The 60,948-nt window shown below is 40.0% G+C and overlaps 2 long non-coding RNA genes across 3 annotated transcripts; one reads left to right on the top strand and one right to left on the bottom strand.

The window, feature by feature from the left end:
• The first annotated feature begins 811 nt into the window (after positions 1-811).
• On the top strand, positions 812-12,302 carry LOC134297482 (uncharacterized). The gene is made up of 3 exons (XR_010004240.1): positions 812-949; positions 6,286-6,388; positions 11,967-12,302. It is a non-coding gene; the product is annotated as an uncharacterized LOC134297482 (long non-coding RNA).
• On the bottom strand, positions 8,661-26,889 carry LOC103278355 (uncharacterized). Of its 2 annotated transcripts, XR_010004238.1 has the most exons (4): positions 16,766-26,889; positions 15,014-15,186; positions 14,244-14,301; positions 8,661-8,941 (listed from the first exon to the last, which is right to left on the bottom strand). It is a non-coding gene; the product is annotated as an uncharacterized LOC103278355 (long non-coding RNA). The 2 variants fall into 2 exon arrangements; XR_010004237.1 differs by lacking the exon at positions 16,766-26,889 and having other exon boundaries at positions 15,014-15,316.
• Between the last annotated feature and the right edge of the window lie 34,059 nt (positions 26,890-60,948).

Below are 60,948 nucleotides of genomic sequence, written 5' to 3'. Positions count from 1 at the left end.
CAAACTTGGCACACAGAACTCCTATGACCAACAGAAAATACTAGAAGGGTTTGGTGGGCATTGACCTTGAGTTTTGGAATTATAGTTCACCTACATTCAGAGATCACTGTGGACTCAAACAATGATGTATCTGGACCAAACTTGGCACAAATACTCAATATGCTTATATGTGAACACTGATAAAGTTTGGGGAAAATAGACATTGACATTTTGGAGTTGGAGTTGCTGGGATGTATAGTTCACCTACAATCAGAGCCCCTTGAACCCCACCAATGAAAAAATTGGGCCAGATTTCCCACAAAGAACCCCCATGACCAAAAGGAAATACTGGAGGGATTTTGGAGAAACTGACATGGATTTAGGGGATATGTAGTTCACCTACATCCAGAGAGCACTGTGAACCCAAAAAAAACAATGGATCTGGACCAAATTTGGCACAAATAATCGATATGCTGAAATTTGAATATTGGTAATTGGGGGGTTGATTTTGTTGGTTTTGCCATTTGAGAGTTGTAGTTGCTGGGGTTTATAATTAACCTACAATCAAAGAGCAATATGTGTTTTCTGATGGTCTTTGACAACTCCTCTTGAGACCCCTCCCCCAGGTTGAGAAATGCTGCCCTAAAATGACAGATGTTCCATGAAGGACACATAAATGTGAGAGCCACCATCAAATATGACAGTCCAGAAGAGCCCCAGCCTGATGCAGAAACCTCTATGGTCCTTCTAGAGCAAGGGGAGACAATGCAATGCCATCATAGAGGTGTCATTCTAGGACCTAAGAATAGCTCACTGCCCAGGGAATGTCACATCACTGTTGGGCTGCCAACTGACAGGTCTTAAGGCTCCCAGTATAATAGCAGTCTTAAGAAGAGACAAGAAACCCGAAGTCAAAGATAACCCAAAGTGCCTCTCATTCTTGCCTTGATATATTCTTCCTTGAAACTAGGTGAATACTTGATTTTAATAGAGCTGTGTAAAGAAAGCTTAGAGATTTAGGACAAACAAAATGAAAAACTCTTTTTAAAAAAAGATTTCACGTTTGTGGAAAAACTGCCAGCAGGAAACACACATCCCCCTGGTTGCCACATCAGTGGGCAGAAATGTTCTTATTGTCATTTTTCACAAAGGCAAAGGAGGACAAGTGCCCGGAACTCTGCCTTTGTGTGGTTAGAATCAGAGGCAGAAGCTATTTTAAGAGAACAGAAGTGACTAGGGATATTTTTGTGGAACTATACTAAGACCACAGTTTCTCTTCCCCTGGCTTTTCATTTCTTAAGGACTAGACACACACACACACCAAATATGCAAACTTTGTTGTTACATATTTTGAACATTAATATTTATTTCATTTAATTCACAAGCATTTTTATTATTTAAGACATTTTATACTGCTTATAATTTTTAAAAAGCTCCAATCCATCTACAATACGACCACATTGCTGCAGTTGTTATGTGCCATCAAGTTGGCCTTACTTACGGTGACTTTTTCATATGGTTTCCTTAGTAAGATTTATTCAGGGGAGTTTTTCCATTGGCTTCCTTTAAGGGTGAGAGAGAAGGTGACCCTGGTTTAGGTCAGCCAGAGGGTTTCAATGGCAGGAGGGGCCTTGAAATCTGGTTTCCCAAAAGATCAAATCCAATAATCAGACCACTTCACCATGCTGACTCGCATGACCATGTTGAAAACAAGATTATAGTGAAATCAACTTTGTCCACATTACAGTGTTAATGCTGTGTGACGCAATTTTAACTGCTATGGCTCAATGTCCATGGAATCATGGGAGTTGAAGTTTTAAAAGGCCTTTAGCCTTTTCTGAGAAATAAAGTTGCTACCCACCAAACTACAAATCCCAAGATTGCATAGCATTGAGTCATGGCAGTTACAGGGTAGAATTAATGCAGTTTGACACTACTTTAACAGCTTAATGCAATGGAATGCTGGAATTTGTAGTTTAGTGAAACACCCGCATGCTTCGAGAAAGAAGGCCAGGGCAAATTAAAGTGATAACAAACTGCATTAAGTCTATAGTGTAGATGCACACTTTGCCAACTGAATTTTCTCTAGTATGTATGGAGGTCAAGAAAGGGCAAATTCTTTGTGGTTGACATTATTTTGGCATTTTATTTCAAGTATTCAGGGTTTCTCCTAACAGAAGACATGGGTTCTTTGTACTGGACAGTAAAAGAGATGATTCAGGGAGATCAAAATGCTTTGAGACTTTTGATTTGAGAAGAAAAGAGAATGCCTTAGAAACTTTTTCATTCAAGTGTGTGTGTGTGTGTGTGTGTGTGTGTGCGTGCACGCACGCACGCACACACACACGCATATATGCACATGGCACTAAAAGGATTATAGATATATAATTGGATTGCAGACTGTGTTTTTTGTTTTAATTCACCATTCAAAAATGAAACTCTTATACAAGTTTCCAATTGTATTTGCAATATTAGTTTTTAAAAACATAGAAGCCAATAAAGTGGTACAACCAATGCAAAAGGGCAGTTTACAGTGGGGAGTGGCATATTAGTACAATTATAACCATTAGCTGGGAAGTTGGAAGTCATTTGTTTTTTCTCTCCCCCTCCCCCTATCATTTCTTTATGCTATGAATGTCTTCTGTTATTCTGTAGTTTTGTAAGGTTGTTGTTTGAGTTAGAGTTGTTGTGTGTTGTTTTTGAAAAGGTATGACCTTTTAGAGATCATAACCAGGAATCTCCATGACCCTTTTGGAGATTAATTAGCATTGACACTATTTGGAACAATCATAACTTTTTTTTATAAAGTATGATCTTCCTGAGAATACTTGTTAAATACTTGTTTGAGTGAATCTTCTCCTTAGTGGTAAATATCCACTAGGATTCATGCAAGGCAAATTAGGTCTCTTGATTGTTAGATTGATGTACCTGGTTATCTCCCTGAACTGTTAGGAACAAATATATGCCAGTGCACAAAATGTATAGCAAATCTTCGGAAATGTTATTTCAGTTGTCCAAAAAACATGCACCCTTCCATAAAATATATTGGTTTTTAAATCATGCTCTCAAGAGACCAAAAATAAGTAGTCTTTGTTAAAAGTAACACAGCTGATTTACTTACAAAGTTCATGTATTCAGCATACAGGTACATTTCTTGGTTGATAGTTTATACATTAAGTTCTCCAAAGCATTCTGTTTTGGTCTCTTCTCTGTTGCGTACAGACGAACACTCTCTTCACTCTAATACATTACTGAACATTGACTCAATACAGACTCACTATACACTGCAGCATACTGACACTGACTTTATGCTAACACTGACAATTGCATACTGTATTGACTAACTTCTAAAACTGTACTGCTTCTGATGCAAACTGGCTTCTAAAATAGAGTCTCAGTCTGAAAAGTCCCACATCTGGTCAAATGATCTGCAGTCCCTCTCACAACCTCAAACAACATAGAGTAGGGAAAACTGCATATAAAAATCATATACATACAATATAGTAAGCAATCACAACTAGTGTGATGTCTCATGGGCCTCAGAGTTCTAACCCTAGCGCCATCATGGACAATGATGACGACAACATGGGGTTTTTGCCGCCTGAGCAGGAGACGGAGTCATTCCAGATGCCTCCTGTTGTTGACACTTCTTGCCCAGAGCCCATTAAAATGGACCTTGAACAAGTTTTTCCCAGCGCCTCTCCTCCCTTCCCAAGAAAAGAGTCCTATGCTGCTAGTCGGGGTCAAAAAGAACAAACAAGAAAAAGTGCTAGATTAGCAGCCAGGCAGAATGTTAATTAGCTAAGTTCTCCTGGGAATCTGCAGGGAGGATCGCAGCTGCAGGAAGATGTGTTTCGCTTCTCTTTCCCTTGGGAAAGGAAGCTCTGGACACCTGCTCTGCAAGAAGATGGGACTTCCTTAAAAGTTCCCCGCACTGAGAAATCCGTGCAGAGTCAACAGATCAGCTTCAGGATTAACTTCGGTTCTAGCCTAGTGTGGACTGCGTTTTAAGTCTGCAACTCCAGTTTCCTTGCCTTGCCTTGCCTTGCCTTGCCTTGTCAAGTTTTCATGAAATATCTCGTCGTGTTTCCAGCCTTGGATTTTGTCTCAAGTATCTAGCCTTGTCTCCAGTTCTTGCTTTGGACTTACTTTGAACCTTAGAAACACTCTGGACGTTTCCCCACTCTACGGCTTGGAAGTAGAGTGTGTTTCGGTTTTGGGATTACAACTTTGAACTCTAATATTATATATTGGACAATATATTTCTGGACTATATTGGACCTTCTCTGAAAGGTCTATTGCTGGACTACATTTTCTACTTGTTTTTATTCTACTATAATATTTCTTTAATAAAGATATTAGATTGTATTTGGCCTCCGTGTTTGGTTCTTAGTGCTCCGCTATAACTAGTATAGAAGGCTTGTAGAAGGTTGCTATAGTATTTCCAACAATTATTGTATTAGGTAAAGTATTGTATTTTGTATTTTCCCCATATGTTGTTTTATAGTACTGTGAGCCCTTGATATCTGCTGGGGTTCAGTTTCAGGACCTCTCCCCCCAACCCAAATAACAAAATCTATGGATGTTTGTGTCCCATTATATACAATGGAATAATAAAATGATGTCCCTTATATAAAATGACAAAAGTTATGACTTAGTTTTTTGTGAGCTATTAAATATTTTCAAGCTATGAATAGATGATTTTGGGGATGCAGAATCTGTGGATACAAAAGACCAAATGTATATACGAGGGCTATCCAGAAAGTAGATTACATTTTGAAATTAAAAATGAACGAAGTATAGGAGAAAACATTTACCATATGCAGTTGAAAGCCACACCCAAATACCACTTCTCATCATAGTTGTCATTCAAATCTAGTGATTAATGAGCTTGGAAACTTCTCCCCCACAAAACTTTCCTGCTTGGTCCTCAACCCCTTCCCGCAGCTGTGCAGTGTCTCAAAACGCTGAGTTGTCGCTTGGTTGAGGACGCTACCATTAGCCCAGAAAAGCCACGCCACTTCCCAAAAAGAGCTTGATTATTGGGGGGCAGGGCTGAGATGAGAAGAGGGGCGAAATCCAAAAGAGGCCCTGCACCCTCAGAGGCCGATCCCCACGTAGGACCCCTCCCTCCAGGGTCTGCCACTCGCCTTTCCAGTCCTGACGTGGTCCAAGGGAGACGAAGGTCCATTTGGTTGCAGCAATCCCTCCATCCCCTCCATCCTGCCTGCTTCCTCCATGCCGCCTGTTCTTTGTCACAGGAGCCATGCGTGGTGGCGGGAGGAAGGGGGCTGGGCAGCCTGGTCCATCCGAGGCAAAGAACAGGTGGCATGGAGGAGGCAGGCAGGACAGAGGGGAGGGAGGGATCGCCCCAATCGCCCCAATGGCCCCAACATTTGTGTGTGTGTGTGTGTGTGTGTTAATGAAGATTTTAAAGACTGCTTAAAATGCACCCTCTGCTTTTTGCAGACCTCTGGTGCAACTGAACACCAAGGCACCAACAATTAATGCTACACTGATACATAAGTGGCGTTTAGAATGACACTGAAGATAGCATTTGGACCTCTCTCTTCAAAACCCATAATGTCTATGGGGAATTGGTATCATTTTCTAATGAATTTTATTTTGGAGCCATTAAAAGGGTCAAACAGGGTTTGATTCAAGCAGACAGACTGGTTCTGGAATAGCTTTGCTATTTCTCCAGCTTGCAAGTTTAACAATATTTATTGTCCAACTGCTCTTCAACCTGCTTTCAGGAACAAAGCAATTCAAAGGGAGGGCTTATGGACCCCAGCATTTCTGCAAATATAGTCAGATTAAGGGTTGAGAGGTGGTATCTTCCTTGAATTTAAAGTCTTGGGAATCACTGTTGTCTCTTTGTTATTTCCAAAAGGAGATTTGATGCTTAGTTTTATATTTTGTTACTATGTTATTGTTTTATTCTGCTATGTTTATTATTTATGCATTCTTGGTGTTTTATAATTTTACTATGTTGTTTGGGCTTGTCCCTGTGTAAGCCACCCTGAATCCCTTTGGGGAGATAGAGGCAGGGTACAAAAATAAGGTTGTTATTATTATTATTATTTCAGAAAAGTTACTTTCTCTAGTGAACAAGGCTTGGTTGATGGAAATTGGCAAAACCTTGCTCCTGTTAGATTCTGCATAGCAAAACCTGCAACATCCACAGTACTCAAGATAAACATATTTACATTTTAACTAATATTTAGTCAAGTAATTATCTGTCCTAATTATCAATTATAAATATATTTGCATGATACCAAGCATTAATATTGTTATTTTTCTCAGATACTGAAGGAAACATGAGAATTTACAATTCATGGAACAAAAACTACCATGCTTCAGTATGAAAGGCCATCTTTGATATGCTCAGAAGAATGAACATAGCCAGGTATAATTTTTAAAATGTTCCTTATACCAATTAAAATATCTCTATTCAGATTAAAATGCCTTTCCAATTATGGTCAATTTCAAATTAATGACTAACCTTGAAAATTAAACAAATAAATCTTGCAAAATTGTTAGAATGGCTTTCTAATATATTGTTAAATATTGTTAAATATTTACTTGATTGATCAAGAAGACCCTTCTCTTCCATATACTGAAGTTATAAAAACATTTGTGATCTAACTGCCCTTTCCCCCCTAATGCTTCAAGAGAATTCCTTTGCCCCAACCATCAGATAGATTTTGGGATCTGAGACCAAACAGAATCTTTATATCCTCTGCCAATACTTGCCAATACCATTTATGGCCAAAGTGTTTAGAAAATGGGTTTTATTTATTCTGTACCTGTCTTTCTCAACCACAGTTCAAGGATTAACACTATTTATATCCCACCTGTAACACCTTGACTGTATGATATGATTGAGTCATGGCATGACCTAATATTATGAACTATTTTTATAATGTTCCTGAATAATTCTAGTTTTGTTTCACCTTCTCTGTCCATCATGGAAGTTATTCAGCTATGCTGTCTTGTATAACAATACTTATTTTATTTTTTCAAATAAGGATAATCCCTTCATTTTTATTATTTGTCTCTGAGTTACCAGACTAAAAGCACGAGTCCTTACATTTGAATTTTGATATGTTCTAAAGAAATATTACTATGCTATAATATGTATTGGCAAAAAAGAGGAAATACTTTATTTCTTCTTCAAAGGACAAGGGAAAATCTATCTGAATAGCCAAGACAATCCAATGTATCATCTGAAGATAAGGATGAAGAAAGGGGAGGAGCCTCTACTTATGAACGGATAATTACATTAGTTACATAGCTATGTAGTATTTTCCTATTTTTACTTTCTGGGCAGCAACCTCTGCAAACGACTGAGGTCTATCTCCCCACTGATTGAGAAGCAGTTCACAATTCCATCTTCTCCCATGTGTAATCTCTCTTGCAACAGGTAGAAGGGTGTGTATGTGTCTCTGCCGCAATTCCCTGTCACACAGCTTTACCACTATCACTTCCAGTCTGAGGCTTCTTGGACTAAATTAGTATCAGTGTAGAAAATTCCCAGTAGCTCAGATAAATTGTGGAGAGTGTGGCGATGACACACAACTGCATCCTGATTGACAGGGAAACAGATCCCTGTTGCTTGCAGTGGCTGCATCCCAGTAATTGGGGGTTGGGTCACTTCCACAGTCCCTATGTATACCTAAACTAGTGAAACATAGGTATTGTGAATATGAACCACTCACAAATGTGTAACACTGGGTTACACATCTGTAGCTGTCACCATGAATTCCAGCCATTTCCAGCATCTTTAAATTGAAATGGATTTCAACCTATAACACAGCTGAGAACAGGAGGATAACTCCAGTTAGGGAGTGAGCGGTGAATGTGTAGCACACTTAAAGCTCTGTTCCCCAACACTTTTTTGCCATTTGGTGTTCTACCTCTCAGGGCGTTTCTAAACAGCATGAAAATCCAGGTTTTAAATGGGGTTTTTAAAAAAATCACAGGATCTAACTGCATGTCTCCACACAGACCTATGTTTGCCCCAAAATTGGGTCCATCACTGTCCTCACAGGCTTCCTCTGTATTGGATCAAGATGGAGGGTAGACAGAGGACATCTGGTGGAAGTTTGTTTTTTTTAAATAAAAAATCACTGTTATGTGCTGGACTGTATATACATACCTGCAAATATTTTAATATAAATATAAGCAGATTTGCATGTACACATATGAGGTTCAGTGCATAATGTAGATAAATATTTGTAAAAACTTCTGCTGGATTTCTCTCTCCCCCCAGTTCTTTATTCAAGCTCCATTTAATATTATAAAGCTTAAAATAAAAAGTTTCAGAAAGTTCTAATTGCTCTCTGTTTGTGCTTACTCCAAAGCAGCTGTGTGTCCATTTCACAGCCCAAGAAGCTGATCAGCTGTTTTGAGCTTTTAAAAAACGGTGGTGTGCTGGAGCAGTCTCCACAGGGGGAAGGAAGGAAATCACATGTTTTCCTTGAGTGCAGGGATATACCGTGGTGTGAATATGCACATTTTCCGGCCAGAATTGGGATAAAAGGAATCAGCACATATTTGCCATTTGTGTCAAATAGCCACCTCTCTTTTAACCCAGTACCTTCTGTGTTTAAGTGCTGTGTAGATGGGCCCTCAGTCTCAATAGCCTAAAAGTACAAAATCCCACCTGACCACAGTGCTGTAGGTCATATTTAATAGGAAGTAGCCTTTGCACATACAAATATACGCAAACTATCAGCATCCACTGCTTGAGGGAGTTGCCCCATTGTGCCAAATGGTAGGTCTGAAGTTCATATGTTCATAATTCACCTTCTCATCCAGGGGCATTAAGTAGAAGTGGGCAATTGCAGCCCTTCAGATTACCTGCAGCATCCATCAGCCTCAGTCAGAATGGTCTATGGTTAGGGGTTCCAAGAGGTGTAGTCTCCAACAAGATCTTGCATGCTAAAGTTGACTGCACCTGGTAATGGGTAAAATTTAAAGTAATAAATCCAGTGTGTATTTTTTTGAAGTGAATAATCACCTGGTTTTAATCCAGGTTTTAAAACATTCCCAAGAAAATGTCTATATCATGCTGGCCAAATGCAGAAATGCAGTACTCCAGGGCAGTATAGCAGGAAAGGTGTGCGGATGATTTTTAAAAATTTCTTAGGATCCATTTTGCCTATACCCATTTGCCTGAGGGTAAACCTCACTAGATTCAAATGAAATGAAATGAACTCTTAATAGAGAATTTTGTCTTTTTTACTTCTCAGGAGTGGAAAAGTAACAGGAATGGAAATGATGAAAGACAGCTGAAACAGGGGTGCCATTCCTTTCCCATCACCTTTGACTGACTTTTTTTATCTTGAGAGAAAAGAGAGCATTATTTTTCTACTGAGTTAAAATCTAAAGACTGATAAAGATTTTTTTAATGCTGTCAACAACCAGTAAAATTGGTGTTTTGGTGGGGTGAGGGATCAACTATGGATTAGCAGGCAGTAAGCAAAAGAAGAGGCTGTTGCCTAGTAATGGTGCAAAGAGATACACACCCACATCACATCCTGCAAGCTGGTGCAGCTCAGGAGACATTATCTGTTTGTTTCTTGAGCTTTCCCTGTATTTTCTACAGTGTCATTCTAAAAAGAGGTACCAAATGTTTTATTATAATCACTCATCCCCATATGCTCTCCATGATTGCTGCTGAAACACCAAGAATTATGAGGTTCCAACTCCAAATCCAGGGTGCAGTCTGATAGCAAAGCCAGTGGATGCACTGATATTCATCCTTGCTATTTGAAAAGAGATGTAGGATAGGGTCAGCATCAAACTCTGCATATATTTATGTGAACAAATCATTTGTTAACTAATGGCACTCCCATGAATTCCATAGGTTTCTTAGACAAAGGTAATTTTGCCAGCTCCTTCCTCTGAAATAGAACGTACAATACTTGGTATTCATTGGCAGTCTCCATTCAAGTTCAAAACAGAGTTGACCTTGCTTAAATTCCAAATATCAGATAGGTTCTGGTGACCTTATGACACTTACTTACTTAGGCGATCCCTCGTAGTTTGAGGATGATGGTCCTCCAGGTGTAGTGTCTTGGCGGTGGATGTGTAGGTGGCTGTGGAGATCTATTCTTGACCCGCATGTTCTTCTCCAGTGAAGACATCGGTTTTCAGACAGAAGGTGGTCCCGGTCAGGGTTGGTTTGATGCACCTTCCTCTTGGCACATGTCTCCCTTAAGCCCTCCATTAATGCCTCTTTGAATTCTGCAGCACTGCTGGTCACAGCTGACCTCCAATTGGAGCGCTCGAGGGCCAGGGCTTCCCAGTTCTCAGTGTCTATGCCACAGTTTTTGAGGTTGGCTTTAAGCCCATCTTTAAATCTCTTTTCCTGTCTATCAACATTCCGTTTCCCATTCTTGAGTTGGGAGTAGAGTAACTGCTTTGGGAGACGGTGATCAGGCATTTGGACAACGTGGCCAGTCCAGCGGAGTTGATGGCGTAGGAACATTGCTTCAATGCTGGTGGTCTTTGCTTCTTCCAGCATGCTGACATTTGTCTGTATGTCTTCCCAAGAGATTTGCAGGATTTTTTGGTTGCTTGAATGGCAGATTTAGTGATGCAGCTGCCTGCCATCATTATTGATACCCATGTCTTGGAAAAGTTATTTTTAGGAGAACTCCCCATGCTGACTAGGGGGTCCTTGGAGTTCTGGAATCCAAAAGTAATTTCCTCCCAAGAATAGCTTTTCCAGGCTCTGCTTATATTCTTTCCCAGCAGAATGGTCAGGTAGGGCAGGCTGAAAGCTGTTTCTGCATCTTTACCCCAGGATTCACTTTAGGTTTGAAGTAAAAGAAGTGGCAGGGTTATTTTAGAAATGCTGTTACTGGCTCATGACTGCTGAGCTGATAAACTGTAATTTGATGTCTACAATGTACATAAATGAATGGCAAAGCAGTGCACTGAGGCTCCTTCATGAAGTGTGTGTGTAGGAGCAGAAAGAGTTAGATTTAAAGGATTAAACTGTTCTAGTTGATAGAAAATGATCCTCAAACTGTTGTGTAAATACATCAAGCTGGGCATTGTTATGGAGGAGAGATGGGGAACCATGTAGCTTTCTACATGTTGTCAGACTGTAACTGGCATCATTTCTCACCATTGCCTAGGGCTACTGGGAGCTGGAGCCCAGCAACATACAGAGACCAATCTATAACCCTGCGCTGTCTCAGAAGCTGAGACATTTCATTTGTGGCAAAAGTCTAAGCAACAGATTGCTAGAGATTGCTTTTACCAAAGTTAACTCACAAGCAACACAGGAAGAAATATTATTTGCATTCTTTTCTACAGTATTGCACTGCTGGCTTATGTTCAACTCAAATAAAGCCCAAGGTTCTTCTCACATGTAGCCATGTATCCTACATCTTATAAGTGTGAATTTGGTTTCTGTGGCCTAAATGTAGAATTGTACATTTCTCTCTTAAATGACATGCTACTAGTTTCAGCCTAATTTTCAAGTTTATCAAGGTCCCTTTGAGTTCTGTCCCTGTCTTCCAGTGTTTTAGTCACCCATCCTACTTTTGCATCATCCTGCAATCCACCCCTCAAGTCTCCCCTCCAGTCTGAAGCACAGCCATTGATGGCAATTCTTTGAACATGACTTTCCAACCAATTTTGAATCCATCAGTGTTCTCACCTATTCCACATTTAATCCATTTTCTATTCAAAATATTATAGGAATCTTTATCACCTGCTTTGTTGAAATCTAAATAAATGATATCTTCAGTATCTGTTAAATTAAGGACCTGGTGAAAAAAATGGAAGTTACTTTGGCAGGATTTGTTCTTGACAGATCATGCCAGGTCCTCAATTCTAGAGACCTGCAAACAGACTCATTTAAATCTGTTCTAATGTTTTTCCTGGTATTGAGGTCAGGCGGAATAGTCAACAGTTCCTTGGATGATCTTTGCTTTTTTCTTTTTCTTTTTCTTTTTTTTTTTAAGGACATTGTTTGACTTCCTCCAGTCCTCTGACACCTTGCTTGTTCTTGAAGAATTCTCAAAAATGATGAGAAGTGGTTCAGAGATTACATAAGCAGGTTTCTTTAGCACTTTGGGACACAGTTCTTCTGGAACCAAATCTTGGATGACATTGATTGGCCTCTGGAAGGACCCCATTTCCCTCCCCAACAAAGCACAAAGCAGCACAAAAGGGTAAATAATTTTAGTGTGATTGTGTAATGAGCAACATATGAATGAGCTCCAATGACTTCTTTATTTGTATGACTGCTAAGAAAACTTCCAATACTACTGAGCAGAGGGAGAACACCACCCCAGAACATTGGCAGTAGGCAGAGTATTAGGCAAAATGAGGCAATTGCCTCAGGTGTGTCACAAAAGGGCAGCAAATACTATTTTTTTTAAAAAAACAACAACATATAGACATGTTATTTTTCAAGGTGTTTGCCACATTTGAAACTTTAGGTGCCAAAACCACCTGAATGGTTTTGCTTCCAATGCACCATGATTTGGATGGGTAGATGAAACTATTTTCTGCTCTGCAGCAAAATATCTCAGACCAGCCCCAAATGCATGCCCTCGATTTGTAGATAAATCAGACCTCACATCTGCCCCTTTCTACTTGTCGGCGCAAATCACACAGGTTTCACACAGGCAAATCACTACCATTTCCAGTCTGAGGCTTCTTGGACTAAATTAGGATCAGTGTGGGAAATCAGATGTAAAATTCTATTGGTATAAGATAAAATCCAACTGAATCATTTTTTACATGGGCATTATGTTGTACATCATGGGGCTGTTGTTAAAGAGAGGAGGGATTTTGCTGAAGACTTAAAAAAGTAGATGTGTTTGGCAACACATTCAGGAAAGCATCTTTGTCTGAGAAAATGCACACTTTACAGAAGACTAAAATGCATAAACTTGTCCCTATTCTGAACAGTGCCAAGAGAATCATATAGGATACACCAAAAATCATAATTGCTATGAAACTGTCATTTGTCTTTCTGGTATTCAAACTTTCAATGAAGTACATAATTTTAATATATCTGTCAATTTAATAAACCTGTTCTTGTAATATCCTATACATGCCACTTCAACATAAACCTGGGGCCATTTTCATTTCCAATATATGCCCTTCCCTGCAGCTTTTTCACATTGCTGCTCCTCATATCAACTGTTGCTAAGTGAAAGTAGCACTTTTAACACTCTGTTGTAAGTATAAATATAGATTCAAAGCAAGTGGAATGTCAGTTATGCATCTTGCTGAAATCTGTGTGACACAATCTGGGGCTTAAATATGGTCAATTTTTTTTTATACTATGGCCAATAACTGTCGCATATGCAGCCACACCAGTGAACACACTGAGGTTACAGTAATTTATATTTAGGGTCAAGTACATTTCACCCTCCTATCCTAATGGAGAATCTCCATTATGTGATGCCGCCACTTATCTATTCTGCAGTAAACTTTATTGGTTTTCATAGGAATGACTCTCAGGTTTGTATATGCAATACTGCACTCTTACAGACGAAACCTAAGTAGGTTTAGGGGTGGAGTAAAGCGAAGGATAATCCCATCAGGCTGCATTTCTCCCGTACTATCCACAGGAGTTTCTCTCAATGCCTTCTATTCATCTCCCTTCAATTGGTTCTAATGACTTGTATGAAAGTAGAACCTGGTCCAAGAATCATTGCAGGTGGAGAAATCTTCAGATGTAACAGGGAGCCTACTTGGCATGCTCACTTCTTCACCAGCAGAAGAGAACATCCACATCAAGCTAACCATAGGACAGCTCTGGTAATCACCAGGCATACAGTCATATTCTTTGTTAACTTGTTGATACTGCCTCAAATAAGTAACATGGCATAACATCCAACAACCACAATAGAGAGCTCTTTTAAAAAAAGCTTTTAAAAAGAAAACATGTCCACATTATCTATGGCTACTTAAACTTGTATGAGCACTCCGCTGAGCTGCTGAACTTGTTGACAGAAAGGTTGGTGATTCGAATCCAGGGAGCGGGGTGAGCTCCTGCTGTTAGCCCCAGCTTCTGCCAACCTAGCAGTTTGAAAACATGCAAATGTGAGTAGATCAATAGGTACCACTCCGGTGGGAAGGTAACGGTGCTCCATGCAGTAATGCCAGCCACATGACCTTGGAGGAGTCTACGGACAACGCCGGCTCTTCAGCTTAGAAATGGAGATGAGCACCAACTCCAGAGTCAGACACAACTAGACTTAATGCCTAGGGGAAATCCTTACCTTTTTTATTTAAACTTGTACAGTAGCTCCTGGTCAATCTATTCCACCTTCTCCCATTCTAAAGAAAAAGAACAATTATAAGATGATATTAAAAGTCTCGAATGGACTATTAATGGGTTTCCATAGCCTTTCAGAATAGTACATCATCAAGCCATTTCCATGCAATGAAGTTAATTGTAAAAACCACAACCTACAACATACAAACTACAAAATCTGTCCCTATGACCAAATAGGGGTTTTGTCCATGTAGCCCCTCCATTTAGTATTTATGTATTTATTTATTTATGTATAAGATATTTAGCACATTTGAATAACAGCTTGCAAAGATGTAGCAAAATAGTTATGAAATGATCTAACATGTACATATAACAAACACATCAGCAGCAAATAAAAATCAAAAGGAAATGAGGATAAAAACAATACAGACACAAAAATAGCATTGTAAAACAATAGATTAATAATAGGAATTAAATGCCTGATAAAAGCAGACAATTCCCTGCTAATGCACACACATTAAATAATATAGCACATTTTCTGAAATCTAGACCCCTGCGCAGAACAAGAAAGCTATAGCAACAGAGAGCGATGCCTGCTGAGCAAAGACATACTGATGGCTCATAGAAGGTAGCAGTTTTTACCTGTGAAGAGCCTGCGTGTGTGTGGATCTTACTGCTACAATTACAGTAATCTTGCCAGTAAATAATATACTATGTAGGAAATCATAGAAGGCACCTGAGCTGGTCCTACCATTAAGCAGAGTGAGAAATTACCAGAGGTGGCAGGGACAGAGGGCTGCAGCAACAGACGTGCCTGTTCCTCCTGAGGCTTTTGGCCATCCTTTCCTTTTGGAGGATCCACTCTCACTTACACCTCCCCAAAGGTTTTGCTGGCTGCAGTGTAGTGGAAGGATATATTCACAGCAGCGTACTGCCTTGGTCCAGGCCTGGAAGACAGACACACTCAATCCAAAGTGCAACATACCCAAATGGTTAGGACATTGATACTTCCACAGGCTTACAATTAATTACATTTTTTCAATATTTTAGGGTGTTTGAAAAAGAACTCCCTATTCACCATTTAATTGAAATGGTGAATAGGGAGTTCTTTTTCAAACTGCCTGTATATTAGAGGTGCTGACTTTGAAAAACACAATAAAGATGTTTTACCACACAGAGACCTTTCACAAATTCAATATTTTTATCAACTCAGTTGGTTACTCAGTATTGATTAAGTATGGATGCTGCTGATCCAGTGCAATTTGTTTTCGTACTTTTCAGAGGATTTTTTATGTTTCTTGTCAGTGAATTAAAATCTGTTAGATAACTTTAATCATTTCCTCACTGTTTACTTGTCTCTCTCCAAATAAATCTCACTCAATCTGTATTCAAACTGCAAAATTATATCAGTTTGAATCTACATAACTGCCATGGCTCAATGCTATGGAAGTCTGGGGTTTCTAGTTTTGTGAGATATTTCTTCTTTGTCAGAAAACTCTGATGCCACAACAAATTGCCAATCCCAGAATTCTATAAAATGGAACTCTGGCAGTCAAAGTGGTATCAAACTACCATCATTTTGCAGTGTGAGTGGAAGGTCAGTTTTATATTACAAGATAAAAACATAAAAGCAAGTTTGGGGGTTGTACATGATGGAGCAAATCTGAGATCATTTCTGGATGTGGAACGCCAATTCCTGTATAAAGATCAATTTAAAAAAGTTTTATGACCTTCAGTTAGCTGGTCTGGAAGCTGTACACAACCAACAAGAATGAATATCAAATCATATAAAAACTTAGAATTTGGAATTGATTTGAAAGAAGAGAAACTCTGCCCATTCATCCTTCTCTTTCTACTTCTGTCTTCCAATATGGAAGAGATATGGGTTTCTTATTGACTTGAACATTTATCTTAGTTTTAAACAACCTTATATGTTCAGATTCTTTGTTTAAATGCAACCAGAAAATGTTTCAGCTACATAACTTAAACTTGTGTTTACTAAGGTTAGTCTCAGAAGGATGTGCAAAAAACTGAGGACATTTCTTTGCAAGCTCTGGGAAAGGAGACTGAAGGCCAATCCAGACAGGGCCCATAACACAGGAGCTCCAAACCCTGCTTTGCCCCGAATTAATTTGATACTCCATTAGACCCGGGTCTCCCTGAAAGACCCAGGTGTAATAGAGTATGGGCCCTGTGGGGTAGTCCTAGAACTACTGAGGGGTCAGTTTGCACAACCTAATTACCTCTTTGGGCCCCATGGGTCCAGAGAAGTGAAGAGGGAACCCACCCCCTCCTCAAATCCCCCCCAAAAAACCCTTTAAAATAAAAGAAAACTTACAGAGAGGCATAATGGCAACCCAGTAAGTTTTATTTTATTTTAAAAGTCTTAGGGGGGGATTTAGGTTGTGCCCATTGCAGTATGGTTGTTACCGCACTACAGTGGGGACAACACATGGGAAAGCCTGCTTCTGTTGGAGGCCGGGCTTAGCACAGCGGGTTAAATTGCCAAGCTGCAGAAATTCCTACCAATCAAAAGGTTGTCAGTTCAAGCCCAGGTCAGTGTGAGTACCAGCCATCAGCCCCAGCTCCCTGCCCACCTAGCAGATTGAAAACAGAAATGTGAGTAGATAAATAGGTACCACTTTAAGCGGGGAGGTAATAAAGGCACACATAAGGTCATGCTGACGATTCTATCAGGAGGACGTCTATGGACGGCAATGCTCCTCCGCATGGTAATAATAATAATAATAATAATAATAATAATAATAATAATAATAATAATAATAATAATAATAAGTTTATTTATATCCCGCCTCCATCTCCCCCGAAGGGGACTCGGGGCGGCTTACAGCACAATCGGATACAAAACAATACAAAATAAAATATGAAACATCAGAAAACAAAACCAATAATAATATATACACAGCACCCCCCCCCCCCCCCCCGGTGGCTGTAGTCAAGCACAGCCTCCATATGCCGGAAATGGAAAAGATGGGGAAAGCCTTTATTTTTGTTTATGTATGGTCTGTCCTTGTTAATTGTATAATGGCATTGAATGTTTGCCATATATGTGTTCTGTAATCTGCCCTGAGTCCCCTTGGGGAGATAGAGCAGAATATAAGTGAAGTATATTATTATTATATTAATATTTTGGGTGCTCATACAGACAGCAACACGGGAGAAAATGGGTTAATTTAACCCATTTTATCCCACAATAAATTGTTGTCTGGAAGCAGCGTGACTCTTAATTTGCCATTCTTCATTCTTTCCTTAAGGGAAAACTAAAGTCTTGAGAGCTACACCTTCTCAACAAAAAGCAGGACATCCACAGAAACCAAAATGTACAATTTCTATGAGCCATACTAATTCAGTGGGTGTGAATGGGTTTTCTGCTTTTCTAATAAGTGTAAAAGTTCAGAAAATGAGGAGAACAAGTATGGAAAATAATACAATAAAAATACAACAGGATCTTGAAAAATATGAAGCATACAGAACATAAATGTGGAGCATACAGTACAGAGAAACATTCTTTTATCCATCTGGATGGGTCTGGAGTGTTGAAGTTGCTAAACTATTTCTTGAATGAAATTATTGTCTTCAGCTGCATTTCTGGGACTAGTAGAAAAATGAACTAGGACATATTCTACATGGCAAATCTACAGGAGGATGCATTTTCTAGCAGAGTTTTGAAGTTGCATGCAAGTTACATGTTTTGGATTTGGATTGCTATTTTTAAGGATATATGCTGTGTCCAAGATTTGAGCCTCTTTCCCACTGCTTTCTGCATTTATTGTGGTTGGCTCCTTGTCTCCGGCAGGAGATCAGTCAGGAAGTTAACCGGGGCCCAGATGCTGCTGTTGGAAAATCACATTCCATCGCTTGGCTTCTGCATCACAGTCTTGCCAAGTTTCCCACACAAATGGCCACAGATTTTGGCTCTTCTGATGGGCGAGATTGAAAGGAAAGGCTAGAAGGATATGCTGTACTCCAGAGTTATCACAAAATAAAGTAATGCCAAGTTAGTGCCCTTCCTCATCACTACTTTCCTTTAATTGTTTTGTTTCCATTTTTTTAAAAAGCTTTAAAAATGAATCTGTTAACCTGCCAAGCATTACCATTCTGAAGCTCAAAATTAAAACTCTTGAGCTGCCATTGGCCACGATGGGCCAATTTTCACATTATGTTCTACAAGAATGCTTCTGCGCTTCTTAAACCTGATGCACAAAAGATTTTCATTTCTTGAATTTGATGTTTCTAATATTATATTTAAGATGTGGTTTTGAAATCTGGTGTATTCATTTTAAAAAACCTGTTGTACTGCAGTGATTCTATCAATTAGAATATGAAATTAACATGCATAGAAGAGTTTTACATGTCCAGGAAGCCATCCTTTTCATGTAGAGAACAATGAATGGGCCCTGCTTTTGGCTGCCTCACCCTGATATAAATGAACCATCCAGCAAGAGGATGGCAAATGTGGTCCCTTTCTTCCAGAAGGGAAAAAGGGACACCCCAAACAATTACTGTCTGGTCAGCCACACATCGATACCAGGCAGAATTCTGGAAAAGATTGTTAAAAAGTTTATCTGCAAACACTTAGAAACAAATGTGGTCATCACTAATAGTTAACATGGATTTATCAAAAACAAGTCATGCCAGACTAATCTGATCTCTTTTTTCGATAAGAGTTACAAGCTGGGTTGATGCAGGATACACTGTGGATGTAGCATATCTGGATTTCAGTAAGGCCTTCAACATGACCTTCTGTCTAATGTGGGCTAGGCAAAACTACGGTTAGGTGGATCTGTAATTGGTTAAGAGAACGAACCCAAAGGGTTCACCAATGCTTCCTCTTCATCCTGGAAAAAAGTGATGAATGGAGTGCCACAGGAATCCATCCTGGGCCCAGTTCTGTTCAACATCTTTATAAATGATTTAGATGAAGAGTTAGACGGCATGATCCTCAAGTTTGCAGACAACACCAAATTGGGAATGATAGCCAATACCCCAGAAGACAGGAGCAGAATTCAAAATGATCTTAACAGATTAGAGAGATGGGCCAAAACGTGTGAAAAAGATCTTGGAGGGCCGGGCTGTGGTGCAGGCTGGTTAGTAGCCAGCTGCAATAAATCACTATGACCAAGAGGTCATGAGTTCGAGGCCAGCCCGTGTTGGAGTGAGCACCTGACAATTAAAATAAAAAATAGTCCTGCTCGTTGTTGACCTAAGCAACCCAAAAGACAGTTGCATCTGTCAAGTAGGAAAATTTAGGGACTGTTTATGCGGGGAGGCTAATTTAACTGATTTACAACACCAGATGAGGAAGTACTCCATCAAAAAAAGTACTCGTCATCACAGTGGATGATGAAGCAGCAGCTCCTCCTGTGGCCGGAATCAAGCATACCCTCACAAAGCCTCTTTGGGAAGTTAAATAGCCTCTTTGTCTGTCTGTGTGCGTTGTTTGTCTAATGGCATTGAATGTTTGCCATATATGTACATTGTGATACGCCCTGAGTCCTCTTTGGGGTGAGAAGGGCGGAATATAAATACTGTAAATAAATAAATAATAAATAGTTATCATGGACAACAAGTTAAACATGAGCCTACAATGTGTTGCAGTGGCAAAAAAAGCCAATGGCATTTTGGCCTGCATAAATAGGAGTATAGTGTATAAATCCAGGGAAATCATGTTACTCCTCTATTCTGCCTTGGTCAGACCACATTCTGGGCAACACAATTGAAGGGAGATGTTGACAAGCTTGAAGGTGTCCAGAGGAGGCAACTAAAATGATCAAGGGTCTGTAGAACAAGCCCTATGAGGAGTGGCTTAAAGAGCTGGGAGTGTTTAGTCTACAGAAGAGAAGGCTGAGAGAAGACATGAAGGCTATGTATAAAGATGTGAGAGGAAGTCATAGGGCGGAGGGAGCAAGCTTGTTTTCTGCTGCCCTGGAGACTAGGACATGGAACAATGGCTTCAAACTACAGGAAAGGAGATTCAACCTGAACATTAGGAAGAACTTCCTCACTGTGAGATGAGCTGTTTAGCATGGAACTCTCTCCCCCGGAGTGGGGTGGAGGCTCCTTCTTTGTAGGCTTTTAAGCAGAGGCTGGATGGCCATCTGTCAAGGGTGCTTTGAATGCAATTTTCCTGTTTCTTGGCAGAGGGTTGGACTGGATGGCCTATGAGATCTCTTCCAACTCTACGATTCTATGATTCTAAGATGGACTGTCAAGATAATGCAATGAATGGGTCTATATTTTAAATTGGAAGTGAAATCAATCAATCATAAAAAGCAAACTTTTGGATGGGTCCCATTAATGTTTTCAAAAGGTCCAGAAAGGTCTCCCAGTTCTCATTCATTTGGGAGAATGCTGCACCAAGCTGGAGAAACATGGAAGGAAAGCTTATTACTTGCATTTAAGCTTTGGTTATTTCTCCTCGTATCAGAGGTCTGACTGTTGACATATTACATTTTAGGAGATTTACTGCTGAATGTCAGGATCGATATAACATGAACATTCACACTCATCAAATGTAAGATTTGTAGCTCGGTGGTTATGTACCAATCAACATTTTTAAGCCCAGTAGACACCTTTTTATCTGAAAATTTTGTTCATATCTGAGATTTCACAGATTTATCTGGGCACGATGCACTGTCATCTCTAGGAAAACCTGGAGAACAGGTGAACTGCCAAAGGACAGGATAACTGGCAAATATTTTCTCAATGTACAAAGTCAATAGAATCCAATCCAGACCAATCAGTCTGACTTTAACAAAAGGGAAGACTTTTGAACATATTATGAAATGTTCAGTTTTAAGCATCTTGATTTGCCCAGAGTAAACCTGACTTTTTATTGTATTTTTAAAACTTAAGTCACTAGTTGTGTGTGTTGTGAGGATGTTGTGGGTGTAATTTATCTTGATTTCAGAAAAGGCTTAATTTGTGGCAGTGCTGGGGATGTGATTTATCTTTATTTCAGGAACGCAATTGACAGGACAGCCCTTGATATTTGGGTTAGCAAACTGGTTGAATGCTATCCTAAATTATATGAAGCCCATTGAATTCATAGTGGGTCAAAACAGTTCTCATGGTCCAGGCTATTTATCAAATCTCATCTCCCTATATAGACCAACCCGGGCACTTTGGTCAGTGGAGTAGACCCTGCTCTCGGTCCCACCCTCATTACAAGCGCAGCTGGTGGAAACGAAAAAGGGGGCCTTCTCCATGATCGCCCCCCGCCTCTGGAATTCCCTCGCTAAAGAAATAAAAATGGCCCCCACCCTCCTCTCCATTAAGAAACAGTAAAAGACACATCTATGCACCTTAGCGTATGGAGAGGAGGAGGATTAAACAGGCACCAAGGAGAGATATAGTAGTCATGGGCGATTTCAACTATCCCAATATCTGCTGGAAAACAAACTTGGCCAAGAGTACAAAGTCCAACAAATTCCTCACTTGCCTTGCAGACAATTTTATGGTCCAGAAGGTAGAAGAGGCAACAAGGGGATCGGCTACTCTTGATCTAATCTTGACAAATGTGGAAGACCTGATCAATACAGTCGAAGTGGTCGGATCCTTAGGGGCAAGTGACCATGTGCTCCTGCAGTTTGCCATACAAAGGAAGGCTGAAACTAAGAGAAGTCAAACACGCATTCTGGACTTTAAGAGAGCTGACTTCCAAAAAATGAAGGAATTACTGAGCGACACACTGTCCCAATCAAGGGAGGTAGAGTCACACTATTTATTTATTTACAACACTTCTACCCCACCTTTCTCAACCCCAAAGGGGATTCAAGGTGGCTTTACACATAGGCAACAATTTGATGCCTTTAAAAACAATGTACAATAAAATAAACATTTAAAATGGAATTATAAAATAGAATTAAAACATTTTAAACAATACCATCATGGTATTCTGCCTTGGTCAGATCTCAATTCGAATATTATGTCCAGTTTGAGTCACTACAGTTCAAGAAGCTGGAATGTGCCCAGAAAAAGGTGAATAAGATGATCAAAAGTTTGGAAATTAAGCATTATGAAGCATGACTGAGGAAGCTGGATATGTTTACCTTAGAGAAGAGAAGAGTCTAAGTGGCATGTTAACCACCGGTAAATATCTGAAAGGTTGTCATGTCGAAGACAGAGCAAGCTGGTTTCTTTGCTGCTCGAGGATTTGATGGATTCAAATTATAAAAAAAGAATTTTAAGATTATGGATTCTTTAACTTTGGAGGTCTTTAAACAAAAGTTGGGTGGACATCTTTCAAGAGTGCTTTAGTCATGTATTTCTATATGGCAGGGAGTTGAATTAGGTGGTTCTTGTGGCCCCTTCTAGTTCTGAAATCCTTTTTTGTGTGTCTGGAGCAACCTGAGAAACTGCAAGTCACTTCTGATGTGAGAGAATTGGCCGTCTGCAAGGGCATTGTCCAGGGGATGCCCAGAAGTTTGATATTTTACCATCTTTGTGGGAGGCTTCTCTCATGTCCCCACATGGGGAGCTTGAGCTGACAGAGGGAGCTCACCCGTCCTCCCTGGACTTGAACTGCTGAATCTGTTGGTCAGCAGTCCTGCCGGCACAAGGGTTTAACCCATTGTGCTACCGGGGGATCCTTCTGAAATCCTATGATCCTTCATCAATGGAGGGCTTATGGGGTCTACTCCCTCTCCCGTTGCCATGATCCAGAAAATGGAGCAAAGAATAACTGAGGAATCTGGACTCATTATCAGATTTGCAAGTGACACAAAACAGGGATGAATTATGAACACTTCAGGCATAAAAATCAAAATTTAAAATAAACTCAGATCAACACAATCAAATTCAACAAACCGGTCATTTGGGAGCATTCAAGTACATGGGTATAAAATGAGGAACACCTGACCTGCTCAAAAGCTCACATATGCAAACATATTTTTGGGACTGTTTTTTATTATCAGAAGCTGAATAGGATTTGACAATGTGATAGAGCTGTAAAAAAGGAAATGCATTTTTGTCTTAATAGTATTAATGTCACCAGCAGTAACAGTTCTACTTTACTTGATATTACTTAGACCTGTTATGGAAGTGCACTCACGTTTCACGTGGAAAGGTAGAAGAGTTACATACCTTTAGCCTGGAGAAAAGCAGAAGCATTAGGGGAGATACCAATACAATATTTCAAATGCCTGAGGGACTGTCATACAGAAGACAGCAGACTTGTTCTGCCAACAAGAAGGAAGGAATAATTTTAAATTGCAAGTGGGTATGAGACCTAAATACCCTGTAGACGCCAGATCCTATCCCACCTTGAAAGCTAAACAGGGTAAGCCCTGGTTTGTGATTGGGTGGGAGACCACCAACTAATACCTGGTAGTGTAGGCTATATTTTAGAGAAAGGAATCAACAAGGGAATATCTCTGAACTGTCCTTGTTTAAGAAAACCCTATGAATCTCACGGGGTTGCCAAAAGTCAACAGCCAACATAAAGACAGACCCACATATTTTAGATGAACATTAGGAGAAAATTCAGATTAAGAGCAGTTTCACCAGGGAACCAACTATTGATATTTGGAAAGGCTCTCACTCACTTGGAGGAATTTAGGGAAAAGACAGTCACTTCTTGGGAAATCATGAGGAATGGATTTCTATTGCAGGCATACCTCAATTAACAAAACCTCTGGCTACACAAATGGAAATGTGAAAAATGGAGAAGAGCAAAACCAAAAAACAAACAAACAAACAAAAAACCAACAACCCTGCATTTTTGAAGGGGTTTTCAAGCGGTCTTTAGAAGTGTCATAATGCTTTTGTTTATGTTAACCTTACATGACCTGGTTGTTTCATTTCATTTGTGCATATTGTTAGTTTTGAATAAAAAGTTGGCAAAAACATGTTGAACAGCTTTTCTTTTTATGATGCAGGAATCTATCCCTATTGTTTCTATGGTATTCCTCCTCTGGCACCAAATTTTCCATTTGAAACCATTGCTTGTCGTCAGTAATGGATGGGATGTAGATGAACAAATTGAAACATAATCCAAACAAGGCAATCAGAAGTCAGCCCGGGGAACAGAGATTCAATTTGGGTTAGATGGGGTTCAATTTCCAACAAAGATATAGAGTATGCCCACAGTTTGGGTATACCCCTCGACCCAGCATTTTGTCGTTGCCAGGAGTACTTTTTGTTCTTCCTTAATAATAACATTTCCCTCTTGTTATTTGTCTATGCCCTTTTGGCCACATTCTGCTTTGGCTCCTCTCCACAGTTTTCACCTGTGAAATAATGGAGGGTATGGGGACCCTGGCTACTATCAGAACTTAGTCTCAGGAATATATGAAAGTAAATGAATTGGTATTTGGTGTAGCGAAGAGGCATTTGTCACTTCTCCATAATAAATATATGCCATACTGTCATGTGGAAAAGACCAAAATGGAAAAGACCAAAAAACTTTTAAAAGGGAATTAAAACAAGTAAAAGAATGCTAATCAATTTTCCAGATTTTCAATGCAGACCAAGACTTTTTTGTACAGGCTCGGTCTATAAATGTTTGCAAAATGTTTCTAAATTTGCCAAAAGTTAAGGTCTCCTTTCTTCCAGATTGTAGTGCCCAGAATCCCACAGCTTGCATGGCCAGAATTATGGGAGTTGTAAGAAAAGTAATGCTACCAAGCTTTGAGATTTTCTTCCTCATCTAGGTCTTTGTTATCTAATATGCTCTTTTTAGCAGCTATAATAGAGAAATATTTCACTTGGTTCTCTGTTTTACTTGCCTTTTCAGTACTCATCAAAATGAGTACTGTTGGGTTTTCTTAAATAGCTAATACTGGTAATTTCTATTCGTTCTACACTGCTTCTCTCGCTCTTCTCTCCTTGATCATGCTTGTAATCTGAGTTTATGACTTACTCTCGGCACAAGGGAAAGTCACAAATGCTTGCTGGAAAAGTCACCGTTAAGCCCCAAGCCACATGATGTTTTAGGCTAAGCTGTCCAAGAATTCACTTCCTCGACAGCTCTGATTCAGTCTCCCAAAAATGCCCTGAAAAGTGAATCATGCTTCCTTTTGGAAATGACAGGACTTCCTCATCAAGTTTTTCTAACTTGCCCACTTCTCATCTTCAGTGCTATCAGGAAAGCAATGAATTACATGTTACATTTTTTCCATGGTCAGCTGGGAGATACATCCTTTTCAGAGAGAAAAGAGTTCCTGTGAGTCAAAGGATGACAAACGGAAAAATTAGTACCAGGCGCGGAGCTAAATGGCAAACAGCAATTACCTAAAGCCTGCTTTGAGGTGGAAAAGGAGCGCATGTCGAGCAAATGCCTTTCTAGTAACCTCAACTCTGCAATGATGGGGCTGCTCAGAAAATCACTCTTTCAAGACTGAATGTAGTGGCAATGGTGGCTATTTGTGGTTTATATTTCCGTCTTGCCTTTTTTCCAAGGCGGCCATCGTTATCTGTGTGGCTCCCACATAAAAACCACGAATGATACAATAGTCTAAGGAGAGTTCTAAGATCAGAAATCCAGAAAAGTAACTTTATCAAGCTCTGAATCTGAGACTTTTCAAACTTGACACACAAAGCAACCATTGTATCAGTTGTTGTTGTTGTTGTTGTTGTTGTTGTTGTTGTGTGTCTTCAAATCAACTCCAATTTTCGGCAGGCCAACGATAGGGTTTTCTTAGCAAGATTTATTTAGAAGAGGATTGACATTGCCTTTCTTGAGGACTGACAAAGTATGACTTCCATGGCTGTATGGGGACTTGAACCTTAGTATCTTGAAGTTTTATTTCAGCACTCAAAACCACTGTATAATGCTGACCACATTATATCATGCTAGTTCTCTGTCTTTGTAATTATTTTGTTTGTGCTTTAATGGAAATATCTAATGCTGTTTATAAAAGAAAAAGAGTGACATATGTTTCATTATATTAAGTGGAACCTGCTTGTTTCAAGAGAGATGGATAGTGGCTTCTATAAACCAAAAAAGGAAGGTCCAAATACCTTGACTTGTTCTAGTGAAGGCACATAGATGAGCTGATTCATACTGCAAGTATAATAACGAGATTTTTTTAAAAAGCAAGGCACGAGATCAGAATCTGTTGTTAATCCAAATAAAAGTTTTGTTTAGTAGGGGGAGGAAAATGCTAAATTATTTAAGTATATACTAGGCTTGAGCGATCCATGAAAAAATTGATTCTAAACTCGTTTCAAAAGTAGGGGGCGCCAGCGTTTCGTTTCTGATGTCATTTCCGAATTTTGCCCCCCAAAAAATTCGAAATTAACGAAAATTCGTTAGTTTCAAAAGTAATTCGTTAATGGTGGACGCGCATGCCAAAAAAAACAGCATGAGGGGAGATTTTACAGGACTCTCCCGCCCTCATTTTTTGAGTGATCTTCTTCAAACTTGGTACAGTGGTAGAACACATTTAACACTGATAGCTCACCAAAATTTGGAACGTTTCCCTTATCCTCTGATTTTTGGCGAATTTTCATAGCTTTTATAATAAACCATTTTTTAATAATTGCAGAAATCTGTTCCTGGTTTGAAAGTCTTATTTCCTGTTAAATTGGGTTGTCTTTACTGTGAAAGTCATTGTTCTACTTCAGAAACTTTGTTTTTGTGGCTGAAACTTTGTTAAATTGGTGTGTGTGTGATATATATATATATATATATATATATATATATATATCACACACACACCAATTTAACAAAGTATATATAGTCCCTGCATATGTGTGTGTGTGTGTGTGTGTGTGTATATATAGGTAAAGCTAAAGGTATCCCTTGACGTTAAGTTCAGTCATGTCTGACTCTGAGGGTTGGTGCTCATCTCCATTTCTAAGCCCAAGAGCCAGTGTTGTCCATAGACACCTCCAAGGTCATGTGGCCGGCATGACTACATGGAGTGCCATTACCTTCCCGCCAGAGCGGTACCTATTGATCTACTCACACTGGCATGTTTTCAAGCTGCTAGGTTGGCAGAAGCTGGAGCTAACAGCGGGCACTCACTCTGCTCCCGGGATTTGAACCTGGGACCTTTCGGTCTGCAAGTTCAGCAGCTCAGTGCTTTAACACACTTCGCCATCGGGGCTCATGTATATATAATATACATACACATACACACAATGTGGAGAATATGTGGAAAGGTATAAGTTGGGAGCCACAGCGAAGGCACCTTCCTGGGAGCAAGGTCTAATAATAATAATAATAATAATAATAATAATAATAATAATAATAATAATAATAATAAATCCCTTACAATATCCGAGATGGCTCACTGCTACAGAATCTTGGGAGTTTTAGTTTGGTATGGTACCATTATTGGCAGAGAAAGCTAAGCTGTAGGAGTTGAAATCCAATCATTTATCCTCCCTATAGAATCAATTTTATATGCATTTTTAGCTACAGAAAAGCTAAAATCAGGACAGTAAAAGAACAACACCCAGAAAATGGGAATTCCAGACAGGAAACAATCAGGGCCAGCTAATACCTCCCAACAAAGGATTCCCCCAGGTAGGAAGCAGCCAGGCTTTGAAGCTGCAAGGCTATTCAATGCTAATCAAGGTGACCAATTGCAACATTCACACTTGCCTCCCACAGACAAGAGTTCTTTCTCCCACCCTGGACCTTCCACAGATATAAACCCCACTTGCCTAGCTTCGCACAGACGTCAAAACCTCTGAGTATGTCTGCCACAGATGTGGGTGAAACGTCAGGAGAGAATGCTTCTGGCACATGGCCACAGAGCCCGGAAAACTCATAGCAACCCAGCCAGTAGGCTGTTGCTGAACAACCTATGAACTTTTAGCGTTAAAGGAAAAAATGCCCAAGATTTTATCACTTAATACTGTTGGCATGTCTGGAGAAGAATAGAATGCTTCTATACCAGGCAAGGGCAAACTTTTCCCATGTCTGGAGTTAGGAATTGTAGGAGTTGAAATCCAAAACAATTTGACAGAAAACTGGGAGTTGTAGTTTGGCATGGTACTGGCTCTCTTCTGCAGGGAAGGCTAGGGACTTTGTAAAACTACAGCTCACATGACATGGCACTGAATCTGTTGCAATTGAGCTGGTGCCAGAATCCTTTCCGGGAGATCTCCTCAGTGGAGATATCTCTTAAAGGGATATCCTCTGGCTCTAAGGATTCCGTTTAGGAAGGCAAGCCTTGTTTTGGTATTCCCCTTTAAGCCTGGCTGAAGAAGCAAAACCAAACGGCAGCTCCAGGGCGAGGCAGGGCGAGGAGAAGGCCAAGCGCAGGCAGGCATGTCTCTTCTCTTCTCTCTTCTCTTCGCTCCCTCCCTGCTTCGCGGAAGGCTTCTACTGAGCCGGTGTGTTCCCCGCGGGGGGGGGGGGGGGGGCGATCCGAAGACATCAGAAACAAACGAAAAAAAGGTACTTTTATTATTCAAATTCGTAATATTTGTAAGGCAGTGAGCAGATGGTTCAATATCAATTCAAAAGTAATTATGAAACGAATTTTAAACGAATTTAACGAACTAACGAAAAATTTGCTCAAGCCTAGTATATACATTGTTTCATAATGAAAATGCATGGGCACATTTTATGATACTTTTCTTGATTGCCATTTCATCTAATAGAACCCCAGGTATTTCAGGTTAATGTCTAATCATATAAGCACAACCTTTGGGGATTTCAAGCAGCTTTTTTCTGCATGTATGTGTTCATAAATATTTTATTTCTTTGTTTATTTATTTACTGTACTTATACCCTGCCCTTCTCACTTCCGGAGGGGGACTCAGGGTGACTTACAAACTATGGCAATAATTCAATGCCAGATTCAGACAATAACAATATGAGTAAAACACATTATTATTAAACTGTAAAAAACAAATACATGTCAATTAAAATAGTCTTTCAAACAATTAAAACATATCAAACATATCAAAAGTATCAAAAGTCTAGCACCAACTGAGCTTTGTAAACATTGAACTAATTGCTTCACTGTTTTTCCGTCATGCTTATGGATCATATTAATCCCCAAAGGCTTGCTTAAATAGTCTGGTCTTAAGATTCTTCCTGAAGCTTCAGAGCGAGGGGGCTGTTCTGATGTCACTGGGAAAGGAGTTCCACAGCCGTGGGGCCACCACCAAGAAGGCCCTGCCTCTCGTCTCATCTCTCAGGAATGAGAGGAGGACCCCCCCCCCCCCCCGCCCAGAAGATCTTAATCTCACCAGATCATAAAAGGAAATGCCTTCGGTAAAGTAAGCTGGACTGGAACCATTTAGGGCAATGGTTCTCAACCTGGGGTCCCCAGATGTCTTTGGCCTTCAACTCCCAGAAATCCTAACAGCTGGTAAACTGGCTGGGATTTCTGGGAGTAGTAGACCAAAAACATCTGGAGACCTCAGATTGAGAACCACTGGTTTAGGGATATATAGGCAAAAAGTGACTTCAATTCAGAACCTTTGCTACCTGAAATAAAATGGGTTTCTCTATTCCATGCACAAGATCCTGGCATGTCTCATAAAAACATTGCCCTATGAAACCATGCAGTATCCTCATATCCATATTGCTAATATGTCTATCAAATTTTACTAAATGTTTAAGCAAGCTTTTTGTGGTTTCTCATAGGTTCTCTCTTTTTTGGAGAAATGTAGTACCAGACCTCTATGAAGCAAATTCTGGTGTTAAGTTCCTGCTGCTTTTTAATCTTAACCTTTTAACTATTTTATAATCGACTAGGTTTATGTAAACAAACATGGAGTCAAATTCAAATGCCTACTTTTAATTTTTTTTATAAGATTCGGTTTTTATTAATCACAAAGAATGCCTACATATTCCCAACAATGCAGCACATTACATTTAAATCTATTAGCAGGCATCTGCAATTACTATGGAAACAAGCTTTATTAGCAAAAGTACTGCTCCCTCAACCTTTTCTTCATTTGTGGTGGAAGCTGGATTTATCCCCCTTTCTGAAAAGGGGTGGGAAATAAATTAATAAATATTGGTGGGGGGTTTCCCTCTTTCTCTCCCGTGGCATGTTATCATCACAGTAGGTCCCTTCACCCACTGTGCTACCACTGCTCTATACCAACAGTTTGTGGAATCTGGGGTTGCCATTTAGGGAAGAGTATTTTGAATTCTCAGCCCAATAACTCTAGTGCTTCATGAAACTACAAACCCCAGGATACCATAGAATGCATCTATGGCAGCAGAAACAGGACCGCAATTCCATAGTGTGAAAGAACCCAGTGTCTAAACACTATTGAGTCCAATGTGTGCATGGTCCAGAGATGCAATTCCAGGACAGTAGCAGTACAATCCAGCAATACATGGAGGGGAATGTAGCCCCTATATACTATCCTTTCACAGCCATTTTTGCAGGGAAGGAAAAACTTCCAGGAGTCATATGCAAACCACTTAGAGAGATACTCTCGGAGAGGAAAATCATTCTTAAGTTCTACCAAAGCAACTTTGGATTTAGTCCTTGATTTCTTTTTTTCTTTTTTTACTGTGACCCAAAGTGGAAGAAACTGAAGTTTTCAATACAGTCCAACAATCTTGTTCACGAAATGAGTTTGCTCAATATATTAAAGAGCACCTAGGTATCACCTCATCTTTGATGTGTATGTCTGTGTAATTTTCTACTCCTGTAATTACTGAACTGAACTTTAAAAAACTGATTAAGAATAAAATGCAAGCTGATAGACTCATTTTATCATGCTTTGAAACTTCAAGTAAATCTACAAAGTTGATAATGTTCAATCAGTCTCTTTATCTGTGGGGAAAAGCACACAGCTTCCTTTAAAGCATTACATTCCATGTTGTCCCCAAAGGGTTTTTCCTCTCATAGCACTTCATTTTACTTTAATTTGTTTTCCACTTCCCCTCTCTTGACTGGTGGCTCTCCATCTTCTCTGTGATTTTATGATGATCCACCAAGTCATTGACACCATGCCTCCAAAGGTTGGTTTTCATCCCATCTCACCTCACTTTCCTGTCTTGCCCATCCCTCCCATAAAACAGATAGTCCTTGTGTCAAACTGAAGACCCATGGGCCGGATGTAGCCCACCATGTTATTTAAGTGACCCTCCAGGTGCTAGACTACAACTCCTGTATTCCTCTTTGTTAGACATAATGACTAGAACTGATGGGAGTTGGGATACAGTAACCTCTGGAAGACTGCAGTTTTATGCTGTTTAGTCAGGATAATAGGGTTTGAATTTAGATTCAAGACTTGTGGATATGATGTCTAACTTTAAAATGTCCTTTAACCTTTCTCCAACCTCAGAGGAACAGGTGCTGTTGGGTTGCAATTCCCATTATCCCCAGTCTGCATGGCAGATAATCAAAAGGTTTTGGAGTTGGCATTTAATAACATCTAGGGACACAAATTGGGTAAAGACTAAAGAGCACAAACCAACATGTAAAAGAATTATAGTTGGCTTTCTGTATCCAAGGATTCTCTGTCTAAGGATTCAATGACTCTTTGAAGACAACCATAAGGCTGATGTGGCCCTCAATGAAAATGAGTTTGACACCCCTGAACTAAACCTTCTGACTTCCTTCCTTTGCCCTCACTCCCCATCCCCAAACCATCAGTGTTGTCAACCATGATTACAACTGTTGCAAATATGAAGAGCAAAATAATGCTGGCATAGCTATTGCAAAGATAGGAATCTGTTTTTATCACCCTTAACATGACTATATGAGTGCATGAATACATGTCCTGTTTTGGTAGTACATACAGATGACACCCTTGTACTTTGCATGTTACTTTTCTGTGTTATTCCCCTATCAACCGCTTGGGCATAGACATGACACAGAACATTAAATCCTTTTTCAGGGTTGTGTCATGTACTGTATTGTACTACTCAGTGTTATGATATTCTATACTATGCTAAATAATACTATCACTGCCTTAAAACTAAGAAATAATTGTTGGGATTCATCCTGGACTACTCAAGTCTAAATGTAGTCAGATAGATGATAGAGTTAGATTGAGGGAATCCTTCCCCCCTTTCCAAAGCATGCCTAGGATCAATCCTGACAAGACAGAGGCCCTCCTGGTCAATCGTGCGTCGGATCGGGGTATTGGGTGGCAACCTGTGCTGGACGGGGTTGCACTCCCCCTGAAATCACAGGTCCGCAGTTTGGGGGTCCTCCTGGATTCAGCATTGACGCTTGAGGCTCAGGTGTCGGCGGTGGCCGGGAGGGCTTTCGCACAACTCAAACTTGTGCGCCAACTGCGACCATACCTCGTGAAGTCTGATTTGACCACGGTGGTCCATGCCCTAGTTACCTCCAGACTGGACTACTGTAATGCACTCTACGTGGGGCTTCCCTTGAAGACGGCCCGGAAATTACAACTGGTCCAACGCTCGGCAGCCAGATTAATAACGGGGGCAAATTACAGGGAGAGATCCACTCCCTTGTTTAAGGAGCTCCACTGGCTGCCGTTCATTTTCCGGTCCCAATTCAAGGTGCAGACCATCATCTATAAAGCCCTGAACGGTTTGGGACCCACCTACCTCCGTGACCGTATCTCCTTCCATAAACCTGCCCGTTCCTTGCGATCATCCGGGGAGGCCCTGTTATCACCATTGCCTATATCCCAGGCTCGCCTTGTAAGTACAAGGGAGAGGGCCTTCTCTGCTGTGGCCCCCCGACTATGGAACTCACTACCTTCTGAAATAAGGCAAGCTCCCACTCTGTTAGCTTTTAGGAGAGAATTGAAAACATGGCTCTTCCGTTGTGCTTTCGGTGAGTAATTTCTGTCATATATCTCCGTATTACTCCCCTCCGAACATCTATCCTCTAGATTACCCCTTCCAAATGTCCCTGCCCATAGTGGAGTACTTCTCTGTCCCTCTCACTCAGGGTTTTATCTCTGTGTTCAAGCGGCCTGCCCTTGTTTTATGGTTTTTTTTTTTGATTTCTTGATGTTCTGTTTATTATTATCTATTGTATTTTAAATGGTGTTATGATATGTTGTTTTTATATTTTATTATGTTGTATTGCTCTGGGCATGGCCCCATGTTAGCCGCCCCGAGTCCCCATTGGGGAGATGGTGGCGGGGTATAAATAAAGTTTTATTATTATTATTATTATAGATAGGATTCACCATTGTTTCCTGGTTCCCATCCTATTTAGGTCAGCCCACCCTTTGATGTTCCTAGAAATGTAATCTCTCCTAGGGCTCTGACGTAACTTCCCCAATTTGATCCTTTGGAATGTTTATGGCCCTAGAGAAGAAGTGACCAGACCCACGAGGCTGACCGCCTTTCCAGCTTCCTGCTTTGTTCCAGAGAGGACGCACCTCTGTCCTCTATTAGTCAAGATGTAGCCTATCTATAGAGCTTTGTTATTTTAATCCGTCTATGTGTATTAGAACAGGATAGATCAGTTAGTTAGATCCAAACCTTTTCTATCCATCAATGGATTTCTTTTTACCTCAATAAATGCTTTCAATCTTTAAAGCTAACTTTGCATCCCTTTTGCCTTCCTGATGATACAGAGGCCTTCCGAAACTCACACTCGCGTAAGTCTAAAGTCTCACCCTGCTGCAATTCTTTACTCTGCTATTTTAATGGGAATTTGCCTCATAAAAGAGGGTGATTAGAGCTTAACGGCTCTTCCATTTCCAACAATAATGACAACAAAACAACATTGAAATGTCATGCCTTCTTCAGTGGCTATGCTTTTACTGATGTTGTGATGCCATGTTGCCCTATTATCATGTTTGGAAAACAGAAAAGGGAGGTGAGAAGATGTTTGGGGAAAAACACATTCATATTTTCAGTATCATCAGTACAACACCAAAAATAACATAGCTGTGATGGAAGTAAACCCAAGTGGGGTTTGAAAACATAATGGAAAAAGATCCCACCTCCGTTCCAATTATAATTATAATTTTAAAGGCTCTTTAAACTGTCCTGGAATGAAAACAGTACTGGTTGTGAATGTGAATGCGGTATCAGTTAGAGCATGGCATGTATTATCTGAATTCTGACTAAGGCCCCTTCTACACTGCCTAATAATCTAGTTCAAAACAGATAATCTGGATTTTATATGGCAATGTAGAAGAGGTCTAAGAAAAAAAAAGATTTTATATGAATTGCTCTTTTAGACACGACAGTTCTCTGATCTGAAATCCCGTTGTCCCTTTTAACACCCATTTGCCTGCACCAGTTTTCCTTGTGATTTCTGCATATCAGATTTCTGCTAAAGGCAACACAGTGGTCCAGGGCAATTCTTTTTCTAGTCAATAGACAACTGTAATAAGAAATTACTACACAAAATATCCAATATCTTCCCAAATAATCACTTTAGTTTTAAAATGGCTGTTTGTGCTCTATCAGAAAACCTATTGAGCAATGTCTGTGAAATAAAACTGACATCCAAGGAAACAACAAAATAAAGAGGTTATAGCTCTAGACCACAAACCTGTTGGTGCAGTACATCTGTGCCTACAGTGATGGGAGCAGGAGGGAAAAAAGCCAGGAGCACATGTCCTGTGAAGGGAGTTAGGCTATGGAAATGATCAATTATCCAGAGTGAAAAGGTCTTCTCCTCTTTCCCTCGTCACCTTTACATAGGTGTAGAAAAAAAGTGCAACTGCAGGTTTTTTTAATTATAGGTTGAATATTCATTGGCAGGAATTCCAAAATCTGAAGCACTCCAAAATTTAAAATTGTTCACATTGTTGGTTGAGAGACTGAGACCTTTGCTTTCTGATGGTTTAATGTGCAAAAACTTTGTTTCATACACAAAATTAATAAACTATGTTGTGTATGAAATTACTTTCAGGCTATATGTCTATAGCCTATAGCCTATATAATTTATGAAACATAAATTAATGTTGCGCTTTCCCATCTCTAAGATATCTCATTATGCATGCATATGCAGATGCAGGTATTCCCAAACCAAGAAAAATCCAAAACACTTTTACATTTCAGGTATGAGATGCACAACATTTAGTTAGCAGAATGAGCCAGCAGATGTCCAGACACTGACTACCATATATACTCATATACAAGTCACCTTCTTGTATAAAGGGAAGTTTTTGAAGCCAAAATGATATGCTTTGCTACAACTCATTGATAAGTCAAGGATCATTCAGTGGAAAGGGGAAAGCACCATTGCCAACACAGAGGTCTAGCCACCCTTAGTGGCTGCTGTTGCCATTTTCCTACCCAGATATACAAAAAGGGTTCCCACTCTACTCAGAGGAGAAGACGGTTGCTTTTTTGATCAAAGTTAAGGTATAGCACTTACACTGATCCATGGATAAGTCAACCCAGTTTTGTGACAAACATTTCTAGATTTATACACGGGTATGTACAGAAAATTCAAAAGACAACTTCTTTAAAGGAAATTGCAATAATAGATCCATAACCATGATAGCAGACAATTTTTTTGTAACATTTCACGACACAGTTGTCCTGCATTGCAAATTCAATAAAGCAAAGGGAGTGGTATAATTCTCCTCTTACACTTGACCAAGTGTTTCAGACAATCACTTTCCAATGTGGCGGCTGTGGTAGGACAATGCTTGTCAAACGATAGTCAGAATTCATTTGTTGTTTGACACTCACTCTTGCCCATTGTGTCTGAAGAACACTTTGATTTAAACGAGAAGCAGTAAAATTTAATTGCTGGATGAAAGTCTTTACAAATTGTCCATAATTCATAAGAATTATAATCATAGTCTTTTGTGGGAATTTCATTGTTCTAAGAACTTGGAATACTTCAAGTTTTCCCTGTACATATGGAACTCACTTCTCTACAGTGAGTTTGTTCTTGCCATATGTTTTTTTCCCTCATCATAATGTTTTAACTCATAGTTTGGTGCTGTGTCCAACATAAAACAATGTAGTCTGTTCATTTACATTTAGACTCTTTACTTTTATTGTATTAAATTTTAAGTTGCTTTAAATGATCTGACATTGTTTTTATGTGGACACTATGCTGAGATCTTGTGTTATAGTATAGGATATAAATATTTAAATAACTTATTCTGTTTAGAAAAACATCAAGTAAATCTTCACCCAGAGATGTTCAGAATACTGTTGTAGAACACCATTGCAACCATAATCAGAGATGAATAAAGCTAAGTCAAAGAAGTCAATATGATGTTAGTTTGTCAATGCAAAAAGCATTAAATGTCTCTCCTACCGACTATATTCCTTATGGGAAAGGAAGGGGAGAAGTTAATTGTACTGAAAAATGAAATAAGCAACACAAAATTTGATGTCAAATGACCAGCCAAAAATTGGTCTACAGTCCTCTAGTATGGACATTAAAGATTTTCCTCTCTTCTTTTTTTTACAAAACAGTGAAAACAGAATTGTCGTTGTTGTGTCCAAATTGTTTCTAACATAAATTGCGTCTAAAAAGGTTTTTTTGGCAGATTTTTTCAGAGGGGGTTGGCTTTGCCTTGATTTTCAACTTGCTTACTCAAGAGTAAACCACTTGCTCCTTGCTTTGATTAGCCTCGAAGGGAAGAGGATTGGGCCACTTCAACACAGCTGTATAAATCCAGATTATCTGCTTTGATATTCTGGATTATATGATAGTGTAGAAGGGGCCTAAGTCTTTCCCAGTAACTTCAAACAACCACTGGTGCCCTCTGCTATATCTGCTACAGCAGAGAAGCACCAAAGAGCCTCTGTCACTGCTATTTTTCAAACAGGCAATACAAAAATCCAGAAGCAGTGTGGCACTAGGCAAAAGTATTGCATTGACCCATATATAACACTTTTGGGGGGTAAAAATGTTTGAACATATACACATGTATGGTAGTCTTAACACCAGGGGTCCTGAATGTAGGGAGTTATGTTTTTGGAAACATGAAAAGGGCATCTAAGTAATTTTCCTAATTTGATTTCTTTACTATTTGGATTTTTTTTCTTTTAGTGTACCATTAAAGTAAACATTAGTCATTTCAAATTTATTTCTTAAATCCCTAAATAGAAAAATAAATTTCCAGTGCCATAACATAGATTGTATGCAAACATGTGTGTGTGTTCAAGTGCATTTTTCTCAAAGGAGGCCAGTGTGGTGAAATGGTCTGATCTTTGCAGAACAACTCTAGAGACCAGGATTTAATTCTCTAATGGAAACCCTCTATGTGATCTTGCACATGTTGCAAAATCGAGCAATTTAATATGGTTGCAGATAGTGCGATCTGGACTATGGAAAGCAAGACCCGACATGTGGATATCAAGATCCGATAGGCGAATAACAAAACCTGGCAGTGAGCCACTGAGAGTCCGTTCCTGGCGAGATGAAAAGCTATGACCCAATGTTCCCCAGTCAAAGAAATCTCATCAGTTGAAGAAGCCACCAAGGAGTTTATTCAGTCTGACCAGAAAGGATGACAGCTAGCGGTAAACCGCTCAAAGAAATGGACATATTTAGTAAAAGTAAAACATACATTTTTATACTGTATGGTCTTTTGTTTTTCCCATTCATGCCCGCACTTATTGGTGGAGCCGGTCTTGACGTCACAACCAGCTGGGAGGATTCCCTCTGTGAGGTGGGACTGCGGCACCCACCAGCCAATCAGGGAGCATTCCCTGCTTCCAATGCAGATTTCTGCTCTCCGATTGCTGACAGGGGGCAGGATGACCCGTGAGATAAAAGAATACATAGTTTTCTGAGTGAATCACATTGTCCCTATCTAGAGACGAATTAAGTGGGGCCAACAGGTCCCTGATGATTATGGATTTGTCCTTTGTATTGTGAGTGACCCACCAAGGTGGGTCGGGCACCCGCGGTGCCTGTGTCCATTGTAGTCCATGGTATTGTCCAAAGTTATGGGATTATGGAATCCATCCCTGAGAAAGGGGAAATGGCATCTGGGAAAAGCAGGGGAGGACCTACCGGTTTTGGGGAGGAGTGCCAGGTGATCAATGTTCTTTTTATGTCCATGTGGCTCCAGAAAGGAGAGGTGGCCCAATTCAGGGTCCTATTGTCTCTTGCACAGCCGGTTTTATGGGAATCAATAGAAATGGATTGATTCCAGAGATGAGAGGTGCTTGAGTCCATTGTTGGTGTGATGACCAGGAAAACACTAGAGGGAATTCCAGAGTCAAGAAATGCCGGTGAAAGCTTACCTGAGTCTTGATTGGTGGCTTAATATCTCCAAAAGTTTATATGAGACATAAAACATGGTATATTGCACACACACACAAGGGGACCCCATCGTAGAAGCTGGGGTGCCCACAGGGGCAAGGGTTGACTCAGGGTTAGTTAGGGTAAAGTAGGTTAATATTCTGGGGAGAAAGAGAGAGGAAGCCCTGCTCCTACAGCTGTGGGGGCTGTGGGAGCCAAGGGGCTACCAGGGATGCTACAAGAGGCAAAAGGGAGAGAGAAAGACACATGGGGCAAAAAGAATACAAAGAATCAGATATAAGGATAACACACTGCAGTATGTGTTTATTAAGGGGTTATTTTGGATCAAGTGGGAGAAAGGGGTTATGATATAAAGTAGCTGCTGCAGGTCTTCTCCCTTGGCTGGTGGGTCAACTGGGCTTCGGGCTCCTGCTTTCACCGGTCTCCACCACAGCTTCCAATTTTAATATAAATTTGACACCCCCCCCCCCCCAGGGGGGGGGGGAATATGTGCTTGACATCAGTTGCACTTTCCCAGCCTCAGAGGGAGGCAAAGGCACACCTGTGAACAAATTTTGCCAAAATACCCTGTAATAGGTTTGCCACAATATGTAAACTACTTGAAGGCATATGACTACAAAGTGAAGGATGATGGGCCCTGAACATTGACTCGAGCCTGCCGTACACTGGTGCTACCTATCTTGAAAAAATTGAAAAATGCAATAATTTGTTTAGCACTGAACATCAATGAGTACATTCCCAGAAAGAAGCAATGAATGGAAAAAAGAGATGAAACCCTGCCAAATCTTATGAAAATGAAGGGTGAATGATGGAAAGAGGCCTTGGGCACTTTGGGCCTGACAACTGAGAAGTACTATTACATGTGTGTTATGCCCAAGGCAGTTTGTTCCCCATAAAAATATTTAGCTTTGATTCAGTGTCAAGGATTCCAAAGCTCCCCTTCCCTCTTTCTTGGCCATCTTTCTTCAATACCTTGGTTAAACCTGGCAGAGACACCGATTGCCCCAGGTATTACATAGGCTTCATGTCTAGACATGTTCCTTCTGCTCCATCATGTGGTGGAGGGACTGTATTTTCTGAAGATGAGCTCAGCTTCATAAATCAAAACACACACTTATTTGTTTTTGGTTGTTTTTTTTTTTTCATTTGAGGCAAAATTTGCCCTTAACAGAACTGGCTCACTGCAGTTGAATATAACTCCTCCTTGTCTAATTACAGTGTCTATTGGCATGTTCTACAAAGGAAATACATGAAGGAATGACAACTTCTTACTACTAGCAAAGTAACATAAACATGCTTCAGTTAAAATGGAAATCAGACTAGTAGCTTTTTCTGCAATCCTCATAATTCAGCTTCACTCTATGCCGACAGTGGAATGTTCCAAGGTTATAAGGGTGACAATTCTGCTAAGTTTCTTCTTTAGTTCTACAGAGAAAACTATAGCTGCTAGGAAATGGAAACCTAAAACACTGGCTCTGCCTTTTAAGGGGATTGTACAGTATCAGTTCAAAAAAACCTTCCTATTGCACTTGTTTCCTATCAGCATACAACATACAGGTTTCTTACAGTAAGGTCTGGGACATTGACTCTACCCAAGATAAAATATTTCATATTTTTACTGAAAACTGTGACTGACATTCAGTACAGCATGGCCTTCATATCTGCAAGACTAGTCCTTATTGTTTCATCTACTCGCATATGGCAAAATATGTCTTCTCTAAAAAAATTCTAGGTCCTCAGGATGGTTCTATGGTAACTTGTAGCCAACATTATTTGTTTCAATGTGGTTCTCTATTATCCATGGTTTCCTGTTTTCATAGTAAGTTCAGAAACATATCCCATGGATACGAGGACCATACTATATTGCAGATATAGGTTTGTGACCTAGAGTTAGGAATCTGTAACTGTTCTGTATTTACTAATTCTACTTAACCACAGTCCACTTTAGCAGCCAGCAACTGCATTAGGATCTGTTCTGCTGGCAAGTGGGGTGCAAGATGCTTCCACACACCCCTTCATCCAGTAAGCAGTGACAATTAAAAGTGAAACCACTGCCACAATTGCAGTCATGCCGGCCACGTGACCTTGGAGGTGTCTACGGACAATGCCGGCTCTTCGGCTTAGAAATGGAGATGAGCACCAACCCCCAAAGTCGGACATGACTAGACAATGTCAGGGGAAAACCTTTACCTTTTTAGTATGTTTTAGATGATAATTACATATATTTATTTTTCTTGTTATTCATCATTAGTTCAGGCAACTTAAGACTGGACAAGGCAGACTCACAGGTGAAGCTACATGTTAAAACTTTCCCAGAGATATCTTAGTGCTACAGACTGAATTTGTTTTATTTAAAATGTGTATTACCTTTCCCTCTAAAATGCCCCTCAGGAATTTGGGGAATATTAATGTATTTGTCTAAGAAAACATGCATCTGTCCCCAGAGTTTCTGTTCTGTGTGTTTTAGCGCTCATGATCTGTCTACACTGAATTTTTGTGTATCCGTTCTGAAGCCCTGTCGATGCGAGTCTTAAAAGGAACTATACAGTCCAGGCTTGAAGGGAGGACAATTACTAATCCAACATGAGTAGTTTCTGTTTATATGACTAAGGAGTTAGTCACATACCTGGGCTGTGGCTCCACTTTGGACAGAAAATGCCTGTGGAGGACACATCCCTGATTTTGGCAAGGACTGAAGTTCAGTGCATTTTTCAAAGATGAAATTTTCAAGAACAGAGGGGACAGTTTAACCTTGTGGTTATGGTTACGAATGAGCAAGGAAGTCTTAATTACACTGGAGGAAAAATCCCTTAGTCACAGGGACTTTAGCATATTCTAGATCTTGCACAAATAAATAAAAGGCATTTGGGGGTTTTGTGGTCATAAGCAGGCTGTTAAATATAAACATTCAACTTTTCTTTTTAAAAATGTTTCCTGAAACTAAAGCCCCCTATTGATCACTTCACACCACATATAGCCAAACATTTCTAGAAGCAAAGAAGCCAAGTTGCTTCAGTGTGTTGAAAGTGGTAATGTACATTCCTGCTAAAAAGTCATTTTGCTTGATTTATTTTCTTTGAAAATAAAAGGAACGTTAGGATTCAAAAGCTAATTACATTTGCATACTCAATCACCCTGACAGTTCATTCCAAACTGGTTTCCAGAGGTTAAAAATGCAGACAATTGAAAGTGTATGTGCATCATGAGAACCCATGGATCTAGATCAGAATTCTACTAACTCATGATTAAATGGCTGTCGCTCCTTTTTCACAAGCACTGGTGGGTATTATGCTGTAAAACTCTTGAAATTGGTTCATCTGCATTTCCCTTCCCCTTTTCCTTTTCCTTGAGCTTTCACTTTAGAATTCAGTTTGGAAATAAGCTGTTTTTCTCATAATTTGCATTTTGATACCTTCAAAAAATCTTTCCATAGTCAAACTAAAACAGGATTTATACTGTCTCTTTCAATCTTATGTTACTTATGCTGAACATTCAGTAGCAAGAGAGAAAATTACTTACATCATACTCAGAATCGAAGCATTGTAAACACTCCCTAAGATGTCGAACCTAAAGGAATGTAGACATTTTCTTAGCATATCTCCAGGGAAACGTGTAGGCTTCATTTACGATCATTTCATTAGGACAATGGGACTGCAGACATGCAAGTTGATCCTATCCTTGTTAATTCTGAAATGAATCTTGTGGAATTCAATGCAGCTTACTTTGAAATAACATGCTTTGGACAACAGGACAATTTGAAAGGACTGCCCTGTTGCCAGATGGCGTATGTTCAATCCTACCCCCCACCGCTGGTCACAGTTGCGCCAGTGATTTGGGGAGGGGGATACATGCCAGAGCCATGATATCCATCTTCTATAATAACGCCTCAAAGAAAAGGTCTCAAAGAAGTGACAGTAGCAATGCTTAAGTGTCATCTACATTTCTCCAGCTGGCATCGCTAGGGTTTAGGACTGGACGATTGGTCTCATTTCTTCATTTCCATAAAATGGGAATTTCTTTATCTCCTTCAAACAAATACAGGACTTCATAAATTAACAGAAGTTAATTGTATAATAACATGTACGTTATTCCCATTGATCCATTCCATTTTCTATCATCTTGTGATTTATCTCCACACCTTGCAAATAATTCTTTAACCACTGAACAAAACTTGGAAAAGAATTACTGCTGCTGCTACCACTACAGTTGAGTATTCCTTAACTGAAAACCTTGGAATCAGAAGCACTTTGGATTTCGGAGTTTGTTCAGATTTTGGAATACCTGTATTTGCATATACATAATGGGATATCTTGGAGCTGAGACCCAAGTCTAAACATGAATTTCATTTATGTTTCATTTTTACCTTATGCCCATATCCTAAAGGTAATTTTATAAATATTTTAGTAATTGTGTGCATGAACCTCCAGAAAGCAAAGGTAGAACTAAGGCACCCTTGTGAACAATTTTGGATTTTGTATTGTTTTGGATTTCGGAATTCTTGATAAGGGAAGATCAGCCTGTAGTACTATGTCTGCTATTTTTCCATAAAACAGAACTGGGATAAAATACTATTGTGATTGTTATTTTGAGAAACCTTCAGCAACAACCTTCAGATGCGGTCTCAAAATAACAATAATGACATTATTTCCCCAAGTTCTGCCACTAAGTATTGGATCTCCTTTGAAAATTTGAAAAAAAAAAATCTCAGGGAGGAGTCCACTGCAAATCTCAGGATTCCCTAAAGCATGCTGATAGCGCCCTCTCACTCATGGATGGCACTGTTTTGGCTTCATAAGAATCACAGAAATACGTTTTTAAAAATAGTATATTTTTATTAGTATATGAAATTGGAAGAATCAACAAAACAGTGCAGAGAAGTCCTTTTCAGCTTTTCAGAAAGCTACCAGATGTCCTTTTCAAGGATGCTTCAGTATTTATTTTAAACAAGAGACCGTGCATGCAACAGAGTGGTTGGTTTTCCCAGCAAAGAGATCCGAGGAGGCAATTTAAACAGCCTTGTCTCCAACCTATAGAAGTTACAGTAACTGCATTGCAGTGGGGCACTATGCCATTGGTGAATGCTACCTTCTCAGCCAAACCTGCCAAATGGCAATTAAACTAATAGTGCAGGTTACTGTACTCTCACGGATTCAGTTGCCCTAATTTATAATAGTCACCTGTGATGTGGACAATGACTGATTTACAATTATGCATAAGAAACAGTTTCTTGTTACTAGTTCTAGCATAGTTTTTTCTATATTACTATAGAATGGCCAGTCATAATAGGTCATGTAGAGTTTGACCAGAAATATATGTGTTGAACTGCTGGACAGCGATAGAGTCCCTCACCCCCCCACCCCAAAGACAAAACGTTCCAACTTACAACATATGAGTATTGAACTACATTTCCATTATCAGGGTTATTTTTAAGAATATTTTAAACTAAAGAAGACCTAAGTTACAAAGATTACGAGCTCTTTCCTTTATTTCCACCTTCTGGATGTTTGCGGGAGCATACAACCACACGGGTGCCCTGCACAATCTCAGCTGCAGTACAGTCTTGATTTCTATGGGTAGCTCTAATTTCCATCTCAAGAGATATTTAAAAATAGCTTCATGTTGTGAACCAAGAAACCATCTATCTAGATATAAAGTGATGGTTCTTTCTGCCCCCTTTTTAGATCTACGTGCGTCTTCCTCTGTCCTACTTTTCCAGCCGCTCCATTTCATTCCCCCTCCCAGCTGGCTTTTCAGTTTTTCTCATTTGAATGGACAGCCACTATCTTATGCTCCCTGTGCATACTCATTCTTCACTAGGGCATTTTTCTGACCCACCCTCATATTAAGAGCATATTGTCTACAAGTTTGTTGTAAGGTAAAAGTAAAGGTTTCCCTCTGACATTAAGTCTAGTCATGTCCAGCTGTGGGGATTGGTGCTCATTTCCATTTCTAAGCTGAAGAGTCGGCATTGTCCAAGATCATGTGGCCAGCATGACTGCATGGAGAGCCGTTACCTTCCTGCCAAGGCGGTACCTATTGATCTACTCACATTTGCATGTTTTCGAACTGCTAGGTTGGCAGAGGCTGGGGCTAAGTGGACACTCACCATGCTCCCTGGATTAGAACCACCGACCTTTGCACCACCAAAGTTTGTTGTACTTCTGCAAATTTTAGTATCCCCCCAACCCTGCAAGTCTGCCAATATGTCTCCCAACCCTTGTGCATGAATGGTTCCCTTCTGAATGCATAACCATTCTACTTCTCTCTTCAATTCCTTCCTCAGATCAGAAATAAAATATAAAATAAACCTGGTATTCAGCAGCACTCAAGTCAAGAAATTAAGACTGTGCTTTGGCAGAAAGCAGAATTCATATCAGAAAGGACCCTGGAGCCAGTGGCAACCAAACATAAACCTGCTACATCCTACATAAACCATATTAACAGCTTTAAAAACGGGATTAGACTGATTTACAATACACTTCTGGTTTGAATTTAAAGTGTTGGTAATAACAGCTGAGTTTCTGCATTGGGAGACATAGCTACAACAATGTAGTTATATCCCTCAGTACTGCCTTACCTTTGAAGTCATTCATCCTTCCTCCAAACAGAGGAATTTGCTAGACAGCATGGTTGCTAGACAGTAGGGCAGTAAGTGATGATACATCCAGCCATCTCCTGGTAATGGGGCAGGCAACACCATCGCCAAATGCCTGCTGCATCAAATCCCTTTACTGGGAAGGACCGTTGCTTACCACCCTGCTCTCCAAGGTCTCTTAGAAATTCCTCAGATGTCTGCATGGCTTCTGAGATAGGCTCAGCAAGCATTTTAATCATTGCAAAAATGAATTCGTACAGTTATTCTAAGCCTGATTTACAATGTCATAATTACTGAACAAGATGCCAGCCAACTTTTAAAGCCCTAAAGAACTTGGAACCCATGAGCACTGTTTCCTATATGCACCTATCAATGGACTGTGCGGGGATCAGTGTGTCTCACCAGCAGGATCAATGGAAGGGCATAGTAGAGGGCCTTCTCTGCTGTGGCACTCTGATCATGGGCTCGGGCTGTGGTGCAGGCTGGAGAGCAGCTGCAATGAATCACTGCAATGAATCACTCTGACCAGGAGGTCATGAGTTCGAGGCCCGCTCTTTGTTCTATGTTAAAAGGCATTGAATGTTTGCCTATATGTGTAATGTGATCCGCCCTGAGTCCCCTTCGGGGTGAGAAGGGCGGAATATAAATGCTGTAAATAAATAAATAAATAAATAGAATAGAATACCTTTTCTTAGAGACCAGATTTGTGCCAATAATGGAGTCACTCCAGCACTGAATAAAACATGGCTTCCGTCTCCCCAAGTCTTCAGGGCCAATATGATTCTAGTCAGTTTGCACATTTGCTATATTTACCTTATTTTACATTGTATTAATTAATTTTAAGCAGTCTTGCTTAAGCAGATCAATTCTATCTGTTGTAAATCCATTTTATTGTATGCCTCCCTTAGATCCTTGTATATAGGGTGGGTTATAGATTTTTAAATACATAAATGCCTTAAACAAATCTAGAGTTTGGGTTTTTGCATGCGTACATGTACATCTTTGAATAAGTTAAGACTAAGAACACTGTGCAGAAGCCCAACAAAAATAAGTCTTGCAACAAGTAATCAGGCAAACAAATAGGAATGGAAACAGCACTCTCAATATGGATAAAGTATTTCCCAGGGCTCAGCTTTTATTTGTTCTCTTAAGGTGCATCATTTAAATGCAGTGGAAGACCACTGATCAAGTGGGCTCAGATTCCAGCCTCACAGCTGGTGACAGTCAACATAAATCTGTGAACTTGCCAAATCAGAAACATGTTGGCATCTTATGACAGCTCACTTGGTACAGCTATTATAAATAACTTTGAACACACTGCTCAAGCTATGTGTTACATTCATCAATGCTATAGTAAACTCCAGGAGAGCATTTCTCTGTGTGGCAAGGCATATAGATTACATGTTCATTTGCCACTGAATGTGTAAAGAAGCTGAAAGAAATGTGCAAAGCTAGAGCCTGCCCCTTCAGCATTGCATCTTTTCAATATGCTCTTCCATCATCCCCCAAAAACTGGCTTGTGAATGGCTCAGTCTGAGCTAAACTGAGCCTGTACGTAGGGTTTCCTCCTTGTTTACAGAAATGGGTTTTTGGGACATGTTGTAAGCAAGAGGGAGGGCCTAGCTCTGTGTATGGCACCAGTCCCTTTGTACACTGGGGCCAAATTCCTGCCTATGGCTACAGCAGGGCTTGGCAACTGCAAGAGGTCTAGAGAGCCAAACATATTCCACCATAATCCCTGCTAAACAAACAAACAAACAAATTATCCCCCCATCACCCACCAGAAGTTCTATTTGAAGTGTGAGGCACATTTTCACCATGTTTTTAGGAGCTTGTGTCATTTGAGGTCAGTGTATGGGTAGGTGATCGTAATGACCTAGATGTCTTTGCAGAGATTGAGACTCTGTGTGCATTACACAGTTTTGGCACATAGGATGCTTGGTCACCTCTGTTAGGGTGAGTACAATCCTGTTGGTTTCCAGCAGCTTTGCCCTAGATTTGTCTATTTCTGAAGGAAACTTGTATTTTACTCAACCAGGGAATATTATATAGCGAGAAATTACTTTAACACAATAATTACATAATAACATATGAACCTACCCCATCACTGTTAATGTAGAATCATAGAATCATAGAGTTGGAAGAGACCTCGTGGGCTATCCAGTCAAACCCCCTACCAAGAAGGAGGAAAATTGCATTCAAAACATCCCTGACAGATGGCCATCCAGCCTCTGCTTAAAAGCCTCCAAAGAAGTAGACTGCACCACCTTCTGGTGCAGAGGGTTCCACTGCTGAACAGCTCTTACAGTGGGGAAGTTCTTCCTGTTGTTCAGGTGGAATCTCCTTTCCTTTAGTTTAAAGCCATTGTTCCGCGTCCTAGTCTGCAGGGCAGCAGAAAACAAGCTTGCTCCCTCCTCCCTATGACTTCCCCTCACATATTTATACATGGCTATCATGTCTCCTCTGAGCCTTCTCTTTTGCAGGCTAAACCTGCCCAGCTCTTTAGCCGCTCCTCATAGGGCTTGTTCTCCAGACCCTTGATCATTTTAGTCACCATCCTCTGGACACCTTCAAGCTTGTCAACATCTCCCTTCAGTTGCGGTGCCCAGAATTGGACACAGTGTGATTCCAGGTGTGGTCTGACCAAGGCAGAATAGAGGGGGTTTATTTATTTATTTATTTATTTGCAGTATTTATATTCCGCCCTTCTCACCCCAAAGGGGACTCAGGGCGGATCACATGTTATATACATATAAGGCAAACATTCAATGCCATATACACATAGAACAAAGACAGAGACAGACGCAGAGGCAATTTAACCTTCTCCTGAGGGGATGTTCCACAGGGGGAGCAGCTGCTTCATCATCCACTGCAATGGCACTTCCTCATTCCAGTGGCGGCTGGATGATTTTTATGCAGTCGTAAATTAGTTAAATTAGCCTCCCCATTTTATAAGTGGTACCTTAATTTCCCAGTTGATAGATGCAACTATCTTTCGGGTTGCTAGGTCAGCAACGAGCAGGGGCTATTTTTTATTTTTAATTGTTGGGTGCTCACTCCGCCATGGGCTGGCCTCGAACTCATGACCTCTTGGTCAGAGTGATTTATTGCAGCTGGCTGCTCACCAGCCTGCACCACAGGCTGGCATGACTTCCCTGGATCTAAGCACTATACTTCTATTTATGCAGGCCAAAAGCCCATTGGCTTTTTTTGCCGCCGCATCACATTGTTGGCTCTTGTTTAACTTGTTGTCCACGAGGACTCCAAGGTCTTTTTCACATGTACTGCTGTTGAGCCAGGCATCCCCCCATTCTGTATCTTTGTGCTTCATTTTTTCTGCCTAAGTGGAGTATCTTGCATTTATCCCTGTTGAACTTTATTTTGTTAATTTCGGCCCATCTCTCTAATCTGTTAAGATCCTTTTGGATTCTGCTCCTATCTTCTGGAATATTGCCTATCCCTCCCAATTTGTTGTCATCTGCAAACCAAATTTACAACACAAGTGATCGTTGAATAGCAAATGATTCCTAACATCTTCAGCTGAAATTCTTTGAGCCCTTCCACACAGCCATATAACCCAGAATATCAAGGCAGATAATCCACAATATCTGTTTTGAACTGGGTTATCTGAGTCCACACTGCCTTATAAATTAAGTTCAATGTGGAGTTGATACAGCTGTGCGGAAGGGGCCTCAGAGGCAAGGTGTAGCTACGACTGCCCCACCCCATTGTTTTAATGTTTACCTGTACTTGTTAAATAATTGATTTTATTGTACCCTTTTCTCTCTTTTCTCTCTCTCCAAAATACAGAATTTCACAAAGAATATACAGCGCCACTATATTCTTGTAACTGTTTTTTACCATGTATAGTAAGCTTGCAATCAAAAACAGTATAAAGATGTCATATACAAGAATAGTAAAGATCTGCCACTCTATAACAGAAACATTCGATGATTTGATTGCTATTAAGAGGAGTATGTTATTGAAGCACCTTGACCCTAGCTACAGTTATAAGGGCCATCCTGTGGTATAACGGCTTGGTCCTCTCCTTCCTAACCTTCTCTCTCTCTAGTCAGTTTCTTCCAAGGAAGCAGCTTGACTGTAGAGATGAAAAAATTCAGGTAGTATAAAGGATGAGTAGAAAATAATTGAAGGAAGCTGTGGGGAGGAGAAGGAGAGGAGTTAATAGGCAAGTATTTATCATAAAGAGAGAGCGACAGAACATTAACAGATGGAAGGGAGCAGATATGCAGGATGAGACAGGCTGTAAATCAAGTGGTGCCAGCACTACAGCAAAAAGCCTGCACCACAGAGTTGCCAGATCATCTTATCAAATACACAGAATCGGGCTCATGTGTTAAAATAGCTGCTTACATTTTTAGCTACCTCTTTTGACAAAAATGTATCATAGTTTTGTGTATTTGAGGTATGAGTTTCCCTCCCCACCTTGTGTTATAATTGAACTGCTTGGTTCATTGAAAATATAGAGTTCAAATAATTTTTTTTAAATGGTGTGAATGACATCATATCCCAAATTTTGGGATTTGCAGTTTGGGGGGAAAAACCCCACAGACATCTTTAGCTGGAGAAAGCTGCAGTGTCTCTATAATTCTAGAATTTTCTAGCTGAAAACTGTAAGTACTTCACTATGAACTACTCCATCCATTCCTTAGGATGGAGCTGTGACATTTAAAATATCAACCTGCTTTAACTGTGTGATACTGATGCTTTCAATAGGTTTTGTATCTTCAATAGGTTTTGTATCAGTAGTAGTTGTGGTTGTTGTGGTTGTCATTATTATTGTTGCTAGCCACCATCAAATTCAACCAATGGTAACTCTATGAATGAGAGACCCAATCATCAATTGTTCTAGTCAGATCTTGATGACTTCCTTGATTGAGTCTACCCATCTGAAATGCAGTCCTCCTCTTTTCCTACTGCCTTCTGCTTTGCCAAGTCTCTTCTAGTGAGTCATGGTGTGTCTAAGGTAGGACAGTCTCAGTTTAGCCATCTTGGCTTCTAGGAAGAGTTCAGTCCTGATTTACTCTAGGACCAATTTTTATCTTTTAGCAGTCCACTAGAACTCTTCTCTAGTGCCACATTTCAAATGAGATTATTTTCTTCCTATCAGCTTTCTTCGCTATGCACTTTGACAACCATACATAGAAACGGGAAATACAATGGCATGGACAATTTTAATTTTAGTATCTATCTTTACACTTCAGTATTTCCTAATTTCTTCACAGTTGCTCTTTCCAGACTTAAATTTTTTCTGATTTCTTGACTTCAGTCTCCATCCTGATTAATGATGGAACAAAAAATATAGAAAATTTTGAACTGTTTCAGTGTGTGTAGAACATAGAATTATGGAGTTCCATAAACAGAAGACAGTGTAATGCTCACCAAGATGGACCATGATTAAAAAAGGATTAGATCAGATTAAGTAAAAATAAAACTAATATTTGTGAGAAGCTAGAGAATCAGGGAAGGAAGATTTAATAAATAACTAGCTTGTTGAGGTATACACTATACAGCAACACTAGGTGGGGGCACAGTCACAAGGAATATAAATTGTGAACCAGTGGAGGATAATGATACCAATAGCTACTAGTCATTATGACCATGTCCCTTAATACCATTTGTTAGAAACATGATCAGAAGATGCTTTCAAGGATGTCACAGCTGGACTTTGGGGAGAGGGTGGTGTTCTTAATCTTGGCAGGCAGGATGTCATTAACTTAAGGGTGATAGTAAGTGAAGAGCAATTTAGTTTACCCACCTATTATGATTCAAAAGGCAAGGGATGGGCTAGATATCCCTGGTAGTCCTTTTGATCCCACAAAACACCCTTAAATATGAAATACAATGTGTACTTAGAAGTACCCTTCAAGTGTGTACTCTTAAGGAAGTGACTATCGAAAATGTTTACTACCCAGGCCATTGGTGGTTTGTTCAATTGTGTTTTATACTGTTGTTATGTTGTGTGTTGTTTTATATTATTCTATTATGGTGTAGTTTTATGAATTTTATTATGTTATATATTAACTACTAGCTGTGCCCGGCCACGCGTTGCTGTGGCTTAGTCTGGTGTTGTTGGTCAGTCTACATTAGGTTGTATTTATGCTGTGACCTCCACCTTCTTTATACTCACATTAGTAGTAGTATTTGAAGTCTATTACCTGCTTCAATTTTTGTGTTGATTGATAATTGCTTGAGAACCCTGTTGTCTTTGGTTTGTTGTTAGTTGTAATGTCTGAATCTGCTGAGTGCGGTTTATATTTTTATTGTGGTACAATAGTCTTTTTTTTGTTTTGCCTGTGTAGGTGTTTATTATTGTTGTTGTTGTAGTGGTCATGAAGGTTGGATAAGTTAGATGCTACTGTATTGTTTTTTGGAGGCCCAGTGTAGCACTGAATGGCCTCTCAGCCTCAGTGCCTGGCTGTTTCTTGCCTGTGATGGTGTTGATTCTTATTGTTGTTGTTGTTGTCATTGTTATTATTGTAATTGTTTTTTTGGAGGCCAAGTGTGAATGTAGGGATTGGGGAGGTGGATGAGTTGTGTTGTCAAATTTTGTATTTGTTATAGTCACGATGCGTTGTTGTGAGTTTTGTGGGTCCTGTGTGGTTTTGTGGTGTGGTTGTGTTGTTCCAACTGGGAGGCAAGGTTTTTGTGTTGTGTTGCCAAGTTTTGTATTTCTGGGCCGTTTAGTTGTGTGCCAAGTTTTGTATTTCTGGGGTGTTCAGTTGTGTTGTTATAGTCACGATGCACTGTTGTGAGTTTTGTGGGTCCGGATTGTAGTTTTGGGGTGTGGTTGTGTTGTTACAATCTGGAGGGAATGCTTTTGTGTTGTGTTGCCAAGTTTCGTATTTCTGGGGCGTTTAGTTGTGTTGTTATAGTCATGATGCGTTGTTGTGAGTTTTGTGGGTCCAGTGTGGTTTTGTGGTGTGGTTGTGTTGTTACAACTGGGAGGCAAGGCTTTTGCATTGTTTTGCCAAGTTTTGTATTTCTGGGGCGTTTAGTTGTGTTGTTATAGTCATGATGCGTTGTGAGTTTTGTGGGTCCGGATTGCGGTTTTGTGTTGTGGTTGTGTTCTTACAACTGGGAGGCAAGGCTTTTGCGTTGTGTTGTCAAATTTTGTATTTCTGGGGCGTTTAGTTGTGTTATAGTCACTATGCGTTGTTGTGAGTTTTGTGGGTCCGGATTGTGGTTTTGTGGTCTAGTTGTGTTGTTACAACCGGGAGAAAAGGCTTTTGTGTTGTGTTGTCAAGTTTTGTATTTCTGGGGCGTTTAGTTGTGTGCCAAGTTTTGTATTTCTGGGGCGTTTAGTTGTGTTGTTATAGTCACGATGCATTGTTGTGATTTTTGTGGGCACGAATTGTGGTTTTGTGGTGTGGTTGTGTTGTTACAACCGGGAGGCAAGGCTTTTGCGTTGTGTTGTCAAGTTTTATATTTCTGGGGCGTTTAGTTGTGTGCCAAGTTTCGTATTTCTGGGGCGTTTAGTTGTGTTGTTATAGTCACAATGCGTTATTGTGTGTTTTATGGGTCCGGATTGTGGTTTTGTGGTGTGGTTGTGTTGTTACAACCTGGAGGGAAGGCTTTTGTGTTGTGTTGCCAAGTTTCGTATTTCTGGGGCGTTTAGTTGTGTTGTTATAGTCACGATGCGTTGTTGTGAGTTTTGTGGGTCCTGTGTGGTTTTGTGGTGTGGTTGTGTTGTTCCAACTGGGAGGGAAGGCTTTTGCATTGTGTTGCCAAGTTTTGTATTTCTGGGGCATTTAGTTGTGTTGTTATTGCATGATGCGATGTTGTGAGTTTTGTGGGTCTGGATTGTGGTTTTGTGGTGTGGTTGTGTTGTTGTAACCTGGAGGCAAGCCTTTTGCATTGTGTTGCCAAATTTCGTATTTCTAGGATGTTTAGTTTTGTTGTTATAGTCACTGCGCAAACAACTTTATCATTTTATATATATAGATTTTGATCAGGCTTGTCCCCATGTAAGCTGCTTTGAATCCCTTCGGGGAGATGGAGGCGGGATACAAAAATAAAGGCATTGGTGTTGTTGTTGTTGTTGTTGTTGTTGTTGTTGTTAGATAGATAGATTATGGGCAGTCTTTATTAGTCCTGGGAGGCTCAATAACACTTACTGTTTTAATATTTCTTAGTTGTTGATCATTTAGTGCACTTGTGTCTGATCATGCCAGAAGAGTCTCCACTAGATAGTGGTCTTAGTGTTCTGATCTTGCCAAATAATTTGGGGGGGGGGGGGGGGAGGGTGACTCCAGCCAAGTCTCAGGGTGGGATGCAAACTCCCCACCTTTTGTTTCCCAATTCATGGATACCATTAACTTCCTTTCCTATCTAAAGATTTTTCATAGGCATCACTTTGGCCATTGTGCAGACATGATAACTGGACTTCGTTTCAATTTGACAGAGATATTTTAGTGTTCCATTTCATCAACTGTAGTATTAAAAGAATTTGAAAGGAGTCATTTTCTCTGAGTCTGATCATAATTTGCATTTATGTTTTTAGTGTAAGTGTTATTACAGTATATGGTCAACACTGCATTTATGTTAAGATAAATCCCTAATAGTAGAATAATAATTTCTAGGGACCATAGATGACATACGTACCAGTCTGGGTCTTACAGGACTGTATTCATGTATATGGTGTCTACTGATCTGAAACAGTATGTATGACAAGAGAGAAGACTTAGTTTTCAATAAGATTTGTGCTCAGGTGATATGAGCTGAAACATACCTAGGTCACTGCATAAATCTCCCTACACCCTATTCTCACAAATCTTTGCTAACAGTTTGAGAGAAGTAAAAAACAATCAGTTTTTTCTTACTTCAAGGCATCTTTTGTGTAGGCACACACTCTTTTATGGAGGGGGAGAGAATGGAATTCTTGCATCCAACATCATCCTCTAAAATCATCTTGGAAAATTATAGCTTTTGTAAGTATACACAAAATGCCTTTCTTCCCCCTCAAAATGATTTACTTATAACAAGAAAAAATGCAGAAGCTGGTGAAAATCTTCCACCTGTACTTGTTTACAGAGTACCCAGATGAGAACACTTTGTACTTATTGAGAACATCCAAACATTTCAGCTCCCACAGGTGTTCTCCAACATAGGTTGGTGAGAAGCTTTCTTCAACCCAAGTTTTCAAGGCTCAGCGTAGGTATCTGTGGATTCATGTAAGTATCTGTGAGCTCATCTGCACAAATCAAGATATCAGGCAACAAGCCAAAGGAGGTGAAAAAAGGGACAACCCAGTTACACATGAGGTGTGTAAACATCTGTATGCATTATGACGCCACAGCATTGGCTTCTTTAAAGATAGTCAGGGTTTTAGCATAAAGTATAAACATATACTTTAAAAAATGCATTAAGATTGTAGTCCTGATTTCCTGGGAATGCATCCCTGGGGCATGAATTGGAAATCCTCCCTTGATGCATTGCATCAGGGATGCATTGATCTTCGGAAGGGAGAGGGTGAGATCCTATTTGGAACTGGAACTGGCACAGCATAATATTTAAGCAGTGTGCTTACATACTGCTTAAATACATGGACACTGAAGATGAAATCCAGCTGGGTGAGGGAGATTTTCTAACACACAGGAGCTGAGAAATTATCAGAACTCTACCTAGGTGTTGTCAGCAACCACTGCACTCACTGCTTATAGAAAATTGTTGCATAAGTAAGCATCACATACCTCTTTCTGCAACATTGGACAAAAGTAGTTATGCTACTGCAACTCCTACTTTCACAAGCATAAAACTACTAAAGGATTTTGGCCCTGATCTCAGATTCTCCTCTCTTCCAAGCCCTATTCATCTACTAAGAATGCATTTCTGTAGCCTCCATCCAACATTTGATCAGGATGGGTGTGGGGGTATCAAGGAGGAAGAAAAGATAAATCTGCAGGGTCCACAACTATCTCAGGCCATTCCTGTGAGATGAGGAGAAATTAGTCATGCTCCAGTGTTTGCCCAGTGCATTTCTCTCCCACTGTTTGCATAGTCTAAAAATAGGTGTTGTATGAGAAGAGGGCAGGAAGAGCCAAAACTAGGGTCCATTCATGGTGCCATTCTGCTAACAAAAGCCCAAAAGGATGTGCGACGGAATTATATTATTATTATTATTATTATTATTATTATTATTATTATTATTTCCTGCCTCTAGTCATGGCTCGAGGGGGGGGGGGGGTTACAGAATAATTAAAACACATTATTAACTTTAATAATAAACTTTATTTATATCCCACCCCCTCTCCAAAAGGACTCGGGATGGCTTACAACAAATACATATAAAACCAAGTAAAAGTAAAAACACAATACATAATGACAAAATTAAAAAAACAGTGTGACTAATTAATAAGATCATAATAAAATACACAGATTAAATTTGACAGGATTTATAACACATTGTGCACCAGGGCAAAACCAGATCAAATCAGTTGGAGTTTGTACAACTATAAAAGCCACCATCATAATAAGTTATGTGCCTGCTTTCACATCCATGTTTCAATTCCTTCCTAAAGGTATCTAGCGAGGGGGCCTGTCTGATTTCTTTGGGAAGGGCATTCCAAACCTAGGGCACCACCACTGAGAAGGCCCTTTCCCACGTTCCCACCAGCCATGCTTGTGAGGGTGATGGGACCATGAGAAGGGATATGTGGTCATGCAAATAAGCTGGGCCTGAACCATAGAGGACTTTATACATGTTAACCTGCACTTTGAATTGGGCCTGGAAACACACAGGCAGCCAGTAGAGCTGCTTTAACAAGGGAGAGGTGTGCTTCCTGTAGTCAGCTCCTGTTAGAAATCTGGCTGCTGCTCTTTGCACTAATTGCAGTTTCCGAACCATCTTCATAGACAGACCCATGTAGAGTGCATTACAGTAATCCATCTGAGATGTAACTAAGGCATGGACCACAGTGGCCAGATCAGGCTTTTTGAGGTACAGGCACAGTTGGTGCATACATTTTAATTGTGTGAAGGCCCTCCCGGGCACCGCTGACACTTGAGCTTCAAGTGTCAGCGCTGAGTCCAGGAAGACTGCCAGACTGCAGACCTAAGTCTTCAAGAGCAGTGTAACCCCATTGAGCACAGGTTGCCACCCTATACCCTGATCAGACCCACAACTGACCAGGAGGACATCTGTCTCGTCAGGATTAAGTTTCAGTTTATTAGCCATCATCCAGTCCATCACAGCAGCCAGGCATTGGTTCAGGATCTGAACATTCCTTGGCTTTAGGTGAAAAAGAGTAATAGAGTTGTGTGTCATCAGCGTACAGATGACAGTGAACTCCAAAACTCAGGATGACCTCCACCTTATTGTCCAACTTCATCACTATGATACTGCACCTTGTTGATGGACATTGAAGCAATGATCCTTCGCTATCAACTTCGCTGGCCACTTTGTCCAAATGCCCAATCATCAACTCCCAAAGCAGTTACTATACTCCCAACTCAAGCATGGAAAATGGAATGTTGGTGGGCAGGAAAAGAGAGTTAAAGATGGGCTTCAAGCCAACCTTAAAAACTGCGCCATAGACATTGAGAACTGGGAAGCTCTGAGCATTTGAACATTTGAGGTCAGCTGTAACCAACAGTGCTGTGGAATTCAAAGAGGCATGAATGGAGGGAGAAACAGAGAAATTTGTCAAGAGGAAGGCACATCAAGCCAACCCTGACCGGGACCATCTTCCATCAGTAGAGAAGAACATATGGATCAAGAATAGGTCTGTACAGTCACCTACGGACCCACTGCCAAGACCCTACACTTGGAAGACAATCATACTCTGACATGAGCGATTGCTGATGAATAAATTTAATCAAATATAGTGGACTCTTGGTATCCACTGGTGTTCCAAGTCCTCCAGAGATACCAAAATTCATGGATGCACAAGTCTTATTATATATAATGACATAGTAAAATGGCAAAATCGAGGCTTTCTTTTTGTTAAAAAGAAATGAGAGTGGAAGATACTTTCAAGCTGTGGATGTTTGAATCTGAAGATAAAGAATCCATGGATATGGAAAACGGTAATTTAATACATTTATTAATTACTGAATCACACTATTTGAAGTCTTTTATAAATATAACAAAAATGATAAAATGAAGATTTCATGTATCAATATATCACTTTTTATTTTGAAAATATTTCATCCTGTTTAAAAAATAATCATTATGAGAGGGTTTTTCCACAAGTAGTTGTAAACTACTATATGCCATTTTCAACAGACAAATAGTATATTACTGCATAAAATCTGTACTAGATCATTTTTCTTGCTAAAACACACCTCCACCCCATATATAGTTCAATAAGCACGAACATTTGCAGACTATAAGAGCAAGTCTTTGCTCCAAAGTGCTTACAAACTAAATTTTAATACAGAAGAAAAAGCAGACAATGGAAAAGGCAAGGAAAGGAAAGGTAAACAGAGAGATTTATGTAAGAAACTGGAATGCTTCTGAATTGTATTAAAAATGAAAAAATGTACAGATGCTATACTTTAGGAAACCAGATAATTGTAGAACTACACCAAGTTTATACTGTTGGCAAAATAGCTGTCCACTGCTGGCTCTCTATTTATTGACGCCATTGATGTCAATATACCTCCTTGCAAAAGGAAACTCTCTTCCCAGGATCAGACAAGTGTTACCAAGAGCAGTCACTATGTCTGTGTAAACAAGTCATAATTTAGAGGAGACTTGGCCATATTGCAACAAGGACTGCAATTCACTGCACAATGGAGCTGATGTGCTTGCATTTAAGCAACAGGACTAAACTCATTCCCAGTATATAAACTATAGATGGGAATATGTGTAGGTCGGTGGGTTATGCTGTAAATAGGCTGGTCTCAATATGTTAGAAGGCAAAAAGGGAGACCGTTTTGTGGACAAATCCAGATTGCTTAAAAAGAATTCCAGGCAACAGAGAAGGTGCACTTAAGGGAACAGCAGCTCATATTTCCTGATCTCAGCACAGATGATACCCTTTAGAGCTGCTGATCCTGCAATGGTAACCATTATAGCTGAGTAGGCTGAACATGGAGACTCTGGAGGAAAATGCATGTGGACAGCTGTCCTATTTCAAGGAACTTTGTTTTTTAGATTCCAATAATCATCAAGATGTGAAAAATCCAGTAAATCAGTCTAACACACTTATGAAAACAGGATTGTGCCATGATGTCAGGGGGACTCAGTATCCCAAAGTCACCAGATCTGATCTTGGAAGCTAAGCAGTGTCGGGCCTGATTTGTATGTGTGTGGGAGTTTGCCAATGAATATCAGATGCCAAAGACTATATTTCAAAGAAAGAAACTGGCAAAACCCCCTCAGAATATTCCTTTCCTGGGAAAATCTATGAAATTCATGAAGTTACCATAAATTGATAGATGACTTGAAGACACACATAATACCATATCCCTTATATCAATTCCTTCATCATTGCGATATACCAAATTGGTACTATCCTGTGTTTTTCTTCATCTTTCAGAGTTAGCAAAGTCCATATGATGCTGAAAGGCAACAATTTGCTTGTGACAAGAGAGAAATTATTGCTTATGCAGGTCTTATATCTGGGAATAAGCACTTGCTGCAGGCAATGTGATTGATCTTAAATATAGTAACACTACCTTGACAGACACTAATTTTGGAAGCGTATTTTGCAATGATGGCTGAAGTTCAAAATCAAATGCATTTCTACCTTGACTGAGAAATTTAGCATTTGCAAGTGTTACTAAGCAACACAGAGAACAAAGTTTCTGAAGTCTTAAAAGTACTATTTGTTAATGTGATGAATCAGAAATCACATCAATAAAATTATCTATTTGATAGAGAAGACACAGTCTATGTGGGTTTGGTTGTGTTGGCTGTGTCTCTCTCATCCCAACAAAGGTTTGCCCATTAACCCACAATCTGTTTCTTTAGAATTGTACATGCAGCAGTGATTTTCCTAAATATACTATGATACAATGTAACTGGCAGGTTGCTTTTTACTAGGATTTATTGAAACAAACCAACTTTCAACTGTGGTCTTCGACTAAGCAGTTGTTTATTTTATCCCAATCAGGGATAATATTATTACCAGATTAATCATAGTTTGGGTTTTGGATCTGATAGACAAAACAAGGTTATCTGAAAACACATTAAAGCTTTTCATTGCTTCTCTTGTCCAGGACAAATAAATTTAGGATCACATCAGAACCAAATCAATGAGTTAAAATTGTATGGCCTTGGTATCAAACCAGGAACTATGTTAGATAGCCCTTTGATCTGGTCCACCAAGGTTGTTTTTAAGTTCTTGTCCATACTAATGGCACGATAGTGTCTATTTTAGGTGATCATACCAGGGTGTCAGGCATTGCAAACCAGGTTTTATCATTTCATAAGTTCAAACTAAATAGCCGGGCTGTGGGGGGCGGGCTGTGGTGCAGGCTGGTGAGCAGCCTGCTGCAATAAATCACTCTGACCATGAGGTCATGAGTTCGAGGCCAGCCCGTGGCGGGGTGAGCACCTGTCAATTAAAAAATAAAAAATAGCCCCTGCCCCTAGCAACCCGAAAGATAGTTGCATCTATCAAGTAGGAAATAAGGTACCACTTATACAGTGGGGAGGCAAATTTAACTAATTTACGACATTGGAATGAGGAAGTGCTGTCACAGTGGATGATGAAGCAGCGGCTCCCCCCTATGGCCAGAATCAAACATCCCCTCAGGAGAAGGTTAAATTGCCTCTGCGTCTGTCTCTGTCTCGGTTCTATGTGTATATGGGCATTGAATGTTTGCCCTATATGTATATAATGTGATCCGTCCTGAGTCCCCTTCGGGGTGAGAAGGGCGGAATATAAATACCGCAAATAGATAGATAGATAGATAGATATAGACAGATAGATAGATAGATAGATAGCCCAAAGGTATTTCAGGAAACTGAAAGTACAATTTAGCCTTACAGGTCTGTAAAGCAGGTCAAGCTGAGAGTGATTTGAATAACCGAGAAGCAAATGCCAACATGTTTGGTGGAGTTTAGTCCCACAAAAATGCAATCAGGATTTTTCCTGACTGAATTTTATATCATATCATTGGTGGTGATGGTGGTTACCACATTGATTTCTCCAACCCATTGAACATTATTTATTACACTGCACCAGTTTTAAAACTAATTGCAAAAAGCTTGATGTTTTGGTTGTGAGTGTTGGCAATGGCCGTTTCACATTAAAAACCGATTCTGGAAAGGGTTTCTTGCCAATCCTTCTCTACTCATATGCACATTTATTTATGTTCTGTTTCTATTTATCATAAAGGGGAAAGGGAGTTTGAATTTGTGGATCTTGTCAATACAAGGATCACTGCTCAACCCTTTGGATTGCAGCTCAAATGCGCCACCCTTAACCAAACATCTATTATACTGTTCAATCATAATAAATCTAAGTACATCAATATGCAATTTATAAGGAAAAGTGTACTGTTTTTATTAATATCTTTTGATAATTTCTTCACGCCGTATTTTTCTCACCTTGTAGCATGACTACAGCATGACTACAGAAGTTCATACTTAAAAGGAAAACAAACATCACAAGACCCACAACAAATATGCAAAGTTTAGTAACACTGTTTAGCCCAGCACACCTTGCAGCAGGCTAAGCACTTTGTTTCAAGTTAAAACACTTGCTTCTCCAAATATTTTATAATCTCTTCCTATAGACCAGGGGTCCCCAAACTACGGCCCGCGGGCCACATGCGGCCCCCTGAAGGCATTTATCCGGCCCGCACCCTCCTCCAAGGAGGTTGCGTGCCGCTGCCGCCTTTCCTGCCTTCTCCCTCCCTGCATAAGCCTTGGAGCCTTTCCTTCTTTCTCCCGCTCCCTGCACAAGCCTTTGAGCTCCCTCTCGCTGCCTTGGAGCCTTGCCTTTCCTGCCTTTCCTCCCTCTGCTGCACGAGCCTTGAGCCTTTCCCCACCTCCTCTCTCATCCAGTGCCTTTCCCCGCCTCCTCCCTCGCCCGGTGCCTTTCCCCACCTCC

Source organism: Anolis carolinensis, chromosome 3, assembly GCF_035594765.1.
Source record: "Anolis carolinensis isolate JA03-04 chromosome 3, rAnoCar3.1.pri, whole genome shotgun sequence".
NCBI classification, from domain to species: Eukaryota; Metazoa; Chordata; class Lepidosauria; order Squamata; family Dactyloidae; genus Anolis; species Anolis carolinensis.
Note: the sequence above shows the minus strand (reverse complement) of the source record. Positions and strands in the feature narration are given on the sequence as shown.